General features: G+C 36.4%; 8 protein-coding genes across 25 annotated transcripts in view; 4 read left to right on the plus strand and 4 right to left on the minus strand.

Moving 5' to 3' along the window:
- Nucleotides 1-1,027, minus strand: part of LOC112286451 (uncharacterized) — a 2,365-nt gene extending 1,338 nt beyond the window's left edge. For 3 of the 4 annotated variants that reach the window (XR_016504722.1, XM_090253057.1, XM_090253056.1), the window contains exons 1-2: nt 461-1,027; nt 65-329 (exon numbers count right to left, since the gene is read on the minus strand). Coding sequence is in view for 3 of the 4 variants with exons in the window: in XM_090253057.1 (XP_090109183.1) it covers nt 65-176 (112 nt within the window). In the remaining variant the exon portion in view is untranslated. The remainder of the gene's footprint in view (nt 1-64; nt 330-460) is intronic. The other variant, XM_090253058.1, reaches the window with a different exon arrangement.
- Nucleotides 1,028-11,912: 10,885 nt separating this feature from the next.
- On the plus strand, nt 11,913-15,538 carry LOC112287034 (uncharacterized). 2 transcript variants are annotated; one of them, XM_024529634.3, is made up of 5 exons: nt 11,913-12,296; nt 12,636-13,631; nt 13,794-13,841; nt 13,992-14,361; nt 15,160-15,538. In XM_024529634.3, exons 1-5 carry the CDS (start codon nt 12,036-12,038, stop codon nt 15,201-15,203), a joined length of 1,719 nt encoding a protein of 572 aa, XP_024385402.1. In that variant the 5' UTR covers nt 11,913-12,035; the 3' UTR covers nt 15,204-15,538. The 2 variants fall into 2 exon arrangements, with proteins under 2 accessions (XP_024385402.1, XP_024385401.1); XM_024529633.3 differs by having other exon boundaries at nt 15,310-15,538.
- Nucleotides 15,539-19,674: 4,136 nt separating this feature from the next.
- LOC149988353 (uncharacterized) lies at nt 19,675-22,466 on the plus strand. 4 transcript variants are annotated; one of them, XM_090253060.1, is made up of 4 exons: nt 19,675-19,923; nt 20,578-20,733; nt 21,981-22,072; nt 22,231-22,466. In XM_090253060.1, exons 1-3 carry the CDS (start codon nt 19,744-19,746, stop codon nt 22,035-22,037), a joined length of 393 nt encoding a protein of 130 aa, XP_090109186.1. In that variant the 5' UTR covers nt 19,675-19,743; the 3' UTR covers nt 22,038-22,072; nt 22,231-22,466. The 4 variants fall into 4 exon arrangements, with proteins under 4 accessions (XP_090109186.1, XP_090109188.1, XP_090109185.1 ...); XM_090253062.1 differs by having other exon boundaries at nt 22,258-22,466; XM_090253059.1 differs by having other exon boundaries at nt 21,981-22,466.
- Nucleotides 22,467-26,089: 3,623 nt separating this feature from the next.
- Nucleotides 26,090-31,788, plus strand: LOC112286481 (putative protein phosphatase 2C 15). 4 transcript variants are annotated; one of them, XM_073536212.2, is made up of 9 exons: nt 26,090-26,790; nt 28,184-28,563; nt 28,979-29,150; nt 29,310-29,460; nt 29,653-29,716; nt 29,912-30,019; nt 30,190-30,318; nt 30,569-30,795; nt 30,969-31,788. In XM_073536212.2, the coding sequence occupies exons 2-9, from the start codon at nt 28,297-28,299 to the stop codon at nt 31,189-31,191; spliced, it is 1,341 nt and encodes a 446-aa protein (XP_073392313.1). In that variant the 5' UTR covers nt 26,090-26,790; nt 28,184-28,296; the 3' UTR covers nt 31,192-31,788. The 4 variants fall into 4 exon arrangements, with proteins under 4 accessions (XP_073392313.1, XP_024384160.1, XP_024384161.1 ...); XM_024528392.2 differs by having other exon boundaries at nt 26,124-26,967; XM_024528393.3 differs by having other exon boundaries at nt 26,308-26,971.
- A 766-nt stretch (nt 31,789-32,554) lies between these two features.
- LOC112286482 (heptahelical transmembrane protein 4) lies at nt 32,555-36,134 on the minus strand. Of its 8 annotated transcripts, none has more exons than XM_024528401.3 (4): nt 34,756-36,134; nt 34,200-34,558; nt 33,621-33,891; nt 32,555-33,467 (listed from the first exon to the last, which is right to left on the minus strand). In XM_024528401.3, the coding sequence occupies exons 2-4, from the start codon at nt 34,556-34,558 to the stop codon at nt 32,799-32,801; spliced, it is 1,299 nt and encodes a 432-aa protein (XP_024384169.1). In that variant the 5' UTR covers nt 34,756-36,134; the 3' UTR covers nt 32,555-32,798. The 8 variants fall into 8 exon arrangements, with proteins under 8 accessions (XP_024384169.1, XP_024384171.1, XP_024384172.1 ...); XM_024528403.2 differs by having other exon boundaries at nt 35,469-35,950; XM_024528404.2 differs by having other exon boundaries at nt 34,200-34,561; nt 35,469-35,950.
- A 24,304-nt stretch (nt 36,135-60,438) lies between these two features.
- LOC112286552 (pectinesterase) lies at nt 60,439-62,776 on the minus strand. The gene is made up of 2 exons (XM_090253065.1): nt 62,459-62,776; nt 60,439-62,331 (listed from the first exon to the last, which is right to left on the minus strand). Exons 1-2 carry the CDS (start codon nt 62,604-62,606, stop codon nt 61,838-61,840), a joined length of 642 nt encoding a protein of 213 aa, XP_090109191.1. The 5' UTR covers nt 62,607-62,776; the 3' UTR covers nt 60,439-61,837.
- A 34-nt stretch (nt 62,777-62,810) lies between these two features.
- Nucleotides 62,811-63,835, minus strand: LOC112286553 (21 kDa protein-like). The gene has a single exon (XM_024528518.3). It carries the CDS (start codon nt 63,450-63,452, stop codon nt 62,811-62,813), a length of 642 nt encoding a protein of 213 aa, XP_024384286.1. The 5' UTR covers nt 63,453-63,835.
- Nucleotides 63,836-65,728: 1,893 nt separating this feature from the next.
- On the plus strand, nt 65,729-66,708 carry LOC112286385 (uncharacterized). The gene has a single exon (XM_024528240.3). The coding sequence runs from the start codon at nt 65,950-65,952 to the stop codon at nt 66,373-66,375; it is 426 nt and encodes a 141-aa protein (XP_024384008.1). The 5' UTR covers nt 65,729-65,949; the 3' UTR covers nt 66,376-66,708.
- The last annotated feature ends 3,871 nt before the right edge of the window (nt 66,709-70,579 follow it).

Here is a 70,579-nt window from a genome sequence, read left to right on the forward strand (position 1 = left end):
GCACCCAGCACCTTTCATAGCATGGAAAATGTGGGTGATGCATTTGGTTTTGCCAAGAAGTTACCGTATGAAGAAGGCAAATCATCTGCCTGTTCCACCAGTATGACGACCAAGGTTCGAAGAGTTTGAATGGGGAACTGTAAACCTGAACATTCTTCAAAATCGCCGTGATGCATGCATGGGTTGAATCCAAGATGATTTGACTTAACAGACTCTCGCCTGTTCCCAGGAAAATATCCGCAGAATCCCGCTGCTCATGTGAAACCCTCCCTCACAACCTCCTCTGTATTTTTCGTCAAGGACGTAGTAGCAAAGATTGTTTGCAGCCCCTACAGAGATGCACAGAACCTTGTCACCATCTGCGATGAAACCCTAATTGTAACCCATTATGATCAAAGTGCAGCCTGCTCTCATTTCAAATGTCTAAACGCATTACTAAGATGTGATTCTGGACGTGTACCTCCAAGCAAATTCGAAACAAGTACATTGGAAGTATCTTCGCAGAATCGAAATTTCCATCCGCAACAATCTCGTCGAAACCACTTGGTATTTCAGCCTCACCAGACGTGGTCCCAAATGTACTGATACGATTTTCTCATGCAGACTCCTAATGCCTAATCTTAAACCTAAACATCCCTCCTCCTAAATCTCATAACCTCTATTTTCAAAAATTTCCACCACACTACCAAATGAGCTAAAACAAAAAGGTATAATTCACGACATGAGCTCTCTCGACTTCCAAGAGTCTACCAAAGGAAGCAACTCCATAACCATCCAAAATAAACCCCGCGTTCAACCTCCGCTATGATCTTCCAACAAAAGTCAATGCCACTCCGAATGAAACCTGGCATCCTAGGTCCTTCTCGAAGACGGGTAGCAACATCACCGTTGCGTCCAAAATCTCGAATTCTGCGAAAAGCCGGCAACAAATCCGCAGAAATATGGAAAAAGCTCACCAGCACGTGAGCTATCAAGACGAAATCGGCTCTAGATTTCAAGCAGCTCAGCTCGTCGAACGCAACTACACCGCAATGACCGCAACCACTGTAGAGATGGAGGTCGGTGATAATAAATGCTGGGAGCGCACCGACTACGATTTTGATGGGCAGGCAGAGGATGACGGGATTCGGTGCTGTGAATGCGGCGATTCCAAAGCTGCGCGGCGCCGAGCTCGCAAGTTCGAGGCCCTCCCGGGAAAACGAGGAGGACCAAGTGGGGCCGACGTGGACCCACTAATCCCTCCACGTGTGCAGGGCAATCGGCCCTCCAGCTTCCGAGGCCACTCCTGTGACCGAATGCATCAATTCCTGCCACGTCGGATTAATTCCATTCCTCTACTTTTACTTTACCGCGGATGGTTCCTTAAAGAGAAAATTTCAAAACTACCCCTGGAACATAAAGAATACATCCTATTCTTGATAATAGCACACATACCCCTCAATTTTGTCATAATTTTTAAATCTATCTGTGTCTGATAATTTATCACAAAATTTCCGATTTTACATTCAAATGGGCCCAAGCCGCGTGCACTGCGGCCCTTTTCTGTTGTTTTCGTCCGTTTCTGCAGTTCTCTCCCAAACATTGTGCTGTGGCTAAGGTTGCCTGCCGCGGTCCTCGCTGCCACCACCACCCTGCTCTCACCTCCCGCAGCATCCCGTCCTCCGTCGCTTCCTGCGGCTCTCTCTCCCCGCACCACAGCATCTAGTGGTTTCTCGAGTTGCAGGTAATATTCACTTAACTTTGGAACATCACAACAATTCTCAAAATCCTGAGGAGCGATACACAACTTTTGGATCTCAGGTGACACATGTATTGCAATTGATGTATCTCATTGTGATAGTTCATGTTTGCATCCTATTGTCAATGTGCCTAGCCAACTCTTGTCAATTAATGGCAGCCTCAAACTCAGAAAATTGCAAGCATCACGCCACCTGTTTCTATTGCCACAAGTAGAAACCAAGCCCTTGGAACCAGAATTAAAGCTTTCATGCATAAGCGAAACAGCTCCATTGAGGTTGAAACTGTAACCCTCATTCGGGCTGCAACCTCCGAACCAAGTGAGATTGATGGTGGCAGCACTGATATCATAGAAATGCCCTCTAACATTCCTTCTGGCTCCTTCTCAATTCAATGTCCTGGAAAAGAGGAACCCTCGTATTTTATCCCTGATCCTAGGAGAAGATCTAATGCAAAGAAATACAAGGACAGTAGCACACCGTTTTGCAAGGAGAGGGAGGCAATAATGTCCAACTCCAAAGTTAAGACGCCATACATGAGATTCTTAAGGATGAGGAAACCATGTAACATCAGCAAGATCTATTTCATTGAGAAGTCCCGTGCTGACAGAGAGGCTACCATGACTGATCACTCCGGGTACCCCAGCAGCATGGAGCATTTCTCGGAGGTGAAGGTGTGCACTGACTCTTTAAAGACAAATATGCAGCTGTTCCCTGACATGGCATACGTTGTGCACAACATCGTTCATGAGAAGACCATTATTGACAGTTGTAACGCAACCACTCAACTTCAGGATAACAGCCAAAAACAGATAGTCGGAAAGGATTTTGCAGAAAACCTCAGTTTCTCAAAATTGCAAGACGAGGTGACACTCAGACATGGGTGCAGGTCCCAGAGTGCGACAGCACCAATGCCTCCGAAGTAGTACTCTAAGAATAATTCATGGTTGGGCAATTTCAAACTCACCAAGTGGCCTAAGAAATCAAGAAAAACCATGGTTAGCGAGCAGGATCATGTTTCAGTCGACAACTTAGAACACGACCCAGCTTCATTGCCTCGGTTTGAACAAGAGTTTGTGGATCCAAGTGACACTTCCACCACCCTGTCGATTAGGAAAGAGCGCCCACAGATAGATCTGAAAACGGCTCTCCTCCAAGAGTAATCTCCTTTGACAGGATCCTTGCTTGAAAATCACCGCAGCATCCTTGCCTCCGGTCGTCCTGTCAGCGGTAGCCAATCTTGCAGACAAGATGCCAGTATTCTCATGAATGTCAACAAGTCCGATGTGGCTGAATGTCTGTTCTGCATTTTGATCATGAGCTGGTCTTTGCTGAATGAAGGAGTTCGCTGTTGATGTCGTCTCTGGTCGCACTCATTCATATCGTTATCGATCCTAGCTTCAACTAAGTTGGACACACGACTATTGTGGATATGTCTTTTACTGCGAAATATGAACACATGATGAGTTTAGTATTTTTAGAAATGTGTTATGTGATACATTTGATATGTGAATATTAGCATATAAACTGTGAATGTTTTTAGGTAACATTGCTCCAATTCAAATTGAATATTATAGGTACACTTCATCCGGATGCAATTGTATCTAAAATATAATTAAATACTTCAAAGTAAGATTATACCTCTGGTAAAATGATTTTAGGTTTACCTTCTGTTTTCCTTGTGGCATAGCTACAATGCTTTGATTGATATTGTATTTTTTTATTTTTTTATTTTTTGTCAAAATAAAATCACTCATTTATTAAAATATTATTTTGTATTCAAAAGTAACAATTGAATAAAATTTTATTATTATTATTATTAAATGAGATATATTTCTATTACTCAAAAGGATAATAATTAAACTATCCAATTAATACATTTAAATATTCAAATGTAAATTCATGCAAATCATACAAATTTTGATACCTCCTTGTTGTTTTAGAAATTAATTAATTAACTAATTATAAGTAATAATAATAATAATAATAATAATAATAAACACATACATATACACACAATATTTAACTAAGATGTGTTCAAAACATTACTAGCATATTTCAAAAACATCTTTTTGAATTATATATTTGTAAACATAACCAATGATGCTTGTACATTAAAATTTGAAAATTAAAAATTGAAAACAAAGATGGCAAAGATTAACTTTCTAAGGTTGCACAATACTAAACATGTTAAATGGGATGGTAAATTTACACAAAATCCAATGCTTTATATATAATGTTTTTATTTTTATTTTTATTTTTGTCTCTATTGCAACAATAAATATATATATATATATATATATATATAATGAATTTCAGAATGGACTATAAATCTCAACTTAAAGCCATGTTAACAAATTAAATGAATATTTATACATATACACATATTTAAGTCTTTTATTAAGCCTATTTATAAATGATATATCAAAAACAAATTGTGTATCATTTAAGATTGCCGTCATGAGGATTCTATAGAGAGTATGACAACTTTTATAGCTCTTGTTTTAGAAAAGGAGTAAATGCAATGTCTCTATCAAACAATAAAAACATTGTATTTGTTGAGCAATTATAATTTTTTGTAGGTAGCCTATAAAATACTAAATAATTTCAATACATATCTTCAAAAAGAACTGCAGTTGCATATGTGTTTGATCATGTTTTGATAAATGTGACATAATAGAAGAAAATTCAAAGTTAACTTTGAAGATTAGTTTGGTGAGTTAAAGATCAAATGCCATAAATATAGAAAGTTCAAAAAATTCAAAAGATGAAAAAGAATACAAAAAAAATTGAAAAAAAATTTAAAATAATAAAATGACAGTACTCAATTATTTTAAATGTAGTATTTTTCTAATTTAGATGGTAGGATTTAGGATATCACTATTTGAAGCACTACTGTGATATATTTTAGAATGCATGGATTTTTAACTTTAATTGTTTATAACACAAGTTTTGTCAAATTTATAGGTTTTGAACCTATATGTTACACAATAATAGAATTGCATTGAAGAGATAACTATATGTTATGAAAATCTATAAAAATATTGATATATGTAATTAAGGTTTAAGAACATTGATTAGTGTTTCACATATTCTTAAATTATTAAAAAACTTAATTTCATTGGGTGTACTAAAATTGGTTGGTTTTAGATTTGAAAGTTTCTAAAAGTATTTGTAAACGTTTAGAAATAGTTTGATTATTGTGTGTGTATTTTAAACAATCAATTTTAAATACTATCTTATATAAATATGTTATACTTGTAATATATTATAATAACATGTTGCTTGCAACAAAGAATAAGTATGTTATTAATAGATTAAAGAGACAATTGAGCAAAGCATTCTATATTCAACATCTAGGTCCTACTAAGAGAATTTTAGATATTGATATCTATAATGATTGCAGAAGATGTAGAATTTAGACATCACATAGAAGGTATATTGAAAAGGTACTAATATGCTTTTGCATTAAGAAAGAAGAAATATGTTATTTCATATTATTTTTAATATAATTTCCTAATATTAATGATGAAAGATTATGCATGTCTAGTTTCTGTATGCAAATACAATAGATAGTCTTACATATGAAATAATGTATACAATCTTGTATATTATAGATATAAATAATAAAATATATACTATTTTTTAAAATATTTAAAATAATATAGAATAAATCAATTTTAAATTTAAAAATATAGATATTATTTTAATTACATTTGATGCAAATTATAAGGAATGAAGAAATTTATTGATGTTAATTTTGTAAAAAAATTGAATAAGAAAATTTATATATTACATTGTGTCTTAAGAATGGTTTGTGGATTTATAAGTTAAAAATTTATTTTACAACATATAATAATATTTTTTATTACATAAGAAAAATATATAATAATTATAAATATAACTAAGAAGTTAATATGGTTGAAAAGACTTAGCAATAACTTTGATTTGATATAAGAACAATCATTACTATGTTATAATAAATAAGGTGTTTTATTATTTTTAAAAAAATAACATATATTATTTTAAAATAAAGCACATAGGTATTTGTCAAGAACATAAATGAAGAAAAAACTTTGAGAAGATAACACACTTTTGTGTTAGTGAAATAGAAAAAATAGATAAATCAGATATATACTTAGAATAGATAGACTTAAAAATAAATGTACTATATTTTTAATTTATATATAAAAATCTCTGGTAATCAAAATAACATGAATAACCACCAAGGCTAATAAATGTAAATAGTATCAAGTACCAAATACAAAGAGAAGTTGACAATTTTTGTTGTTGTTATGTTCAAAGTTTTATTTCAATAAATTAGAATAATAGACTTATTTCTAATTTTTAATTCATTTTATTAATTCTAATCTAAACTTATTTCTTATAATATTTTATTAAAGTTAAATTTCATGTAATCCAGCTCAAATTAGTAGTTGATAAAAATTTCTTCTATAGGTGAATTTTAACTACAATTTATGAAGTTTTACACAAAACAAATATTTTTAAAATTAGTACTTACAAATTAATGTCCAAGAAGAAATACAAGTTTCTAATAATGATTTAAGATGATCAAAAATTTCTTTCTTCAAACTAAAGTTGAATCCATGGAGAACTTTCATATCTACTAAATTTTGGACCTATTTATTTTCAAAGTATTAAAATTTGGTCCTTAGATAAATTGAACATTAAGTCTTTGTTTTCTTTGTAAAGTGACATATAATATTAATCTAAATTTTTTTTATCACAATTAACTATCAAATAAATATAATATTTGAGATTTATGTATAATAAAACAAATACTAATTTAAAACCAATGCCAACTTTTTTTAGACTTGTTGAATATAACATGTACTTAATAAGAAAGCATCCAATTTTATACTATAGGAAACGTATTAATGGATAATTTTATTTAAATGGAAATAATTTATTATAGAAATTATTTTTGTTATATCTTATATTGTATCTACTTAATGAAAGTGTAGTACAATGAGTTTCTCCATCATTTATGACTGTTTTTATGATAGTTTTAAGAAGAGGTATAAACAACATATTTACTTTCTTCTAATTAGAGGAAGTAGAAGCAATACCTTCCCCTCTTCAAAGTTGAGGTACAACTTATTTGATACACAATTATAACATTTTGTAGACGATTTCTAATGAATTTGATTATTTTAATTGATAGCTTAAGAAAGTTATAATTGTATATCTATTTAAAAAAATACTATTAAAATACCTCTATTTTATGTATGTATTATTTTATATTTAATTTTTCAACAACATACATCAATATATATATATATATACATACATACATATATTTGAGGACTGCATTTGTATTTATTGTTCCAAGAGACAAATATGCTTAGAACAAACAAAAAAAGATAAAAGACAAAGAAAGTTATATTTAAAAAAATAATAATAATATTATAGAAAATTTACATAAATATGATCATTTTTAAAAATAAATTTTTAGATTGGATTGTAATTTTAAAAAATATTTTTTTAATTATATTAGAAGTCAAAAAATATGTTTTTATTATTTTAAAAAATCTAAAAATAGTATTTTGGATATATATATATATATATATATATATATATATATAATATGGTCAAAAAGCCATAATATATGAAAATTTGAAATAGTTATATAATTATATTTGCATAATAAAAGTATATAGTTATATAATTATATTTATAATAATATATTATGAGATACAAGATTATATGCCAAATTAGAAAAATTAATATTCTATCAGCCAATAGTACAATTTTTTGGATATATTATATTCAAAGAAGACTTGTTCATGGACGTAAAGAAAGTTCAAATTATAATGGAGTAGGTAATTTCAAAGACTATAGAAAATATACAATATTTTCTTAGATTTGTTAATTTCTATTAGATATTTATGAAGAATTACTCTCAAGTTGCTACTCTTATCACTTGATTGACATTCAAAGATAAATTAGAATGAAGACCTTGAGTACAAAGGACTTTTGAAGATTTGAAGACAACTTTTATTATAGCTCCAATCTATTATATTTAAATTTCATAAAGGCCTTCTATTTAGAAATTGATGCTTTAAACTTTGTATTAGAAGTTGTACTATTACAAATGGAAAAAGATAGAAAGCTCCATTTAATTGTATTTTATTCTAGAAAATTTTTAGCTATAAAGATCAATTATAAGATTCATGATAAAGAGCTTGTTGCAATTGAAGACTCTTTCTTAAAATAATAGCACTTGTTGGAAGGTGCTACACATTATATGACTATATATGCAGATCACAAAAATTTGGAGTATTTTATATCAGCTTGGATTTTGAATTGCTGCCAAGGTCATTGGAATATATCATGATCTTATTTTTATATTGTGATTATATATCAACTATGAAAGCAATAAAGACTATTAAATGTTTTATCAAAAATATTGTATCTTATTCCAAAGGCTAGAAAAGTAACATTTTTTTAGCAATATACCACTCTTTTGAAGCCAAAACAATTTCATCTTTGTGTTATTTCTATAATTACACTTATTGATTCAAATTTTCTTGAATAAATTCATGTAGCATTAACTAAGAACTCATTAGTATGTAACAGCAAGCAACACCCTAACAACAATAAGTTCAAGTTTGTAGAAGATTTTTTATATTTTGAAGATCATTTATATATTCCAAAATGACTAAAGTAATTTTATGTTTTTCAACCTCATTATGATTTTTCAACTACAAGATATTTTGGATTTAATAAAACATTGAAATTTATTTCTTGAGATTTCTAGTAGCTTCAAATGTGGAAGTTTGTGAAGGACTTTGTCCTTTTGTGTAACATTTGTTCAAGATCGAAGAATTTTTGACAGCATCCTTAGGGACTTCTACAGCTACTACCAATCCTGAAGCAACCATGGTCTATAATAGCAATAGATTTTATCATTGATTAGTTGCCATCAACTACATTTGATTCTATCCACATTATTGTGGATTGACTTACAAAAATAGTTTATTTTATTCCATATAAAAATATAATTTTTGAAGAAGAAATGGCAAGGTTCTTTCTTGATAATATATATCAATATCATGGCCTATCTAATGCTATCATTTTTTTTATTGAAGATCTCAATTTATATCTAAGTTTTGAAAATATTTTTTTAAAATACTAATAATAGACACTAAATTTTTTTCTACCTTCTATCCTCAAATAGATAGTCAAACAAAATAAGCCAATCAAATTTTGGAATAACATTTATGATGTACCATCAACTATCAATAAGATGATTGAATCTTGTATTTATCTTTAGCAAAGTTTGCTTATAATAATATTCTTCATACTTTGATTCAAAAAATATTATTTTATTCTAATTATAGTTACCATTTAAAGCTTGATTTATTAGGTATATCAAAAGATAAAAATTCAATAGCTAAAGATTTTACAAAAATATTTATTAGCTCCAAATTTGTTTAGAGTTCTATTTATAAGCAACTCAAGATTCTTAAAAAGTATTTTTAGACGAATTTAGAAAAGAATCTCTTACTTTTCAAGTTGAAAATATATTATGGCTTCTTGGCAAAATATCAAAACTAATCGACTTTATGATAAGTTGGACTATCAAAGATTGAGGAAATTTTGTATTCCAAAGAAAATTAATTCAATGGCTTATCGATTGGAACTACCCACATCTATGAAGATACATCCGATCTTTCATGTTTCTTTCTTAGAAGCTTATTTAGAATCAACTATTTTATAAATAATACAACTATCACTACCTTGCATTAAAATAGATAAACATGTGAAATATATGGTGAAAAAGTTCTTTGATGCTTGACAAAGAAGAAGTAAGTTGGAATATTTTATTCATTGGTGTGACTAAGATATCAATGAGCGTACATGAAAATCAATAAAAAAAATCTAATTAAGATATTACAAAAGATATATAACTTTCATCAATGCTATCTTTAAAAATCTAAACCTATTTTAGGATGACTTTTCTAGAAAGCTAATGTTAAGATGTTGTATGTAATAAAGAAAGCAAATATGAAATTAATGGTTCTCATGAAACTTAGAGTTAGAAGAAGAAGTGATGTTACAAACATTCAATAAGAATATTCTTAAAATATTCTTAAAATATTATATTACATTCTAAAAGATTCTTAAAAGATTTAGAGAAAGTTCTAGAAAGTTCTAAGAATATTTTTTTAAAAAAAAATGTCTAAGAAGATTTTTAGGATTGTTTTATTTTTAAGCAACATGGAAACTTCTTAAAGAGCTTCTTAAGATTGTTTCATCTTCAAGCAATATGAAAATTTCTTGACAAGCTTCCTTATACCTAGTCTTGACAATAGATCTTTTAGAGCTTTAATTCACCTCTCTTAGTATTGATCTTGTATTCATTAAGTTTAATCAAGTTCTTGTTAGATTTCTTATTAAAACTCTTCCATTCAACTTCTTTTTTAGTTTCTTGTATAGTATATCCATGACACATGCATTTCTTTGATTATTATTTTTAAAAAATTTTAAACATTAACATCAAAATACTACAAGCTTTCTAGTTTTTTTAAAAATCATATGTCTATTAAAATCAAATTTGTACATATATTCATAAATAAATGTCTTTAAAGAATTATTAAATTGATCTAAGTATTTAATAAATGTCTTATTCATTCCAACTATCATTAAAAAAAGAATCTGTATTATCAAATTTATATTGATCAAAAACCAATGAACAAATAATTAGATCCACAACCAATAATGATAGGTGGATTAATTTAATAAATGCTTGCATTAATTTAATAAATACTTGGATCAATTTAATAATTTTCTATCTTTATTATATGAAATTTTTTAGTAAAATGGTTTTATTTTACATTGATCAATTGATTTATAATCATTATTATGTATTATTATATAATTTATTTTAAACACATGTGTTCAAATAAAATCAATACATTATAAAATCATGTATATTACAAGTATTTATTATTATTTGAGGATTTTTTTTTATCATTATTAAAAAAAATATGTTGTCAAAATTATAATAAATAATCTTTTTTTTTACTTTTTTATTACATCTTTATAAAAAAATAATAATTAAAAACTATCTATAAGAATTTTGTTATTATTGAATTTTTAAAGAAATTTAGAACAAAGTATTCTATAAATTTTGAATTATTGTGTGTTGACTAAGTCCACTTACAAAATATTTATAATAAAAGATAATACTTAGCCTTGTTTCAAAGCAAAATACATCACATCCAAAAAAGACTAATTTAGTGCCAAGTCAACTATGGGAAGTAATCCAAATGACAAAACTACATTGAAATGTCTTTCTAATTCTTGAAAGTAGACAATATCATGTAAGCAAACATAGGAAGAAATGATTATAATATATATATATATATATATATATATAAGTGGTATAATGTGAGAGAGAGATGAGTGGTGGATGGAGAGTGATACATAAATGACAAAGCACAACGGAAGAGGGCAAGGTGAATAAGAAGAGAAAGCTTGGAAGGGGTGCTAAGAAGACAAGACCAGATTAGCCTCGCCACAACCAAAAATGAGATGAAATGGGCCCGTAGAGGAAAGCAAATGGGAAGGAAAGACGGGCATAGAGGGAGGGGACCCCATGACTGCCCCCCTCCCCTCCTCATTATAGAACTATCATCCCCCGGTTTAAAGGGGCACGACAGGTTTAGGGTCCAGCGGATCCGCGCAACCAGCGCCGCGCCACGCCCCCACTCTCCCTCTCTCTCGCTCGGTGGCTGCTGCTGCCTCGTGGTGGGGTGCCTTGCCCTGCTCCCATCTTCGCAGCGCTACGCAACGCAACGCGATCAGCAATTTCGTGCCTGCGCACTCATCGAGGCATAACACGCACGCACGCACGCACGCACACACACACACACACACTCTCTCTCTCTCTCTCTCTCTCTCTCTCTCTCATTCTCTCTCATCACCACTACCATCACTCGCTCCCATTCACTAACACTACCTGCTGCTGCTGCGACACTATGATTCGCCAGTGATGCCGGTCACGGGATTCCCTCCAGGCTCCATAGTTACGCCCTACGGCTGCCTGCACGCACTCGCGTTACGCTCGGCTCGTTGGTAGTTTCTGTAGTTTTGTGCGTGTGTGACGCTCCCCTTGCGGTGGCAGCGTAGAAAGTGTGTGTGTGCGCGTGTTTTTTTTTTTTTTTTTTTTTTTTTTTTTTTTTTTGTGTGTGTGTGTGTTTTTGTGGTTCCTGTTCGTGGGTAGTCTCCGTGCCAAGTGCGTCCAGTAGAGGATTGGGGCAGGGAACGGAGATGGCTGGGAAGGACGGCGAGCGGAAGGAGGGAGGAGGGGAGTCGAAGAAAGTCCGCAAGGGTAGTGTGCAGAGTTGGGATAGTAGGGAGAGTAGCGATGTGTCGGAATCGGAGGACGAGGGCAGCGACGAGTACAGGCGCGGGGGTTACCACGCCATCCGCATTGGGGACTGGTTTCACAATGGCCGTTACGTGGTGTACCGGAAGCTTGGATGGGGGCACTTCTCGACCGTTTGGCTCGCTTGGGACACGCTTGATAAGGTTCGCATCGTCGTGTGGTCGAATGCGTCAGTTGATTGCGGTGATGTCGACGGTTTTATTTTTTCTTCTTCTTCTTTTTTTCTTTTCTTTTCTTTTCTTTTCCCTCTTCTATTTGTATGTTTGTGAGGTAGCAGTTCTGTAGTCTGGATGGTTTTTAGGGCTTGGAGAGTCATGAGGGTGGTGTGCGAGGAAGACGTGCCAGACGCGGAATAGGATGCAAGAGACGTCTTGGGTTTGAAATGGATGATTGGTTTCAATTAGAGGGATGTTTCTGTGGGTATGTGGGTGTTGGTGCGATTGGAGAATGATCTGATGAGCGGGTGTTCTTGTGGAGTGCAGAAATATGTGGCATTGAAGGTGCAGAAAAGTGCGCAGCATTACACCGAAGCGGCTCTCGATGAGATTACGATTTTGAAGCAAATTGCAGACGGCGATGTCGAGGACCGCAAGGGCGTTGTGAAACTGTTGGACCACTTTAAGCATACAGGACAGAATGGAACGCATGTGTGCATGGTTTTTGAATATTTAGGGGATAATCTTCTTACGCTCATTAAGGCTTACAATTACAGGGGTATACCACTTCAGATGGTGAAGCAAATTGCAAAGGAGACTTTGGTGGGGCTTGATTACCTGCACCGTCAGCTCTCCATCATTCACACTGACTTGAAACCTGAAAATATTCTGCTTCTGTTTCCTTTGGATCGCTCCAAGGACCCTCGCAATTCCGACCACGTGCCGTTGGAGATTCCAGGTCCAGGTGAGAAATCGCAGACGCTTTCGGGATTTGATAAGCCGCTCTCTCCGAATCTTTCTAAGAATCAGAAGAAAAAAGCAAAAAGAAAGGCAAAGAAAGCGGGTGGCAATGGCAATGATAGGGAAAGAGAAAACTGTGATCCAGACCCTCGCGTGTCGAAGTTCGGAAAGGAGGAATCAGAAAAGGTCGCCTGTGAACCTGCAGAGATTATAAATGCTACAGAGAGGCTGCGTGGTTCAAAGGAGGAAAGCGTTGATGCCTGTGACGAGGAGCACGATGTCAAAGGAGACCGTCCTTTGTGTGCGAGTGCTCCTAAACGAGGCCGGAGCTTGCCTCTCACGGAGGACTTAAGTAAGATGGAATTGCGATGTAAAATAGTGGATCTAGGGAATGCTTGCTGGACTTATAAGCAATTTACCGCCGACATTCAAACACGGCAGTACCGATGTCCAGAAGTTCTTCTGGGTTCGAAGTATTCGACTCCAGCTGATATGTGGTCATTTGCGTGTATTATTTTTGAGCTGGCCACTGGAGATGTCCTTTTCGATCCCCGTAGTGGAGATGACTTCGGCAGGGATGAGGTGGGTCTTTGGTTACAATCTCTTTGGATAGGAATGTGTAGCTCCGTCGAAGCAGGGATTTTCTGAGAGTATGAGCTGTAGAGTTTCTCTGTTCCATACAATGCAATCTCGGAGTCGGCATCAGGCTTTCTCTGAATCGTGAGCGCACACCCATGTGTGCAGGATCATTTAGCGCTAATGATGGAATTGTTGGGTCGCATGCCTCGCAAGGTTCGTTTATCTTCTTCACTTCCGGACACTCCTTTCTTTTGTCGCTAATCTGCATAAGCGTCGCTCCTGCAGTATTGATTTTGGTGAACAGCGGATTCGTTGCACTATCCAATCCTCTTCCTGTCTGACACGAAGCAACTGGTTTTGCAGATCGCCCTATCAGGAAAGTATTCTCGCGACTATTTTAACCGGCACGGAGACCTGCGGCACATTCGAAGGTTACGGTACTGGCCCTTGGACAACGTGTTAATAGAAAAGTACGATTTTTCGGAACAAGAGGCGCAGGAGCTCGCTGAATTCTTAGTGCCGTTGCTGGATTTTGTTCCCGAGAAGCGGCCCACCGCTGGTCGATGCCTGCAGCATCCGTGGTTGAGTTCAGTGTCTCGTTCGGTCGATGACGCGAGGGTTGGAGACTGTGATGCAGTGCAAGAAGGGCTTCGCAACATTGCATTGGCTGGTGGTCACACAGAGGCCACTTCCAATGGCACCAAGTCGAAGAAGCACCTGGTGCGCAACGAAGGTAGCCACTCGAAGAAATAGTGCATTAAAACAAATTTATGGGAGTCTTTTTGTGCCTCGTGCTGTACAAGAGTTTTTGTCCTGGCACTGCAACATCGGCATAATATCCCGCTCATTTGCATCTTCGTCCCCAGCTTTGCGTCTTTCTGTGACAAAACGAAGGGCATTCAAACCAAGCATCTTGTATTGTGATCTTTGTGGCTTCTGTGTTTTTTGCACTACTTATTGGGAAAGCTATCAGCGGGGATTTGCTTGATAGTGGGTTTTGCTAGCAGCAGCAGGAGAAACCTGTTGCTTTGTAGTTAATGAATCTCGACCATGCCTAGAAAATTGGGCTCTTGAATAGATTTAGGTCACGTTAGCTTCCGGCAAGGGAAGGGAGGGAGGGAGGGAGGGAGGGGGGGGGGGATGTGTTTTTTGGGCTTATCACCTATTTCACGCTCATGCGCCTCAGCCCACATTTCGTGTGTTAATTCTATATCTAGTTTCTTGCACCAATGCCATCATATTTGCGCTTACGAAACAGTGTCTTCAGCTGGTTTTTATTTTGTAATTTTGTAATTTTATTCTTTTCTTCTTTTTGTTTGTTTTATGATTTTTACTAGTTTTTTTTTTTTTCAGTAGCTATATTGAAGTGATAACTATCCTGCTTGATAATCATAGCTCTTGTGCGTGTACTGGCACAGGTTTTAAGTTCTCTCAATTCTGAACTAACTCATTATGCCTGTTGTCACTGGGTACTGCTGCATTTGACGTAGTTTTCATAGCATTGATGTTTCTCTTCGGTTTCCAACCACAGGTGTTGATGAATCCAAGGACTGCCTATCGTATCCACTTCAATGACACTGCTCCTATTACGAAAGGATATAAAAAAATAATAGAGAAAAAATTCATTACATGGATTCTATACTGTACTTAAAAGTTGCAGAGATGGGGTTTGTGTTCACAGGTGACAATGCTGATGATCACAGGGCTCATGAAGGTTCGACTACACCTGAGTGCCAACTTTCTATCTTAACATGAAGGTTAGTGAACAGAATAGGCTGACTAGACTACTGATGGCCATGTCAAAAGTGAACTGAAGATGGTCGAAAAGCCTTTAGGCAGCTCAGCTCTGAAGCTCCCTACACTCTGTGTGGTATGTTTTTTTTAATTAATTTATTTTTTATTGTTTTGTACATGCTCTCTGGTGGATGGAAAGAGATCTGAGCATTTTCTAGGGTTGGGGCAATTAAAGCAGATCTCTTTTGTAAATATTGGATGACTGGGGTCAACTTCTTTAAGAACCCACTTCAAAGCTCAAAATGTAAATAGCCAACAGTGTAGTAAATCTGTCAATTAGTGGGCAGCGAAGGAGGATTGGACCACAGAATTATGTTCCAAATATGCCTCAATCCAGGCGAATCATACATAAAGGACACCGTTACTTATTAAGAATGACTGATTTTTTAAAAATTAAAGATTTTTTTGGATATTGTTTTTATTTTTTGAAGTGGTTAGTGTTGGGAGCAGACATTTCTTGTGCAGCTTGTGCAGAGGTTGCCTCTGGATTTTTTGGTTTTTGGAACATTCTGAAATACCAAAGGGGCATTGGAGGCACAGTATTTCTGAAAAGGAATTGGGCCACTTAGATTTTTTGAGGAACTTGTTTATTATTCATTTTTTTCTGGTGAAGTCCACTATTTTTTACACAAAGTGATGTGTTGTCCTTCAGCTATGAAAGAGTTGAGTGTAATTGGAGCAAGAAAAGGAAAACATTTATTTATCATAATAGTGTATCATTCATTGTAAAGCAAAACTTAGTTGCAATCCTATGTCTATTACGTATTCTATATTTATACTACAGGTTAAATTGGTATGATTTAGAATTTTATAACTCTATTTGAATATGAAATATGGGATTTAATATGGACAGTTAATGAAAATTTAATCTTACTGTGTAGTTATGCACAAAAACTTGTGTTTAATATGAATTGATACCATTTCATTTATTTTTAATATACCATTTCTACAAACATATTTTAAACTAAATTTCATTTTTCTTTTAAGTTCACTTTGTATGATGTGAAGTTAAAAATTCAAATCTCATCCTTCAGGGCCTTGACTTAAAACAAAATATTACAATCTTAAAACTTGTAATCTTTGCTGATTTGGTAGAATTGCAAAAGAATTTATAATGTAAAAACACTCCATCATTTAACTTATCTAAAATGAAAAATGTAAAAAATAAATGCATATATGTGTGTGTATATGCATCTGTACATATGTAAAAGAAATGTTTATAACTTTTTATTTTGAGAATTAAAGTTGATGTTGTGTATGTAAAAAAATATTTAAATATTCATGGAAATTTTATAGTATTTTTAAATTTTAAGTATGAAATTTAGTTATGTATAAATAACTTCTTGACAACTATCTCTAGTAACAATCAATAGAAAATTTTAATTTTAATTGAATACATACATAAAAATATTTGCTATACATTTGTAAATATTTAAATGGTTTTAAAACAATTAAAATCAAACCACTTAATTTCTATGGTTACATGTTAAAGCATGTATTATACTATAAATTTATAAATTATTTATGATAACAAAAAAAAAAGACAATGCATATTTAGTACAATATAGAATTTTTAGCATTTTTGACCTATATATTTTTTACACTAGATGATTTTTTTTTAAAGATATTAGTAATTCTGCATTTAGTTTTTTTATCACTTTGATACATTCTTCAATATTTATTTAAAATTTCGGCTTATAAAAGAGAAAACAAATACAGTTGTAATAATTAAAATTTACAACATCATAAATAATTCTTAAAAATGCTTTTTTTTATTATTTTTATTTTAAAATTTCATTCTAATAAAATCAAAGATAATAGATGTCTATAATGTACATTGCTATTATTATTGTTATTATGATATCATCTATTTATATAATACAATATTACGTATTATTATAAATTTAGTCATATAAGACATTTACAACAAAAAAAATTAATTAATTTTAAAATATTCAAAGGAATGCTATTGATATAATATTATAAATTTAAGAAATTGTTACATTGATCCAAATATTTACTAAATTTATCCACCCATCTTAACCATTACTAAAAAGTTCTCCATTGCTAGATCCAAAACTAATGAAAAGGTGAGCTCAAGAATTTATGTGTAGATGTATGATGATGGGTGAGTCAATTTAGTATACGTGTGGATCAATTTAATGATTTTGTAAATTCAAAAATATTTAATAATAGAGTTATATATTAAAAATAGAATATTATTTTTATTTCAAATTTTTTATACTACTTCAAGTTATTACTATTATAATCAATTGTAACCAAAATTTATAATTTTAAAAAATGTAGTTTTATATAATAAATTTAGAAGAAAGTCAAATTGACCTTAGCTTTTACTAAATTGATCTACCTAACAAAACCATCATTACATCCCTCTCGCCTCCATTTCCAAGTTCCGTCTTCCTTTTCTTTCTTCCCTCTTCCTCATCCATGTTTCAACCTCATTCTTCCTACATATGACATTAGATCTTATTCATTCATATGCATTGTTTGCTCAAATCTATTATGCTTTACATTACATTTTAAGTTCTCCTATGTTGCAACAACTCATGGTCCTATGCTATTGTCTCTATTTAGTAGGTGGATTTCTCCTACTTCTTGCTCCACTTGTTGCAATCCTCAATTATGATTTTTATTCTTTTTGTTTTGGATTTGAACTCAAGTTCTTGTACTTCCATGCCTGCATTTAGAGTCAATGGAGTTGAGCTAGCAGCAACAACAAGAAAATTCTTAACCTTGGTATTGAATGTAGTGAAGGTAATTTGTCTTTAAAAAAAGATGTTGAAGAAGCAATAGGCAATAGAAATAGTTATGGAGAAGAAGAAAATAAAAGCAACAATGTTGATGCTTTGTGGAAGTAGATGATTGTGTAGTGGGTTTTTGGAGGTTCATCTCATTCTTTTCATTATTCTTATTGAAGTTTTTTTTCAACAATCAATTTGAGAAGATTGTATATTGGTTTTTTCAAGAACTTAGATATAAGTATAATAAAAAAAGAGATTTGGATGGCAAACATCTTTTTAGATTAAAGAAAAGATTGAAAAATAAAATTATTATTATTATTATTATTATTATTATTTTTAGACTCTATGCATGGGGCCTTGGATTGGTTTTCTTGAACATTAGCAATTTCATACACATTAATATTATAGAATTTTTTTCTATACTCAAGAAAGAAGGATTTAGTAAATTAAATTTACAACTTGGTGCAATTGTGCATTTGGTTTACAATGGAACAATGCTTCATTTTAAATGCTTCAAATATTTAAATGAATGGAAGTAAATATAGACATAGAATCATTACAAAATACTTTAAATAAAATGGGATCATTGGAATAAATATAGACATGGAGTCATTACATGCAGAAGTGTTGCAAGTTGTTCACATACTAAATCATGACAAAAAATTAGTTAACTAAGTTGCTCCAAATTAATGGCTAGTACAATTTCAAAACTTGAATGAGGCTTGGATTCAATTAAGACTTTGAGACTATGCAATGGAATTAAGTCTAGTTTTTTTTTGGATTGCCCTACAAGACATTATGTAATACCTTTAAGCCTTTGGTTGAAGCCAAGTTAATTCTTCAAAAGAAAACTTGCTGGTGACAAAATCTCTCATGAAGTCAACTTACTTATTGGGGACAAGGGCTAAGAATAGGGACAAGGAATTGGCATTGGGAACAAAGATAAGGAGGACAAGAGGGGCCGAGAACTAAGAATAGGCGTAAAGAATGGGAACAAGGGAAAAAAGATGGGGAGTGTAATGATGGTTTTGTTAGATGGTTCAATTTACTAAAAGCTAATGTTAATTTATTCTTCCAAATTTATTTCTTTATGTTCCATTAGTTTGTGATTCTCACATTTCTTACTTAATATTCATAATTAAGCATATATGCATGATTTTCTTTGAATGAGTATGACAATACTATTAGCATGTCAAATATAAAATCTTCTAACTAAAATAAATTATCTATAAATAACGTAATTGTGAACCAATGATCCGAAATTGTTACAGTGCTCCTACCTGTCACCTTTCATTTTATTGAAAAAAGTACACATACATACATACATACATACATACATGAATAAATCTTTTTTTATTGTGCTTTATTATTCGTTTCCTTCCATCCATAACTTCCAAAAACTAATTGTTGTAACACACTCCACAATTCAACCCACAACAACCCTTCTTACATCCAAATACCACAACCAATGGTACAACTCATTCAACATCACATGAGTAAGAATTTCAGAGGCACTTGTGGTCTGTGATGCGTTGCCAGCTTCAATCGACATCGCAAGAATGATGCTTTTGTTGAAGCAGGTGAAGCGGGAGCCCACACAATCGGTTCATGGCAGAAGAGTTGACCATGCACAGAGGGCGACAGAGGCAACGGAAACGGAAGAATTAGCAAGCAATGGGACAATTACAACATGGGTTACATTGACATGGTGTGGCAAGTCATGCACAACAGTTTGTGAGGTTTGTTGTTGTTGTTGTTGTTAGGGTTTTTTTTTTTTTTTTTTTTTTTTTTTTTGTATTGATGTGGTTTTCGTTTTCGGAGAACAACATCGCATCACTGTTCAGATTCGAGTGCAGAGGGGAGACATGGAGGGGTCTTGGGGGCTCAGGGATAAGTTTCTTCAATGAGATTGAGCAGACGATGGTAGTGTAGGCGGATATGGAGAAATGCTTATTTGTGGGGACCACGTTCACTTGGACTTCTGAAGCAAGATTGATTCGGGTATGCATTTGGTGAACTGCATGAGAGCCTCTGCGAAGACTCGTTTCGGTGCAGGTTAGGTTAGCTGGCAAACCTTGTGCGTGGCTTGCCATGCGGCTCCTACGTTAAGGCAAGTTTCTGGTAGTTGGTCTTCCACCTGAGAACCCTGGCACTGTCCTCTTCATTGGTTTGAAATGATTGACAATGTCGATGGCCAATGCTACTCAGGACCAAGGGCACCGATCTAGCTTCACAGATCTTTCCTCGGTTTTACGTTGCAGCTCATACCAGTGCCAACACTGGTTTATCATTTCCTTGTGTCTGGCATCTCTTGGGTCCATCTCGAATGCACCTCAATGAGCTTAATTATGGACAGGGCAAGAATGTTGATTTTTCGTTTGAATTGGATGCAGAGAGTTATCGATTTAAGCCAGTTCAGTGAATGTGTAGGACTTCTACTTGAGCACCTGAGATCACGTTCGAGAACTTCTGAAATATACTCTATACAACAAGAGAAAGAATCTCATTGTCACCCTCAATTGGACAGCCCACGATGGCCACAAACGAAGGTAATCTCACAAGGTGTTTAATGTATGGTCATTGAAGTACATGGAAGACCAAGTTGTGGAGGATGACAGCTTGAGAAGATTTCATGGAAGTGGAATAATTGTTCAGAATCTAGAAAACTTGTCTATTTTGGACAGAAGAACCTAGTGAGATCTTCAAGAATATTGTTGATAAAATCGCTACCATCGAGGAATTTTGCGTGGTCGTTCACTGTACTGACATGATCTCGGAAATGGGAAGTACTATATAACAGTGTTGGCTGCAATATTGCCCATCTTATTCAATGTGCTTTTCATTGATTCGTCTGCTGGAAAAATTCTGGAAGTATTTTGTTACTGAGCTAGAGCTGATGCGAATAGGCAAGCGTGATGCTGCTCTAAATCGTGATTCGCCTCTTTGGCCAGCTTTTGGTATAGCTGCATGCCCCGAAGGACCTTTAATTGGGATTATTGCTGTGGAACACGGCTGGGTCCCATGAATCAAATGTGGGAGTTGTGTAACTCTTTCTCTGCATTAAAACTCGCCACCAATGATCACATGTTCATTGAACAGTTAAGGGGATGTTCCGAGCATTTTCTCTTGAATTTAAGATTGGGTTCTAACAAGAATAGTTGTGTGCTGCCCTTGAGGGCACCACACATCGCTGCGTGTCCCTAGAACTGTCCTCTGTCCTTGTCCTCACCCTCTAGATGTTTATTTTAAACCTTCTATTTTAATTAAAGATACCGAATTGAGCAAGGGGCACAGCTTTGTAGCTGGAAGCGAGGAGAGTGCACATTTATGCACAAACTTTTACATCCGAGTAATATCAAGTATGGTAACCTTAGACAGGATTTGACAGTACGAAGTTAGTTTCGTTGGCAGTTGGACACTCAGCTGAAGTGAAGTTCAATTTGGGACTTATGGGAAAACATGATCTCTAAAAATTTGATTGCTTCTGAGAAGATCTTGAACGTTTGAGTGAATTAGATCAACGTGATTGGGACGAAATGCTTCCTATTAGCCTGACAGGTTTGAAAGTAGCACTGTTTGGATTCGTATAGTTCTGTCGGATTCTGATCGGCACTAAGTAATCGCTATTTTTTCATAGATCAGCTTCCATCGTCTTTCTTGATTTGAGCTTGGTCCGTTTCTGAAAACTGAGAATAACATCAAAACAAAAGATATCACTGTGCATTAGATATACTATTTCGATGCTCCTTTAGATCTGGCTTAGCGTTCCTCACTTTTGTAGTCCTGGTTTGGTCAGGTATTCTGCAGAGTCGAGGCAAGGTCCTCGTGCCAACGACAGGGAGACCATGGTTAGCAGTAGAGACGATCGTTGGGTGTGAATTTAATCAGGTAAAAAGAGCTTACTGTAATGTATACCACGTAACAATTCTCGAAGCCTGCCTGACGAGGTTCAATACACCCAACCGTTTCAAGCAACTACGATGTGGCAGTTTAGTTAAACCCAGGCCAGAGAACATTTAAGTATGTTCTTGCATATATCTTCACAGAGCGTCACAAGACTGATGCTGCCGCAGGATTCAGGAGAAGCATAGCAAGGATGGTTCACTCTTTGCCGATGACCTATGAACTTACCCCTCACTAGTTATCAATCTCAGGGTGCATACCACCACCCTTAAGCTCCATCATGGTAAAGCCTTATTAGTTTGGGATTGTTATAGATGTACAAAACTGTAAAAACTGTAAAAACACCAGTTCTCTGTAAAATATTTCTGTTCCAGTTGCATAGTTTTGACTGATAACAGGTCACATCTACACGGCTCGAAGAAATTCTCAATTTGTCTATTTCATCTCAAGAAAGAGCAAGTCCAAGTTTGTCCGTTGCATGTACCTGCGTCACCTACTTTCACTTGACATTCTCATGCTCTATCGACAATCAAATTACATCCTTGAGCACCGCAGGAGAAAGTGGTCGCATCCAGAGGGTGCAAACCATCCCCACATGTCGGCGACCGCGAGGGAGAGAGCCAGATTTTCCAGTGACCACAATGATACCGACTTGTAGACGAGGTAACTTCACGCTCCTGATATTTCGACATGAATTCCTGGTGTCAGTGAACTCCTGAACGTTGGTCTCGCATGTGGGTTACACAACCATCTTGTGTGACATCTATAAAAACTACTCAAAAGAGTCTCAGAGCTTGTCTGCATAGCCACGCTTTGCCTTGAAATCGCCGGCATAGCTCCGACCTGATGCTCTGAATCGTCGCTTTTATAAGGACTCTGGCTTGTTCCTGGTTGCTCATAAGAGAGGGATGTAGTGTGTTAGATACCACCTGAGCTACGCTCATTCTGTGAGATGATGCAAACTCCACACCACAGGAACTACTACTAAATGGTTTGATTGATGGTGTTCAAATGCTTCATTATTTAGGTTCTGGTATCTACATGGATGAGTTTATGTTGTAAATTGGTGGCTTCAAAAGTTGGGCATGTGTCATTTAATACCCTCTTATATTATTATTATTATGATTATTATCAATTTGTTTTGTTTAAAAGCAAGATGCTTTTGTAAGTATGGACTGTCTTGGTCATTATTTCTTTTACATGAAAGAGTGTTTTTATTTTTATTATTATTATTTTTGTTTATTTCACCATAGTTTGGAATTTATCATGTTGTTCAAGTTGGAATAATGTTTAAATGTTCTAATTCTTTGGTTATCAAATGATTTGAGGCAAAATTCCATTGTGTCTAAATTAATTAAAGATTTGAGAAGTTCTCAACAAATCATTATTTCTAGATGGCACATTATATTTTTGTATTGTATTTTTGTATTGATGTCTTCAGCGGTTTGGAGTTGTCTTTGTTTTGAGTCTTGTGAATTAGATTTGATGGTATTGTTGGATTAAAAGTGCTTCTAAGTTTGCTATAAAGATACTTAGAATATATTAAAAAAATTGTTATATTACATTTACATTTGATGTTATTATTCTAGATGGTGTTAGATAGGACTAATCATTGATCTAATATTTAATTATCCAAAAAAGAAAAAGATGACAAAATTTCCAAGGTAATATTTTTATTAGAAAATAGACTATTAAAAAAATCAAGTTGATTAAATTAGAGTTCCTTCAATTTTCATTAAACTTTAATTATTGCTTTACATTTAATCTCTTTATTATTCTTCTACATAGTTTGTAAGAAAATAAATTATTTCCTTTTTATTAATTAAATATTTTTTTATAAATTTTTAGTCTATTTAATTTTAGTTTATAGTATGTTTTGATATTTTAATATTATTTAACAATTGCACTATTGTGTAATGACTTTGTTTTCTTGAAATCAAAATGGACAAGTTTCCTTTGGAGCTTCTTGACAATTTATGTCTCTTTTGGCTGATATTTTAATTTAGATAAATATCTTACTATGATTGTATTTTTTTGTGGTTTTAAAAACATTGTATGAAAATTATATATTATTATTCTAAAATAATATTTTGGATAGAATTTGTATATATATGTATAATCTTTTATGTAATTTTTTTTATTAAGATACCAACCATAAGATATGCTACAAGACATATAAGTAAAAATATTTTGATCAATATATAAATTTGATGACAATAGAAATTAAACTATTAATATTAATTTAAATCTTGATAAAATAGAGAGATTTTTTATAGTTAATTAGTAAGATTTTTTTAATTTTTCAATAGTAGAGAAGTAAAAAATCTAAAATTTTAAATTAAATATTATGATTATAATATTGAAGTTTTTAAAATAATTCTTAAAGCTGCAAAATATCATTACTTATGATAGAAATTGTTTATTAACATAGCACTATTGATCCAAAGAAATTACATATCTAAAAATTTATATTTGAGATCAAGGTTTATTATCTTTTAGTGGGAACATATACCATAACATTTAACAATAATAACTTCTTAGTATATAAAATTGAAGTGTAAATTTTTATAAATTTATTTGTTATAAAATTTAGATAAGAAAAAAAAAATTCATATTACATATTAAAAAATTAAGAGTAATGCAGCTATTTCACAGTTGAGATTTTCTTTTTAAATATCTTTTTTTATTTTGTTTAAATTTTCACATAACTAAGTATTATTATAGATTACAAACAACTTTAAGTATGTAAAATATGGACATTATGGCTTAAACAACCTTAATAAAATGCCAAGGTGGTATTAACATATAGACATATTATTACTAAAAGATTAATATTTTAGCAACTTTACATATAGATTTTTATAAAATTCTTATAACAAAACTATTTTTAGACTTTATACCATATTATTGCTAAAATATCTATGGGGTATTAATGTTTGTAACAAACCATTTTCATTCGACAAAGTAAGTATTTTTTAAAATACTCTCATCGGCAAGTTACGTTTTTTACACACTCAAAATATATCTCAAGATGAACCTGATATAAAACGATTATTTTATATCAATTTCAATTTTTGAAATAATCTTATTTTCAATTTCTTTTTCACTGTTTTAGACAATCATTTTACTCTTCTCATCCATCACACAAAAAAATTTTCATTATTTGATTTTATTGCAAACACGAGGACCTGCTTGAAGGTTAAGTTAAAAAATTGAACAATCCCATATTTGCATAAATATATAAAATGAAGACAAGCAAGCAAGCACACACGAAGCAGTGGTGTAGCAGAAGCGGAAACGAAGCATCTAGAAGGCTTGAAACTTTTTAATTTTTTCGGCGATGGGGTGATGTTGCCGTGCCTTTTGAATCCAGATACTTTCTGAAAGGGAGAGAAGAGCAGAGGATGTTTCTGGAAGGAATGAGGAAAGGAAGGAAGGAATGATGAATGAGGAATGAGGAATGAATGAGGAATGAGGAATGAATGAATGAGGAATGAGGAATGAATGAATGAGAAGAGTGAGGGATGAGGGGATCACATCCATCCCCTACCTCCCCCTCCCTCGCACCTTCTTTCATATCCGAACCAGCCAACCCCCCTCTCCCCCCGATGGATGAATTTATTTACTGATGAATGAAGGTATGAATGTTCCCCATGACCCCACACCCCTAGAACACGCTCCCCCACGCTCCCCTGCGTTGGTTCCCGGGCTGGGGATGGGAGGGGGAGGGGGTGCCGCACCCGTTCCGGAGGCCAAGGGACCTGGGGGAGGGAGGGAGAGCGGGCGCCGCAGCCTGCTGCTGGTGATGCTGCTGCTGCTTGGAAAGTAAGTAAGTGCGGGTAACTACACAACCACTGCCACAACGAAGGGAGGGGAGGGGACGGAGAGAGAGGCATCGGCCAAGGGTCCACGCCAGCCCAGCACCCCCCAGCACCACCCCCACCCCTCCCCTCCCGTCCCGGCCAGTCCAGTCCCGTGCCGTCCCGTTCGCAACAAGCAGCAGCAGCAGCACCCTCGCTCGGGTCACTCACGCACTCTTCCTTGCCTTGCCATGCACTGCTCTACGACACTGGGCTCTGTTTCTACTCTGCTGCGCTGGGCTGGGTTGGGCTGGGCTGGGCTGTGCTCTCTCTCTCTCTCTCTCTCTCTTTCTTTCTGTTTTTCCCTCTTTCCGTGCTACTTTCAGTGCCCAATGCTCCTCTACTAGCCCCACTGTGTTCGCTGCGCCACCATTTCCAACTGGATGCAATCACTGCCATCGTCTCGTGCCAGCTTCGCCACACGGTCCTCCCATGCGTGTTTTTCCACCACACTGTCATCGCTTTCGTCGCTGTCATCCTGAAGGCGGTCCTCACTGGCACCGCGTGAGCAGGGAGAGAAGAGGAGTGAGGGACGCAGGTGGACAGAGTGGGGCAGAGAAGGAAGGAAGGGAAGGACTTGAGCTTGGGGTTGGTTGTTGTGTAGTTTGTTGGTATCCAGGGGAGGGAGAGAGAAGCTTTAGTGGTGTTCAAGTGAAGGCGTAGGAAACGGCATTGCCGTGGAGGGGGTACATTGCGACAGAGGCCGTTGGGTAGGGAGTCACTTCGATCAAGATCTCAGGTGACAAGGGATGAGCATGCTGGATGTTTAGTGGCTGGGGAGTACCGCCGAGAGTAGGGTCTGTGCGGCCGCCGGGTTGGCGTGGGGTCGTATCTGCATTTGGGGTATTAATGCGTTTTATTATTTTTTCTTCTCTGTGTGTTTTTTTTTTGTCCTGTGGGGGATGAGAAGGCAGAGGCTGAGTGGCGGGGATAGGAATCCCAATGTGGCGGGCTTGGTGCTGTGGTCGAACCGAGAGAGACAGGAGGCGCGTTTCTGTATCTGAGATCATGTCTTTCCAGGTAGGTAGGTTTGAGAGTGAGCAGGATTGAGAGTCGGAGGTGATTTCCGGGGTTATTCTTGGGTGCATTGGGTATGATCGACTGAATATGCTCATTATCGGACTGTGGAGTCCCTGGGGGTGCCGGTGTATAGTTGGGATGAGTGTCTTGGGATCGGGTCTAAGGTGGGTGGTCTCGTAAGCAATGTTGATGGGACAGTTTTAAACTTATGTTTAATGTACAGGTTTTGTTTACCTTTATTTTGTACTTGGGGGATTATGGCCTCAGTCGTAGGTAATGACAGTACTAGTGTGTCACCTGTAGTGAACTCATCATCTAAGTCGCTTAAAGTGGGTTTCGTTGGTAGTGTCAGGAGAAGTTAGTGGGTTTTGAACAGCTTGTACGCTGGCAGCTTTTCAGGCCTGGTCTCTGCTTCCAATCTTCAGATCTGTCACAGATAGTTTGCATTCAGTTTTAAAGCAGCTCGGTGATGTCTGAATCGCAAGCAATAAACAACTAGTAGACTTTCCTGTGGGATGCTCAGTCTAGGCGAATAATAATCCTTGGGATGTGTAGGTCGTATTATCGAAGGAGAGCTTATGAAGTAGAACTGCGTCGTTTTATATGTTTGGCAACAGCGTGTTAAAGAGTCTTGAGGAAACATACTTAACTCTGCAAACCATCTACTTTGGCTGGGGTATTTGTAGAGTCTATATTCATTATGTAGCAGTGCTGAAATCATCTAGCAATGACAGATCAGTAGTTTCTTGAAGCTCGTGATCGGCAATGTGAATTGATCAACCAGGAATATCAATCGCGAAGCTTTGACTACATAAGACACTATCATGGGATTCTATGTCCATACTTCTTCCCTGAAACACTCTTTGAACCTTGAAAAAAAGGAAGTACCTGAAGGAAAAGTCTGTTGAAGACGATGACATTTTAGTCTTGTCTCAACTGGCGATCGCTAGTTTGTTTAAGACCGGTGTAAATGCATTTCAAAACCTAGTATAGTATGTGAAGCCAAGTGTATACCTCTGTTGCGGTCTGGGTTCTACCATTTATTCTGATGAATCTCCATCAGTAATGCAAGTGAGTTATTTTCAGAAATTGATTCAATGTGCTGCTGGGAAGTAGTATTCAGCAAGAAATTGGTTGAATTATCTTGGGGAATGTTTCCCTTGTCCTCCTCCCGCGGCAGATGTGGCTTATCCTAATGTTCCATTTGCGCGTGCAGATTCGCCTTTTTCAAGGAGCAATCGAGTATATCAATGCCTTCTGAGGTTATCTCGTTCTTTCTGAGCATGGCCTTACAGTTACACAGCTGAAGACAGTCGACGTTTGAGCATTATGGGTTCCAAAGAGAATGGAAAGCCCAGTCGACACAATGGGTTTTTTCCCAGCCTTCCTAATCGCAGTAGAACCCCACCTAGAAATCCACCGATGGTTCCGTTGGCGTCTCTACTAGCCTATGAGTTAAAAAACGAGATTGTTGAAAACCCCTTACTGCGGTGTGGACTGGCGTTACAGCCAAGGAAAGGGGAGGATTTTGCGCTGGTGAAGACGGACTGTCAAAGAATACCTGGAGACGGTTCTTCGACGTTCGCAGTTTTTGGGGTATGTTTTTGGACATTGTACGCCCGTTTCAAGTGGATCTTGCATCCTTGCTCTTGGTGTAGTGGATTCCAGGGTCTGCTAGGTGTGTCTCGTTGTTCTGGAGAGTGAGTACACGGAAATACGTATGATTGGTACTCAATAGACGTGCATTAGAGATATTGCAGATTTTTTTCTCTAGATCTAATCAGATTTAGTAGGTGTGTTGATTACCCCACACATTTCTTTCCCATGGTATCTAAACATCTCTTAAAACTTCGATTCGCAGTCATTTTCCCTCGCGACCCAGTGGAAATGTTTCCAATGATAGTTCAAATCCCAAAGAGCAAAAGATATCACTATAGGGTCAGGTTTGTAAGTTTTCTTCTAGTGGGTTTGAGTTGATCTCGATCACTAAGTTTGGTGTGGCTTGGATTAGATCTTTGATGGCCATAATGGATCAGCAGCTGCAATTTACACCAAAGAAAATCTTTTGAATGACGTGATGAGTGCACTGAGCCCTGGTCTTAAGCGTGACGACTGGTTAGCAGCTCTGCCGCGAGCACTGGTTGCGGGGTTCGTGAAAACTGATAAAGAGTTCCAAGCTAAAGGTATTTCGAATGTAATAACCTTGCATTTCATCATCTTTTGTACTACATTTGTTCCGTGGTCTTTTTTATTTATTCAGTGTTGCCTTGTACTGTGATTGAATTTCTCCTTGAACCGCAGAAATAGAGTATTAATGTGCATCTGTGTTGATGTGTTATCAGAGCAAACGTCAGGAACAACTGTTACTTTTGTAGTGATAGATGGTTGGACCATCACTGTAGCTTGTGTTGGAGACTCACGTTGTGTCCTAGACTCACAAGGCGTTGTGACAGACCTTACTGTTGACCACAGACTAGACGACAATGAGGAAGAGTAGGAACTTCTCATACTTTATATTTGATAAACTTTGTATTCGCTCAACTTGCCATTCTTTTTGTTCATTGCGAATCTACATCCATATGATTGCCCTGTTTGACAGCAAATATGATCTGAAAGTTGACTATGGACGTGGGTGTTATTTTATGGATCATTAATTTTGTTGAACCTTGGGCATTTCCTTCACAGGAGGGAACGTGTTAGAGCAGCTGGTGGGGAAGTTGGCAGGCTTAGCATTGTTGGCGGTGCTGAGGTACAAGGAGAACTTCAAGATTAATATATTCGAGTTTATATGGGATCAATTATTACCCTGTCTTCAAATCCTTCTATCTGCTGGCTCTTTCACCTTATAGATCGTGTATGAATGGCTTATCTTGTATTGTGCGCATATAGCTTAGGTCTTCTCTCGTTTTCATCTCATTTGTATACATGATTTTTTTTGTTGCAGATTGGGCCGTTGAGGGTTTGGCCAGGTGGATTATGTCTATCAAGATCGATTGGAGACATGGACGTAGGGGAATTTATAGTCCCTGTTCCTCATGTAAAGCAGATAAAGGTGAGAATGTGCTAGCCCTAACCTCAGTCTAGATTAGTGCAATGTTTTAGAATACGAGCAATGCAGTAGTTGTAAGTTTAGATTGAAGCTTCTAGTACATATTAATATGCTTCTCATTGCTGCATTTTTCTCTTTGGAAGGCCCTTCATTAACCCAATTTACGCTTGCAGCTATCAACTAATGGAGGCAGGCTCATTATTGCGTCGGATGGAGTATGGGATGCTTTGACTTCAGAAAAGGCCGCAAAGTGTTGCCGGGGTTTGCTACAACCAGAGGTTGCTGCCAAACATATCATCAAGGTTGGGATCAAGCAATCTAGTCAAGCCGATTACCCTGCTTGAGTTTCTCACCATGTAGTACACGCACATCAATTGTCTTGCGGTGGTAATTTGTAGTGGTTGAAATGTTGAACTGGGAAAAGCTGTATGGAGTTTAAAGATTGCAGTGAGAAGTGCTGCTTGGTGCATATACCTTGCACATATTCTTTTTGTCCACGTTGAGAGCAAGTTTGTATGTGCTGAAGATTGTGCCCGTCTTTCCAATGTTCAGGAGACACTACGAACTCGAGGCCTAAGGGATGATACTACCTGCATAGTGGTTGACTTGTTACCACCCACTTATGTTGAACCTCCACCTCCTGTTATCAAGAAAAAGAGTACCATATACAGGATGTTTCATTGGAAACAAAAGCAACCTCCACCATCTCAGCCTGCGTATGATGAAATACCAGTTATGGAAGAGTTGTTTGAAGAAGGGTCTGCAATGTTGTCGGAGAGGTTAGTCAAGAACCTTATATTGGCGTTTGTGAGGAATATATCCTTCACCCGCTTTGTTTTGTTTTGAAGTGCTGGTATGAGCAATTTTTCTGTTGAGGGAAATTCTAGGCCTAATATGACGAACAATCACCGAGGGTTTTCAACTGAAAAAACATTTTGTGGAATCTGCCCAGGTTGGGACCTGGAGCCTCTGTCAATGGAGGGAATGGCATGTTCCTTTGTGCAATTTGTCAATGTGACATAGAGGCAAATGATGGAATTTCAGTGCACGCTGGGGCTTTCTTTGCAAGTAAATCCAGGCCTCTGGATGGTCCTTTTCTATGTCGTTCATGTAAATGGAAACAGGAGGCCATGGAAGGCAAACAACCGTCGACACGAGGAGGAGCTTCTAAGTAAGTTGGAAACTCTTGGACTGGACCGTTGCTTGCACGTTTGGAAGGTCTGGAGGTGGCCTTTCTGCATGGTCTCATTCCTTTCTACCTGAATTAAGCCTCATCAGGTTTTTAATCGTCTTGGCAACACTGCTGGAATGAATGGTGCAGTAAGTGTTGTGCATCAAGTTTAATTTGATGCTAGAAAGTAACTGTTGCAAATACTGGTAGCAAAGGCCGATTGGTTTTGGGTGCGTCACAAGTAGGCAAGTTCAAAGCCTGAAAATTGTAAGCATACATACAGCACGTGATTCAATTGTAGGCTAGAGTTACGGCGCCAAAGCTCATCCACAATAGCTGTTCTATTCTTGAATAAATGACTTGAGTTGTTGGTTTGTCCATGTTGACAAGATTTTATTTTGAAATTTTAACTTAGAAACTCTTGCGCGGGCTTGACCTGCTAGTCAGATGGGTTAGAGCGGAAAAATTGAATTTTGGCAGGGCAACCAGATTGTGTTAGTGGGTGCTCTAGAGTAAACTCAGTTTGTTCCCTTCCATTTTTGGCCACTTCGTGTACAGAACATTCTTAAGACCCTTATTATTTCGAGGGTCCCGACTTCCATCTGTGGTCTCCGTGTGGAATGCTTCCCTTTTGGGTGTTAACAACGGTATGAGTTACTCTGGCGGTAGATAGGTTGCGATACTTTTTTATTTCCTGAGTACTCTAATCAGCAAAATTTAACGGGAAGATTCAACGAGCAGCAACTTCAACGTATGCCCATTTTTACATAAGCAGTTGTTTTTGTTGGGGTTCAGCAACTAACTGGTCATCAATGGCGCTATTGACTTCGAACACGAGGAAATTTGTGACAGCAAACTAGGTTGTCTGCGGAATGCATGAGTATTCCACTTCGTATTTTTGCTCACCGTGATTATGGTTACCATTCAAAAACATACCATGTCAAACATAGACACAACTGAAACAAAAACAGTATTAAACTTGCTTGTCTTTAAGGGCGTAATCAACCATCTGTGGGTCAGAGAACTATACAAGCATCAATAATTCTGTTATTCTATTATTTTATCAGAATCTAAGTTTATGAGCTCAATTTCCAATTTCAAGTTATCATGCTGGCATTGATATTCGTTTTTATCCAGGAGGTATTCCGAAACCTGGTCCGCCAAACAAATGCCTCCTTGGAAGTGATATTCTCATGCCATTCACGACTGCAGCAATCATGCAGTGCAGTGATCTTACTTCTCAGTTTGGGTATCGAAAACAAATTTGCCATTCAGTTGGGAGCCATTTAAACGAACGATCTAAGCAGCACGCAAGACATAACGTGCAGAAACCTAAGATCAACAACTAACATATTTTTATGAACTAATTCTGAGATAAATGTTTTGGTTACATTATTGGCTTGAAGGCATCAACTGCATCGAATGCCTAAAAGCAAGAATAATACAAATATTGAATTAGAACTGCCATGAACTATTGTCCACCTCAAGTCCCACAAAGGCCTCAGCAGGTAAAAGAGACAACCAATGAGACGGGATAGGTGAAGAATGGCTAAATCCAATCCATGTGATATACTACAATCAGCCCTCGGGTTCTGGGCTAAACCTACTCAATCAAATGAGTGAACCAGGAACGCACCCATGAGCATCCCTCCAGTTCATATAGATCAATCCGGCTCTGTAGTGAGTGTAAGCCCCAGCAATAACTAACACATGAAACAGCTGATGGCTGTGGCCAGCGATGTCGAACATACCTGGTTTCCATCGTTCAGGAATCCGTGTGACGTATATTATCACTCCTAGAAGATAAAATAGACTCATGCCAATCTCATACCACAAAGTCTCTAAGCAGACTGGTTCGTGGATATAGAAGAAAATCTTGTGTCCAGCAGGTATGATTCCAGACATCCCCATTGCTGCAAAGGCAATGGCTCGCATGGGACGATACTTGGCTGTTTGAAATGCGGGCACAAGAAATACAACCACGGTTACGACCCCTATCAGAGAAATACCAGTCAAGTAGATGTGTCGCCACATTGGCTGGCATAAGAATACGTAATAGACAGGGGGGAAGAAGCTCGTGGCAATCATGGTAGCAATGCCCACATAGTCTAAGCGCAACAACCAGTATGTCAAGGTACTAGAGTGACAGGACAAGAGGTGGCAAAAACTGCTTGATAAGAGACAGAACATAGATCCTCCCATGAACACCAAAAACGGCACCCGCGTGGCGCCTGCAATCATCATGTCCAGCTCCTCGCCTAACGAGTCTTTCATGGTTTGCTGCAAATCAAGGGAATTTTGTTAAGCAGAAAGTTTCGATTTACGAGATTCCTCTAGTGAGCAGACCTAAAACATGCCACAAACGGATACGTAAGGCACCCGAGAAACGCACAAGAGCTTTGAAAATGTGGAATAATCAAAAAACGCATATACCATGAAGCATTGCTGCGTACTGTTAGCAGCAATAATAGGAGTGTCCGGAACACACTTGGATAGGATATGAGGTAAATGCTCTTGAAGAAACGAAGGTACATTGGCTAATGCAGGAAAGCAGGTCACTAGCTCAACGTGAAGTTGATGCAGGTCACCACGCTTAGGCATGTGCACCATGCTTGAAAGCCGCTCAGCCAGGGCCCCTTCTTTCGGTACTTGCCGCATTGTGTAAATCGTGAGAGCAAGGAAAAGCAAAAAACCAATCAAATGCCTGCATGAATCATTCTCCGATTAGCGAAATTAACATTGTGGCCACATCTCTGTCTGCACAAGTCAGTATGCCAAAACCGTAATTAAGCTCAGAATTACACAAAATCTTCTCGAACTCTGTGCTCGAAGTGAAAAAACTTTGAGTAGCTCGAAAACATCCCTTATAAGTCATTTTGATCAGACGAGATACACTCCAATCCAAAACAAATGCGTAATCCTTCGATCAAATGGTTGTCTTTCAGGAAATTCTGTCTAAAGCAGAATCATAAGCACGCAAACTAAGCAATAATAAGCATGCGACCGACTCACGTCCATATGTTGAGGGTCTCATTGTGGATGGTGAATATACTCAGCAACGTTTCTCTCATAGGCCAATCAGACCTGTAATGCCGCAAAATAAACTCGTTGTCCCTGAGATATTCTGGCAAGACGTGATATTCAACTAAGGCATATTGCTTCTTCACTTTACGCCACAAGTCTTTCGCTCTGCTAGGACTTTTAGGAGGGTGGTCATCACAGCACCCGTCTTTGTCGCTTTCCTGGTAGCCACAAGTAGTCCCGCTGTCGCCTAACACCCTCTCTGACGCTTCAGTGATGGAATTTTCACGTCCGCCGTGGTCCTTTGGAACCTTGCGAGCCCTGACAGCAGGCCCGCCTTGAGCTGCCATCTGCTGCAAAACACCAAATAGTCCTTACTCCATGTAGTCATCAATTAATTTTATGAAACTTGCAGGGTCGGTCAAGTTTCACAATTTATGGTGAGCAGAGATTAACGAACCCAGAACATTTACTACCTGCAATGCAATCGACAATAAAACAAATGTCATACTGCAAGGAGAAATATAAGTAGTGCGAAGCTACAAACATTATAAACGATGGAGTTTATGATTCTATCCCTCGCACACGGAGCGCTTGGCAAACTCTGATGAACTTCAGGAATGACAGAAGGGCGATATCAAGCTTGACGTGAGGTAGACGTCGCATTCGTCGTCGCAACCTGTCTCTCTACAGATTGCTTTGCAAACCATGTTGCGAGATTACAACACGCAACAGCCATTATTTGGCAAAAGGTGAGGCACGAGAGGGACAGTCGAGTCAAACCTGTCCGTGAGCTCCGAGTTTCATCAACACGCTAAAAGATTGCCTCAATCTACCACTACGTGCAACAACTCCAGGCAACCGATGAGCTACATGAGTAGAACCGCACCCATCACGATAACGCGGTGAAGAAAACGCAAAATCGCCAACACGGTAATCAAGTCATCGTCAAAGACTCACAGGACCACGGAGCAATACCCGGAGGAACGTTCGCTCACTTCATGACGCACGCTAACGACAGTAATAAAGACCTATCCAAGCGAGTGTCGGGATACAGTGAGGAAATTGGCCAGCATCCTCGGCACATTGCTCCGAAATGCCGCTAGGCATACACCACTTTCCAAACTCTACGCAAAAGTCAAGACCGTCGCTCCGTACCAGAAATGGAGAACAACATGAAATATCCAGAGCGAGAAAAATAGAAAGAAGATTCTTCTTTTTACAAAGGCCGCATTCTCAACCGAGGGAATCGAATCACACCTCAAGCCAACTTTTCGAGATTGAGCAGCCACACCAACCAGCGGTGAAGCTCCTCCCAAGGTCACATCTAAGAACTTGCAAACCAGAACACGGGCCAAAATCAACAACCGTTCACAATGACCCACTTCTGCACCTCCCTCCAAAAGCCACAAACCAAAACACAGAAACGTGTGGACCACGCGATGCACCGGGGGAAGCAACCAACCCACGTCGCCCAACCACCAATGCACCTCCTCCCAAGGGCCTCTCCAACCAGATCAAAACCCACCTCCAACACGCAACAACAGAGCGAGGCAAAGTAGCAAAAAGAAACACAACTACGTCAGTGCCGAGCACCGTAACCAAATTACAGAAATATGCTAAGAAACTGCGGATATACCCCGGAACCGATGCACACTCAGACAAACATCCAGGCTAGAACAAAACCAGAAAGGCAGCGTTGACACTAGACCAACGACGTCACAGAGAGGTTGGGGTAGAAATAGACGGCAAGTGTGAGACGAGAGGGACAAAATGGGGATGGATCCGTGAGGGGTCACGCGGGCGCCTACGGCGCGCCGGGAGGCGGTGAGCGCGACGGGAATCGATCTCTCGCCTGCGGTGGGATCCGACCCCGGCGCCCGCCTTGGTCACGCGTCAGGAAACGAACCTGCAGCAGCGAGAGCGTAACAGGGGGAGGTGGCATCGCCGCACCGCTCGCGTCGGGGAATCGGCCCCCTCCCCGACGGGGCCGCGAGGGGGTGGGGAGGTGAGTCGAATGTGCCACTGTTTCATGATCCCTCCTCGTCACTCCCCCTTGTCGGCATCCTTGTCACCATCCCCCTTTTTTAATCGTATATGCGAATTCGTATTCGTAAATAGAAGTATACATACCTATCTGTGTCCATGTGGATTTGTACTAGCAAAAGTTTGATTCTACTGTTGTAGGGGAATGTTAAATAAACCCAGGCTTTTACAAAATTGACCCACACATCCTAACCGTCATGAAAAAGAAAAAAAATGACTTCTACATTCACTTCTCCACTATGGATCTGAAACCAATGAAAACCAACAATGCAATATAAAATACTCCATTTATTATTGTATACATGAGAGATCCTAATAATACGTTATATGGAGTATATTTCATTATTAATTTTATACTAGCAAAATCATCTTTTAATAAATTCATCAATTTTAAAATTGCTTTAATCAAAGTCACAATGGTTTTATGTTTCTTATTGTAATAGTGTATTATATATAATTTCGTACAAATTCAATTTTAAAACAATTGTGCAACTTTCTAAGATGACTTGTCTTATAAACTTTTTAGAGTTTGGTCTTTGTCTAATTTTATTTTTATTTATATTTTATGCTAGGATGCTTTAATCATTAATATGCTTGTTTGTATTACATACAAGGAATAATTAATCTTATTCCTAAAAAAACCTATATTAATTACAAATGTATTAATTTATTAGTACCATGTCCTTATTATTTTTTCAACCATATATGGATTTTTTTCAACTTGCAAACAAAGTTCTTCTTGTCTTTATACATAATTCTATATTTTTGACCCATGTAGATGACTTCTTACAAATATTTAATTCAAAAAAGAAATTTTCATATCTATCTAATATATTCTAAGTCCATTCTTGCCTCTAATTATAATAATAGTTCTAAAAGTAGTGAATTTAGAAAAATAATGTAAATATCTCATCAAAACCAATACTAACTATTTTAAAATAGTTATTGGCAAAAAATTATTTTTTGTATCGTGTTGTTACACATGTTGTATTTTTTTTGGTGTAAAACACCTACTTTCAACTAGTACTTGTAAAATTAAAAAATAATAAATTGATTTGGATGTGCTATTTTGTATTAAGCATAAATAATCTCCTTCTATGGTCTTCTCTCAACTTTTATTTATAGAACTCATGATATTACACAATCTGAATAAATTAATAAAAAAACATGATTAGTTGTCATGGACATATATTTGCTGTAATTGTTACCTAGTTGATATGAATAAGTAGAAGTGGATAAAAGTAGATTAATTTCATAATATCTTCTAAAGAAGTTTCCTAGAAGCTGTTTTGACTTTACATGTCTTTATACTTGATTGGTAGGTTAGAAACTTCGTCAACAAGTTAATCACATGCCACATATGTTGGTAGCTTGTGGAATAAGCTAACTATGTAGCATCCACATAGAAAACTTGCCTTGCAAGTTAAGATACGTGTTGTGTAAAATCAACATATTTTTGGAGGTCCGGTAGAACGTCACTATGTAATTCCTAAATAGATAGTATGTATAGAGGCAAGAGTGAAGCCTTCTTCACTCTTGTCACCTCCTTTCTTGCTTCTAATCTAGTTTCAAGGGTCTCTAATTTTCTTGTCTTTTGGCAATAGCCATTCCAATTTCTTTTTTAATATACATATTTAGTTATTTCTATTTTTTCATCTTCCTATGAGAAAAGTCTCACTTTTTTATTTGTTTTTATCAAGTTCTTATCCTTGATAGATTGACAAGAGTGCACTTATAATATTAGAGCTTTGTCTGATCTTGATTAAGAGTAGATTACCTCTTTCTCTTGATAAGACATAAGTGTATTAGAAGTTGCAGATCACCTTCTTCTTAACTGATATTGTTCTTAGTATTTTCTTTATTTTCAAGTCCTCTCTTCTATTTGTCTTGAGTAATGTTAAATATCTTCTCTTTTTTAAGTGTTAACATGGCAGAACTTGCTCAAATTAAGAGTGCAATGGCTTAAATACAAGAACAATTGAACTAGTTAATGCTTGCGATGCATCAACTCAATTTACCACCACAAGGAGCAAGAAGATTGACAGGAAGTGAAGATATAGAAATGATTGGAACTGCTTCAACATTTGCACCAAATCATGTCCCTTCTCCTATAGTGGAATACCGTTCTAGTGTCAGAGAACCAAGAATTGCCTTACTCGAGAAGTTTGATGGCACCAGATCAAAGTTTAGAGGATTTATCAATCAAGTACAACCTGTGATTGAACTTCAACTCTAAAGCTATCTAACTCCAAGATCGTAAGTTAGATTTATTAGTACACTTCTTTCAGGTTCAACATTATTATGGTTTTTATCTTTTCTTGAACAACAAGATCCAATATTGGATAATCTGGAGGTTTTTTTGGTGGATTTTTGATTCATGTATGGAAAACATGATGCAACTCGTGTTACAACCAATAAATTCCATATTTTGCAATAAGGTAATTAATCAGTAACGTTATATGCTTCATAGTTTTGACAACTTGTAATTAATATCAAGTACGATGATGTTACACTTGTTAGCCAATTTCTCTACGAATTCCAATATGAGGTAAAAAAATTAATGCTCAACTTATTTGATCCTCAAATATTGAGTCAAGTAATTGACTTTGCTTTGAAGTGCAACAATCGTCTTTTTGAATTTTGATCTGAGAACTGTACAAGTATACCTCAACATTACTATAATTCAATAGCAACACCAATACCTCTTCAACACATATATTTAGAAATAGAGGATATGTAAATTGATATGATATGTTTCAAATCTCTTACTAAGCAAAAAAAGACTCATAGTCGTTAGGAAGGATTGTGCTTATATTGTGGAGAACTTAAGCATATAACTCAACATTATCCAAAGAAGCAACGCAACTATAAAATGAAGAGTATGGCTATCAAAGAAAATAGTATGTCAAAAAATGAGTTTGTCCAGGTATAATAGTGATTGTGCAGTTGGAATCTTGTACAATACCTAGTGAAGGTCCTATTCTTTCATCAAAACCTTCTCTTTCTTTTACAATAAATGTTATTTTAGGACCTAAACAGCACAAAGCCTCTACCTTGTTAGATTCAGGAGCCTCAACATGTTTCTTAGATAAAGAATTTGCTAAAAGACATAGCATAATTTTAGTGAAGAAAACTAAACCTGTTCATGTAGAAGTCATAGATGGTCATCTATTGTCTTCAAGAGATGTTACTCATGAAACCTTTCCTATAGAAGTAGTAACTTATGGTCATAATAGCTTTGTAATATTTAATATCATTAAATCTCCCTCTAATCCAATCATTTTAGATTTATTATGGCTAAAAAAATATAATCCTAAAATAGATTAGACTTCTCATAGTCTTGACTTTTCTGAAAGTATAACTAAGAGCATATTTAATGAAGTAGAAAGTCATAAGTATAGTACAATTAAATTTGTATTTTTAGGTGCAAGAACTTTCTTGCATGCTGCCAAAGAAGGATCACCTTGTATCATTTATGCCACACATGTTTCTACTGGTGGAAAGACTTCAAGTCGCATTCTAAGCTAATATCAAGATTTTCAAGATGTATATGAGAAGAATAATGTAGATACTCTTTCGGAACATCACTCCTGTGATTGTTCAATTGATCTTCAAGAAGGAGCACAATTACTATTTGGACCAATCTACAATTTATTACAAAATAAGTTGGCTAAACTCAAAGAGTATATTGAAGAAAATCTGGTCAAGAACTTCATATGCCATTCCAAATCTCCAGCAAGAGCTCTAATTTTATTTGTAAAGAAAAAAGATGGATCATTGTAGATGTATATTAATTATAGAGGACTCAACAAAATCACTATCAAAAATAGGTACCTGCTATCTTTGATATTTGGACTTCTTGATCAATTGAATCAAGCTAAGATCTATAAAAAAAATAGATCTACGGAGAGCATACAATTTGGTACGCATCAAAAGAAGGAGATGAATGGAAGACTACATTTCGAACAAGGTATGGACATTTCGAATACAACGTCATGCCTTTTGGTCTTGTAAATGCACCAGCAGCATTCCAACATCTAATGAATGATGTCTTTTGGGATTTTTTAGATGATTTTGTTGTTTGTTACCTAGATGACATCTTAATATATTCTAAGAACACAGAAGAAGATGAACTTCATGTTCATTGTATGTTACAAAAACTAAGAGATGCGAGACTCTATGCCAAGATAGAAAAGTGTATATTTCACACTAGTCAAGTTGACTTCTTAAGATACATCATTTCAAATGATGGACTTATGATGGATCCTAAGAAAGTTCAAACTATTATGGATTAGAAGATTTCAAAAATGGTAAGAGATGTCGAATGTTTTTTAGGATTTGCCAACTACTATCAGATCTTCATCAAAGACTTCTCACAAGTTAGAGCTCCACTTATACATTTGACTTGTAAAGACAAACTTCAATGGAATCAAGAAGCAGAAGTAGCATTTGAAGCTTTGAAGACATCCTTTGTTTTTGTACCAATCTTGTATTGCATCAATTATTCTAAGCCATTTTTTATGGAAATACATGCATCAAACTTTGCTTTGGATGTCATATTGTCAAAAATAGGAACAGATGATAAACTTCAACTAATAACTTTTTATTCTAGAAATTTTTTAATAGTGGAGATTAACTACAAAATCCACGACAAAGAACTTCTTGTAATCGTGGATTTATTTCAAGAATGGCACCATTACCTAGAAGGTGCTCATAGTCTAATCACCATGTATATGGATCACAAGAACCCTAAATATTTTATGTCAACACGTGTTTTGAATTGTTACCAAGCTTGTTGGAATATGTCTTTGTCAAAATTTGAATTCAAGATCACTTATCGACTAGAAAAACAACAAGGTTTGTGAGATGTATTTTCTATATGATCTTACCTTGTACCAAAGGAAAGAAATGTTGCTTTTGATTAGCAATGGACAATTCTCTTGAAGCCAGAGTATCTTCATTTTCAAGCAATGAAATCAACACTAATAGTTGATTCAATTTTCATTAAGCAAATTCAATCAAGTATGTCTTCTGATCTTCTTATTCGTGATATCAAGAAAAATTCTTCAAAGTATTATGATACTTCCAAGTTTGAATTCAAGAACAATCTACTATATTTTGAGGAATGCCTATATGTTCCTGTAGAATAGATATAAGTTTGTTTTTGTAAGATATTAATAAAATAGAATAATAGTCCATAGAATATTTAGTTCAGGAAGATAAATAGTTAATTTAGTTATTAAAAGCAGTTAATTACAAGATTATGGTTAGAATCTGGGAATAAAAAGTAAGTATATAATAGTTATAGAAGTTAGTCTAAAGGCCAGACTATGATAGTCATGAGCCGGAGTAAGCTTGGTGCTACCTCTTTGTTTCTTTGTTGTTGAAGAGTAATAGATAGTTTTTAAATACTGAGAAGTGAGTCTGTGGAATAAATCAGAGATTGATTTATGAGTTATCGATTATGTAATTGGAGTACTCTGTGATTGAATTATATGAGAAGTTATTGGAAGATTGATTATGGATGGAAGATTATGATTGTTGTTTATTGAGAGTTGTGTATGTGTTTCAACAGAGGAAGTTTGTGATTATAAAAATAGTGTGAATCAGATTGGTTGGAGTGAAGTCTGTTATTTCTAGTGTTGGATGGAATTTATGTGTTTTGAACAGTCTTTTAAGAGGTCAGAGTTGCACATTATGGTTATCAGTTGATGAAGGAGTAGTGTTATTCGGAGAAAGCATTGTAGTGTTTCTTGATATTTTAGTGGTTCAGATTACAATTGATTGAGTAACCCTAACACGTAAGCTCATGCGCTTAGTCTTTCATTGAGTTCGAATCCCCCTCTACAAGTTTATTTTGAAAGGAATTTGTAGAATAAGTAAAATGATAATTATATTTTGGCGCCGTTGCTGAGGATTGACAATAGTATTGAGTATTAGGAATTAACTGCCAGATGAGTAGATGGGAAATAAGAAGCAAATTTAGTAATATATAATGAAAGATTATGGTTATTAAGAGTGAAAACATTATAATAAAGAAAACACAGCAGTCGAAAGAAAGACAAGAGAGAGTGCAAGTAAGAAATTTTTTGTGAAACGAGCAAGAATACAAGTTATAAATGAAGCTTCGATAAAGTTGGATTAAGCCATGGTTGCATGCCTGTCGGTAAATCCGAGCATACCCAGAAACTAACCGATTTCTAATATTTCAGACATATATACTGTTAAGAAAATTACCAAGAGCACTCGTAGGAAATTTTGTCAACAATCCAACGTATCTCTTGAGCTCGTTAACTGTAAGTGGAAGAAACACAAAAGAATTGGGTGCTCCATTGGATACCTTCCTAATAGTAGAAACTGCGGATTCTGTAAAAATGGTTCTGTAGAATGGCATAAATTGCTTGCCAATAAAGGCCAATTCAACATATTTCAAAATCCATCATTTTCACCTCCAATTCAACCAATAAACTTATTGAGAGATAATAATAGTAAATTGAGGAGGTTAAAAAGTCCAAAAAAGATAATTGAGGAAGGCAATGGTAATTTTAATAAGAGTTTAAGTGGCACATTGTCCTCTTCAATGTCGACGAGTAGTCCAGCAGTTCCAATAGTAGTCTAAATGGATGACGTAGGTGATCGCACAACCAACGTGGCTCCATTATCTACTTTTAGGGGCTTTCTAAGTATGAATCCCAATCAATATTTGTTTCAATTTTTGATAGTATGTATAACAAATAATGGAAGAATTGAAGATATTTGGTTACCATGGTTGCTAATAACCTTAAAAGACATGACATTTTGAATGATACAACCGCCAACCACTAGGTCAATTTTCGAATTAGGAAGCATTGAAGAATATATTTTTAACTGATTTTTGGCCAATGGGTTTTGAGGATTGTCTTTGAGAGAGGTTAATGAACAAGAAAATGATCCTAAGAGAGGTGGGGGAATATGGCCAGATGGCTGATATACTCAGTAAGTGGCCAAATCACCAAATGTCGGAGGTATTTATCTTATCCATATTAATCAATGGTTTGCACCCACCAGAGTTAAAAATGTTTGTGAAGGAAGCTCAAGCCATGACAATGTCTCTATCACTTAATTGAGCGAAGGTTTGGGAGGAATGCCATTATGATCAATTTTTAACTTCGAGAGCTACGATGATTCCAGTTCAAGGTAGTTATCAAAATTTGACTTAGAATGGTGTCGTGTTGTAACACGAGTATACCGTGAAAATATAAAGAAAAGGGACTTTTATTAATATTCAGTTACCTTGAATATTGGGAGCAATGACCAATTCTAGTGTAAACACTGAGTGGTCAGGTTCAGTCACCCCGTTACAATGAGCTGGGGCATACTGAAATGCTCCGTTCGATTCCAATAACTGGAGTCAGCAGGAAGAAAAAGGACCAATTCACGCGACGGGTGAGCCTGGTTCGAAGAGCCAATTGGATCCAATTTTGAGAATCCAATCCGGGTCCTCTTAGCCAATATGAGACCTGAATTGGTCGCGCAATCCAATGCGATCTAATTTCAAGAATCCAATCCAGGTCCTCTTATCCAATATGAGACCTGAATTGGTCGGGCGACTCAATGTGGACCCGAGTATGGAGTTTCGATTCTGTTTCAGGCTGTCCTATTCTCTGTATTGTTTCGAAAGCTCTGACGGCGGGAGCCAATTTTGGATCTAAACTCTGATGGCGGGAGCCAATTTCGGATCTAAGCTCTGACAATGGGAGCCAATTCCGGATCCAAGACGGAAGATTGAAGAAATTCAGAGGATAAGGTTAGGGGAAGAATGAGATCAAGGAGGGTTTTTTTTTTTTGGGGATCAGGGAAGAGCTAGCTTCAAGCTCTTGAGAAGGTTAGGAGTTTTTTTTCATTGGAGGTTTTTTGAAGATCAAGGGGATTGGAGAGAAGCTTTATGCTTTGGGTCGGGGAAGAAAAGACAGAGAATTGGATTTTTCTTCTTTATAGAGTTTTGGGAAGATTGAGGCAATCGTTGCTGAAGTCAGTGTTGTAATGGTGAATCGGGATTTTTTTTAATGAAGTGGGTTTGATTACTCTTGACTGTTTTATGAAATCGAGTTACGTCTGTGATTGAAGGATTAAAAAAGTATCTATAGGATTGAGTATGCGGAGTGAATGAAATATATTGGGTTAATCTAAAAAGACAATCAGTGGATACAAGATCGTAAGTACAAAGCGGTATCGGAGATTAACAGATTGGGTTGTTGGAGGTTCTCTGTAACGTCTAGAGACCTATCGGCTGGGGCAAAAAGGACTTCGACAAGCAGTCGAAGAGCATCCGTATAGATTTACGATGTATTCTTGCAGTCATTTATATTCTAGCAGTCAAAAACTGATAGACTGCTTGACTATTGGCGAATCTCCATATTACCTTCTACAGCCAGACGCCCTGCGCGTTCTCGAGCAAGAAAGCACGTAATACGACAAAAGTGGTGAACCCGACGTGAAAGCTTGAGGTGGAAGGTATTGGATTTCGATTGATTTTATCTTTATTTTATGGAAAACAAAAATAAAAATTTTGAAGGATTTTTGGGAGAAGTTTCTGGTGGGGATTCTTCTAAAGGACAAGGTATGCACATGGATCCATCTATTGCTAGTATGTTTCAAGCCTTCTCATTATCAATGCAGCAATAGCAAAGCAATGATCGAAAGGAAGCTTTGGCAACCAAAGCATTGCAAGCAGTGGTCAATAAAATTGATCAATTTGATGGGAGGAATATTTCAAGGTATTTAAAATGTTATGTTCGTGAAATGGAATTTAATCGGGTTTCTGAGAAGAAAATGGTTGCACTATTTGGACTTGCCACAATACCGGAGATAAGAGACCACATTACATCGATTACGGATCGTTATGGGAATTCATAGGAGGTTTTTTCACATGCATTGAAAGACGAATATTTCTTGGAAGATGCTGATCGCGTTACTAAGAAGCTGTTTCTGGAATGGATTGAACGGCCCAATAAGAATTTGCAAGCAACAGAGCTACTAAGGGAATTTGAGAGGCAGTACTCTCAATTATCGAAGATAGAAAAATTGACATTGGAGCCAAACAAAGTTGATCTATTTCTTCAAGCTGCTGATGGAGAATTGCAAGGAAAATTAGAACTTCTTCTTGAAGACAAAGAAGAAGATGAAGGATTGACAACAAAGTAAAAGAACGTTGAAGATGCGGTGGGATTACTTACAAAAAGAGAAAGGAGGAAGGATAGAAGCAATATTTCGAAAACAGTACAAGCACCCAAAGCTCTAGTACGTACAACACCACCAACAATGCCTACAGTTCAACCTTCGACATCCTTATCAAAGAAAGCAGATATGAGGATCGAAAAAATTATACGAGGAATGCGAGATCTTCAAATCAAATTGGCAAGACTTGAAGAGAATACTTCTATAAACAATTCGAAGAATGTTTCAAAACAAAGATACGTACAAAGATGCATTTGGTGTGATGATGCTTCACACACTAGAAAAGATTGCAATGAATTTAATAATATGATACGGCAGGGAATTATTTGCTAGAAAGATGGGAAGATAGCATTGAAAGATAGGGAGGATCTTCTTCAAATCAATTTTGGCAAGGGAGGAATGAGAGCATTGGTTCAAGATTACCTAAAAGAGCATGAAACAGCAGCACGAGAAAGTACAAGTTATGGTGCTAGAATAGATGATGAAATTGGTGGAAGTACGGAAACTAGTGAGTTTTGGGCTTCTGCCGTTTCTACAATGCAAGAAGGGAAATTACCTCGAGAAGCGTTATTGAGAACTGCAGCTACAATACGAGGTAGAACAGGTTGGGAGGATCCTGTTGAGTCTCTTTCAGTTCATGCATATATTGCTAAGAGCCAACATGAAGCTTTGATGGAAGAAAAGAGACGAGGAAATTTTGATGATACTAGAGAAGGAAATTCTTCTAAGAGGCAAACTCGAGGAGACAAGGCTCAGGAGGCAACTTCACAAGAATTGCCTGTAAAGGATATCTCAGCATCATTGGGAGAAAAAACAAAGGAGACAAAAGATAAGGGCAAATCAATTCCTTATAAGCTACTTTCTGACATTGAAGCGGCAACAAATTTGAAAGGGGTGTTGGAAGAAGGTATATTAAATGCTAAGGTGGAATTCACATTGAAAGAAGTCTTGAGAATTGCAAAGAAGGAGTTTCATGATGTCATCATTGACAGCATTAAGCGAAAGAGGCAATTAATGGGCGAAACTGGAATGAGTCATGCTATTGATACAAGAATATGTAGAGATGAAGAAGAAGTTGATATTGGTTACAAACAACCAACAAATGAAAAGAATGGGTATAATCAACGAGTACGTTTCGAAGATTCTAGTGACAAGGAAATGGGAACTTTGAGCCATTATACTCGAAAGCATTGGGCAAGGGCAACTACTGAGGTATTGGTGAAAGTAGGAGATATAGAAGAACCAATTATTGCTTTAGTCGACCATGGTTCTGAAATAAATATCATGTCTAAAGATCTTCATAAGAAGCAAAAATGGCCGATTGATATAGAACATGGATGGGCAATTCGAGCAGCTAATAACACACGGGGCGAATTATATGGAGCTTGTCCAGATGTCAAAATTTGGATTGGGGATGTTGCGATGGAGCAACATTTCTTTCTTCAGGATACAACGTCTTATCCGTTGATTTTAGGACAACCTTATATTACAGCAACACGGATGGAAACAAAAGTACTTGACAATGGTTCTGCTTATGCAAGGGTACGTAGCGAGGATGGGAGGAAAGCTGTACAATTTCTAACAGTACCTCCTAACCATGAACGGAATCGAGATAGGTTGAGGGAGAAACCATTGCCAAAGATTGTTGAAGGATTTAAGGATTTTGGGGAGGTACCACTGTAAAGCGAGATTATGGAGGTACAAAAGAGGAGGTACTCTCGCGAGATGAAGGTGCCTTTGATGCCAGTTTTATTGGTATATCGGAGAATGGAAATATTATGTATAAGAAAGTTGATGATTTTAAAAGAAAAGAAAGAAAAAGATTATATGATATTGAAGGACAATTACGCAAGTTAGGTACATTGCAAGATGATGAGACGATTTTAGGTGTTTATGAAGAAAATGGACTGGAAGATTCATTGGAATTGATTACATCTATTGGATTAGGGGATAATGATAAGATTGTTGAGATTCATTCAAGAGAGGTTTATACCATACTTGAATCTTTTCAAGCATCAGAAGTCACTGTAGAGACGAGATATAAAACGGCAGATAAGAAGGTAAAGCCTGTTGCCGGACCATTACCAGAAGATTCTAAAGAACAAATGGGAGAAGCATAAAAAGAAGCAAGTTTAAGAGACCCAATGAGTATTGGACATCAGTTTACTAAAGAGACTTTTGAAGAATTGAAGATTGGTTCTGATGGTTCTTTATTATCGGAGGAAATTACTTGCTTCAAAAAGATGTTGGCTAAACAAGGTAGATCGTTTGCCTTCGAATCTCATGAAATTGGGTGTGTGGTTCCAATTATTGTAACACCTATGGTTATCTTCACTGTACCACATGTACCTTGGAATCTAAGACCGATTCCAGTACCGAGGGCACATTTACCTAAATTGGTTGAATTGTTAAAAGAAAAGATAAAGATGAAAATATTGGAACCCTCATTTGTGCCGTATTCTAGTCGATGATTTACGGTACCTAAGAAGAATGAGTCACTACGATTTATTCAAGATATGCAACCGGTGAATGCAGTAATTGTCAGGAATGCAGAAATTGGACTTATTGTAGATGAATTTGCTGAGGCGTTTGCTGGAAGGGCGATCTATTCAATAGGTGACTTGTATTCAGGTTATGATCAATTTCAACTTGCCGAAGGAAGTAGAGATATGACAACAATGAGGACACCACTTGGATTGGTTAGAATGTGCACTCTTCTTCAAGGCACGACCAACTCAGTTGCGCATATGATGAATAGAATGAATTAGGTATTGAGAGATTTTATTCCGAAAAAGACTATGCCTTTTCTGGATGATGTTCCTATAAAAGAGTGCAGAGAAGGAGACAAGGATGAAACTTTAGATACGAGGGGGTGTCGCAGATATGTTGTTGATCATATATAAGATTGTGAAAAGATTTTAACTCGGCTTGGAGAAGTTCATCTTACATTATCGGGTATGAAGTCCGTATTTGGAGTACGAGAGGTTGTAATTGTTGGACATTTATGTGGATCTTACGGAAGAAAACCAGATCTGACTAAAGTTGATGCAATTGGAAGGATGAAAGAGGATTGTGATTCTTTAACAGAGGTTCGCAGGTTTTTAAGTGCATGTGTATTTTATCGAATCTGGATCCCTCATTTTGCTCACATAGCGGATCCATTATATGAACTGTTACGCAAGAGTTACCGATTTAAATGATAAGAAAGGCATATTCAGGCAATGCAAAGATTCAAGAAATTATTGATGTCACCTCCAATATTGAGGAAGGTTGATTATAAGTGCAATAGACCAGTGATTCTTACTGTGGACGCTAGTCCAATTGCCATTGGATGGACTGTGGGTCAAGATGATTCCAGTGGGGATAGATTTGCAGTTCGGTTTGGGGCTAAAGTTTTAAGTATTCGTTAGCGTGTATATTCGCAAGTCAAAAGAGAACTTTGGGGAGTTGTTTCGGCTATGAAAGCTGAAAAGGATTATTTGATTGGGGCAGCAGTAGTAATTGAAACAGATTGCTTGCCATTGCTTGGAATGATTATTAACTGTTCAACGCGAGATATTGCAATGTTGAGATGGATTGCTTATATTAAGTCACTAAATCCAAAATTTAAGCATATTACTGGGAAGGACAATTTAGTAGCAGACATGCTATCTCGAGCAAGATACGAGAGGGAGGACGAAATGGTTGAAGACATTGATGACGTCGGATCGAAATTCTATTCAATATCAAATCTCAATAGAGAAGACAAGCTATTTCTTGAAGAATCTTATAAAGGAGAATTATTGGATATTGGTCATTACTTGAATACCTTGACTAAGCAGGGGAATTGGTCTATAGAAAAATTCAAACAAATAAGAAAAAAAGCATATGGATTTTTACTTCGAGATGGATTCTTATGGAAGAGACCGAAGAAAGGAATTGGGATGCCACAACGAGTGATAGGCAAAAAGGAAGAAAAACTAAAATTATTAAAGGAGTTTCATGATAGTTTATGGGCAGGGCATAGAGGAATCTGGGCTACTTTTGCTAAACTCAAGAAACGATATTGGTGGAAAAATATGTATCGAGATGTGCTCTCATTTGTAGAGTCATGTGAAATCTATCAATCGTATTCTAATATCTGACATCGAGATGGTCTTCATCCTACGTATCCTCTGGCTATTCATTTTAAATGGATTGTTGATTTGGTTATTATGCCGGTTGGGTTATGGCAGATGAGATATTTGGTTTTAGCTCGTGAAGATTTATCAAATCAAGTAGAAGGAAGAGCATTGAGGACAAAATCTACAGAGGGGATTTGTAGGTTTTTGCTTGAAGATGTCATTTGCCGCTACGGATGCGTAGGAAAAATCACTGTTGATCGTGGAGAATTAAATGCACAAGAAGCTCGTAAGTTCTTTGAAAGATGTGGAGTTAAACTATCACTAACTACTGCTTATAATCCAGAAGGGAATGTAAAAAGCGAACGCGGTCACCCACCTATTGTGAAAGCATTAGTTAAAGCTTGTAATGGGAAAGTGAAAGAGTGGCCACGACTTTTGTCATTTGTATTATGGGCTGATCGAGCAACACATAGTTCAGTGACAGGATATATGCCAGTAGAACTTATGACAGGTCAAAAACCAATTATGCCGATTGAAGAAAAGGTACTTACTTGGAGTATGCTACCATGGGAAGATGGATTGACAAGAAAAGAACTTCTGGCTATTAGGATTCGACAATTGGAGCAAAGAACGGAAGATGTCCAAATAGCATTGGGAAGGTTAAAAAGAGCAAGGTTACAAAACAAGGCGCGATTCGATAAGCAACATCGATTGAGACCAAAAGCAATCGAGGAAGGTGACTGGGTACTTATTTATGACAATAGTCTGGATAATCAACATAGTACTTTGCGAAAATTTTCAAAACGTTGGTTTGGACCATATGTGGTAACAATTGTTCATGGTAATGCGACTTACTCGTTACGGGAGTTAGATGGTACAAAATTGAAAATACCAATTGCAGGGAAGCGAGTAAAAATATTTAAACGAAGACACCTAGAAGTGAATATGGAAGACCTTAATGAAAGTATAGAAATTCAGCAACAAGAAGATGAAAGTGATTTGGATAATGAAGGTGACGAAGAAGAACACGACAAAGACGTAGAGGATATATTCTGAATCAAACAAAAATCGGGTAAATTGGTGCATACCGGAGGATGCACAGGTTCAGAGGGGGTAGATGTCGTGTTGTAACACGAGTATATCGTGAAAATAGAAAGAAAAGGGACTTTTATTAATATTCAGTTACCTCGAATATTGGGAGCAACGACCAACTCCAGTGCAAATACTGAGTGGTCAGGTTCAGTCGCCCCGTTACAATGAGTTGGGGCATACTGAAATGCTCCGTTCGATTCCAATAACTGGAGTCAGCAGGAAGAAAAAGGACCAATTCACGCGACGGATGAGCCTGGTTCGAAGAGCCAATTGGATCCAATTTTGAGAATCCAATCCGGATCCTCTTACCCAATATGAGATCTGAATTGGTCGAGCAACCCAATGCGATCCAATTTCAAGAATCCAATCCGGGTCCTCTTATCCAATATGAGACCTGAATTGGTCGGGCGACTCAATGTGGACCCGAGTACGGGATTTCGATTCTATTTCAGGCTATCCTATTCTCTATGCCATTACGAAAGCTCTAACGATGGGAGCTAATTTCGGATCTAAGCTCTCACGATGGGAGCCAATTCCGGATCCAAGACGGAAGATTGAAGAAATTCAGAGGATAAGGTTAGGGGAAGAATGAGATCAAGGGGGGTTTTTTTTTTGGGGATCATGGAAGAGCTAGCTTCAAGCTCTTGAGAAGGTTAGGAGTTTTTTTTCATTGGAGGTTTTTTGAAGATCAAGGGGATTGGAGAGGAGCTTCATGCTTTGGGTCGGGGAAGAAAAGACGGAGAATCGGATTTTTCTTCTTCATAGAGTTTTGGAAAGACTGAGGCAATCGTTGCTGAAGTCAGTGTTGTAATGGTGAATCGGGATTTTTTTTAATGAAGTGGGTTTGATTACTCTTGACTGTTTTATGAAATCAAGTTACGTCTGTGATTGAAGGATTAAAAAGGTGTCTATAGGATTGAGTATGCGGAGTGAATGAAATTTATTGGGTTAATCTAACAAGAGAGTCAGTGGATACAAGATCGTAAATACAAAGCGGTATCGGAGATTAGCAGATTGGGTTGTTGGAGGTTCTCTGTAACGTCTAGAGACCTACCGGCTGGGGCAAAAAGGACTTCGACAAGCAATCGAAGGGCATCCGTATAGATTTACGGTGTATTCTTGTAGTCGTTTATATTCCAGCAGTCAAAAACTGATAGACTGCTTGACTATTGGCGAATCTCCATACTACCTTCTATAGCCAGTCGCCCGGCGCGTTCTCGAGCAGAAAAGCACATAATACGACAACGGATTAGTGGATATTTATCCACGCATGTTTGAAACAAGGGCTAATTCAAGTACCAATATTCAGGGATGAGTTAATGTCACTCTATTGCAAGCTATACCACTGAATGTGACAACAGCGTATGCTCCATATTTTTCCTATCAACAACAAGTATTAACTGTGGCAGAGTTACCAATAATACCAGTCCTAAAAGATTCCAATGAAACCTTGTTATTGAACTTGACAAAGAAAATAGAGGAAATGGCCGTTAATATAGCTAAGGATAAGGAGAAGAAGCAAAAGCCTACCATACTAGGACCAATGTATGGTACAATAATTATAAGGGCCATAGTCGTTTGGTAACAAAATGCCCTTCACCCTCACAAATGATGGATGAATGTATATTTTGCAGAGGAAAGTACTTAACAGTTAATTGTTGGAATTAGCAAAGGCAACAACAATTCAGTAATTAGACCATGATCCCATCAACTCTCTAGGACGTCAATCAAGTTCAATTGGAAAATACGTTGTCGTCTTGTAGTTCGGCTATTATATGAAAATAATGTAATTATATACTTAATATATAATTTACTAAGTAACATGGTAAGAGCCATATTAATAGATTTTAGTTGGTTGTAGAATATAATTTGATTATTACTTTGAGAAGAGGTTGTTTAAAAAGATTACTATAGAATTTGTATAACTTTAATTTCCTTTTGATAGTGGCTTTTAAGATTGGTTTTGGTTGATAGTAACTTCTAAATATTTAGAGTCACCTTTGTTAGACATTGGTGACTTTTGAAAACTTATTTTGGTTCTTTTATTTGGTGTTTAGAGCATAAATTATATAAATCTTATAAAAAAAAGGATTGAAGAAGGGTTTTGGTAGCAAAGGGAGTAATTTGGGCACCAATATAGATGAATGGGGATGAATGATGAAAATCTCCATTCCTATTGGTCAAAAATCATGACCAATGGACTTTGAGGAGGCTGCCCGAGGCCATATTAGGGATTAGGATTAGTTTCTCGAGGCCATTTGAGCTTTGAAGGCTAGGGTCAGCAAGTTTAGATTTTTGGCTATGGTTTTGGTGCTAGTTTTGTATAGTTTGGAGTTGATATGAAGGAGATAGAAGCGCTCAAAGTTAAAATGTTGATTTGGGAGCTACTGTCACTCTTTTTGGGATAACGCACGCCTACGGAAAGCAATTGAGGATCGGCAACTGCGATTGGAGAAAGCACTTTTGCGGCTATACTTTTCATGTACTGCTTATTGGATTCCAAGTTGAAGTGAAGGAGTTATTGGATTTTGAAGTCAGCACATGCAATCTAAGGGTAGTAAGTCACCGGATTTGCTAGTGGTTGTCTCTTGAGCTATATCTTGAGCAATTTGACAAGGTTTTGGCTCAAAATTTCAAGGAATGTGTACTCTTATGTTAGTAAACTTTATGCATAAGTTTTATGATATTTGAGTATTGGATTCTTAAGATATTAAGAAAATAGTGTTCGGGTGCTTATAAATTAGGATTTAGAGCATCTGCTAGGGTTTCTTAGATGCTAGAAGATCAAGAGTGAATTTGCAGTTGGTTTTTTTTTGTGAAAAAAGTCAAGGGTGAATTCTACCTATCTTATAAATTTGAAACAAACTGAATGATTAGATCAAGAGATATGAATTTCTAAAGTTTGGAAAAAAAAAAACCCTTTGCTGGAAAAATATGTTTTTAATGGATTTTGTTATATTTTTGAATTTTATGTAAAATAAAGTAGTTTTTGAAGGCTAAGGTAAGATTAATATAAAGATTTAAGCTATACTCTCTATAACTATATACCTAGTGTATTCCCATATAGCAAATCATGCCATATGACAACGATTGGATGGAATGGAAATCGATGTAATCGACAAAATTGAGCATTCAATATCTTTCAATGTTCCAATTTTAATGACGGGTCTGCATCGAACCCCAATATTTACATCAAAGAGTAGCAGAGATATCACCAATATGCTCCATCAATGCCATCAAACTAAGTTTCCTCTGTTCCAATGGGACAACTAGGATCATTTTCTAATCCTACATAGAACAAGCCTAGTAGGTATGTACCAATGGAAACACCCAATATGCCTAATGGGGGTGCAAGAAGACCACTTTGTTATTTCTATTGCACACAGATTGGTCATTATACGAGTGAATGTTCCAATCCTAGAACAAGTGACGAATATGCACCAGTTTGTCAGAATTGCAAGCATACGAGGCTCACATATCTGTAATGTAATGCTCCTTTCAATTTTAATAATTGAGATCAGCAGATCCAAAGCCAAGAAAAAATTGAAGAGATAAATCAAGGTCCTCAAGTTTCTCTAGTAAATGAGATAGAATGTGTCAAAGCCATTCTTACCAGGAATCAACAAAAGGAAAAAGGACTAATTCAACATTTGGGTGATCCTGAAAAGAAGGGCCAATTGGACCCAATTATGGAGACATCCAATCCGGGTCTTGATATGGGCCCCTTACTCAGTAAAAGACATGAATCGATTGTGCACCCTAATGAGGTACTAATTACAGATGCTTCGATTGCATTCCAAGTAGTTTCGTTCTCTATACCACTCCAGAAAATATCCTTTTTGTTGAAAGATCCTCTTAAAGGTGTGAATTCTAAGGAAGCTCCATCTGTTGTTCCAATTCCGAGTCGATGGTGAAAGAATATCTTACCTCACGGAGTTAAACTCAAACCAATGAAAAGAAAGAGGGCATTGGAAATTATCCTAAATATGGAATCCTATGACATTTTGAAAGATCTGGATGCTATTTAGTCTTCTATTTTTATGAAGCAACTTCTAGCGGTCGCACCAAAGTGTCATTCTATATTGAATTCATCGTTTACACAGCATAGGCAACGTAATAAGAAAATTTGTGAAGTCAGTTTGAACCTTGACCCAGGTGCACCAACCATCGATGTTTCGATTGATGGTGTTATGATCTCGGATGTTTAGGTGGATGGTGGTTCTAGCATCAATTTAATTAACGCTGATACAATGGATGCTTTAGATTTGAAACACTTAGTATCCACGACATTGGTATTACGGATGGCAGATCATAGCCGGGTTAAACCAATGGATATTTTATGGAGTGTTCAAACTTTAATTACTGGCATTGCATATAAAATCGATTATATTATCTTTTGGCTACAACGTTCAACTTTATCATATCCAATTTCATTAGAACGACCTTGGCTTTATCAAACGAAGGCCAAGAATGATTGAGATCGGGATACTTTGACAATTGGCAAGGACGGAGATAAAATAGTGTTATAAATGTACCTAATACACTATCACAGGGAGTCTCAATTGCCAGCATCTGAATTGACGTCGGACAATGAGCTTAGATCCAATAATGATATAGTCGCATCAATTACTGAGGTGCCTGTGGAGGCAACGCAACACTGTGGAGTGGTGTACTAATGTGGAGGTTCGGGAGAGTACTTGATATACCCGACGGACTCGAAAAACTCTAATTCTATTAGTATTGATTGGTTGACCAAGTATGATGTATACCATATTAGTGCCATGGACTCAAGATTTAGTACTTCACACATGTCAGACTTATCGACTAATTTTCAACCAACGAAAGGGTTGAAACAGAACATCACCATTGCACCTTTATGTCAAACTATCAACTTAGCAACCACAACAGAACCTCGGACAATTAAGGTCTATGAAGGTATTAATGAGCAAGAGTTGACCTATTGGACAAAAATTTTCTTGCATCATAAGTCTGCTTTTGCTTAGACTTATGCTGATTTAAAAGGTATTTCCAATGAAGTTTGTGAGCATCGTATCATTTTAGAGGAGAACGCTAAACCAATACAATAGAGGCAACATCACCTTAATCCTAAATATTCCCTCATTGTGAAAGAGGAATTGGACAAGCTTCTTGCGATTGGTTTTATTTACCTGGTATCGAATAGTGAGTGGATTTCTCCAATCGTCATGGTGTCGAAAAAGAATAAGAAAATCTGTATTTGTCTCGATTTCTGAAAACTTAATACGACCACCAAAAAAGATTATTTTCCATTGCCTTTCACAGATAGTATATTGAACGTTGTGGCCGATCACGAATGTTATTTGTTCCTCAATGGATTTTCCAAATATAATCAAGTTTAAATTGCAACGGAAGACTAGCTCAAGATGACCTTTACTACGAATTGGGGCACATTTACTTATCGCGTGATGTCTTTTGGGTTATGTAATGCCCTAGCCACGTTTCAGTGAGTGATGACTCAGGCCTTCCAAGATTATCTCCAGATGTTTATAGAGATCTTTTTAGATGACTTTTGTGCATTCAGTACCAAAAAAGATCAACTTAATTGTCTAGAAAAATGTTTGGCTCAGTACGTTAAGTTTGAGATATCATTGAACTCGGATAAGTATCAATTCGGTGTTTTGTTAGGAAAATTATTGAGACATATCATCTCTTGCCATGGTATTACTACGGATCCTAACAAAGTGAAGCATATCATGAACTTGCTCAGACCAGAGATGATCTCCTCAATACACAATTATTTGTGGTGGATGTGATTTCCTCCGAGTATAGTGAAATCATTCAGTTTTTGACCTTCCATACGTTTCCGTCGACTTTCACTGATAAGCTTAAAAAGTGACTCATTCTGAAGAGTGCCCCATACACAATGATTCGTGATGCTTTGTATAAACAAGGCAAAGATGGCATTTTATGACGCTGTATCTTTTCAAATGAAGTACAGTTGATCCTAGAGGGTTGCCATTTGGATAGTTGTGGTGGTCATTTTGCGGAAGATAGTAGTGCTTGCAAGGCTTTAATGGCCGGATATTGGTGGCCCACAATGTTTTCTGATGCACACTAATTTGTTTGTCATTGTGATCCCTATCAACGAATTGGTCGACCCATGGGTACTTCAACCATGCCATTAGTTCCAATCTTGGCACAGACACCATTTAAAAAATGGGGTATTGATTTTGTTGATCCTATCGCACCAACGTCCAAATCTGGCAAAAAGTGGTATATTTTAGTCGCCACGAACTATATAACCAAATGGGCGAGGCTATTGCTACCCACAACAATAATTCCAATATGGTGGCTATTTTTCTATACAAGAATATTATAACTCGATGGATATCCAAAAAAATTAGTTAGCGATTGCGGCACCCATTTCCTCAATGCTACCATAGCAGCCTTGACAAATACATATGAGATCTAGCATCGAAAAATCACTCCATATCATCCTCGCACTAATGGACAAACAGAAAAAATCAATGGAATTTTGTACAAGGTCTTGACTAAGACAATTTTGGGGGCGGGTACTGATTGGGAGACCAAACTCTTTGTGGCTTTGTAGGCATATCGTACTACATATAAAGTAATTACCAACTCTACTCTATTTCAACTAGTTTACGATCAAGAAGCAATTTTATCCATCGAGTTGGAGGTTCAAAGTTTATGGATTACCTTGGATGAATGACTCAGAGATAAAGCCTCATTACATTCTCGATTGGCGAAATTAGAGGAATTTGATGAGATATGGGCTATAGCTCTTTTCAATATAGAAGCGATTCAAAAACGGATGAAGAGTTACTATGATAGTAAACTGCGTCCAAAGAGTTTTATACCTAATGATTTGGTCTTGCTGTATGATAGCCGATTTAATCATTTTTTGGGCAAATTTCAAGTTCGTTGGCATGGGTCGTATCGAGTGGTTGAGGATTTTTCCAATGGATCTGTTCAATTGGAAGATTTCATGGGCCATCGATTCAGTACCCACATTAATGGGAATCGATTACAGTTATATAATACATAAAACCCGGGACGGTTTTTTCATTTTTTTGGAAGAGGTGACTTTGAATGGACACATGGTAGACCTAATTATGGTATAAGTACGTTAAAGTGTAGATGCGGTAGAAAGGATAATTAGTAGTTATTAATGTGTCAGATGGGACGGAGGTGAGAAATGGACAATATGGGTAACATGTTGTCATGATCACTGGTAGTAAGAGAATAGGAGTGGTGCACCAGTTTGAGGTCATTCTGTATTGTCATTTTTGGTTCTTTTTCTGTGATTGCCATTTCTTGTGTTCCTTACATTTTCGAGAGTAATAGTTCCAGTTAAGTACTTGACAGAGGGAGCGTCATGGTAATTGAAAGTGTAATGCAAGCTATAGACAAAGAGGACAGTGGCCAAAATGTGAAAGCTAAACGCGCATCAAAACCACCTTCTGTGGTAATCGTTACCAATATAGAACCGATGAAGTTAGATATCTACTGGATGCCGAGAAGAATAAGAGACTTTCGAAATGTGCAGTTAGACCAGACAAAATAATAATTTTATAGAGTTCGATTAAGTAGTTTTTAAGAAGATAACAATTGTGTTTTGCAAGGACGCTGTACAGATAGGAGCAGGACTATGTAGAATAGATATTAGTTCGTTTTTGTAAGATATTGGTAAAATAGACTAATAGTCCATAGAATATTTAGTTCAGGAGGATAGATGGTTAACTTAATTATTAAAAGTGGTTAATTACAAGATTACGATTAGAATCTGGTAACTAATATATACTAATTACAGGATTACGATAATTACAGTTCCAGAAGACGAAGTTTGATTATGTGTTCTTCAAGCTCGTCATGATTTTTTAGCAGCAAGATATTTTGGATATAATAAAACTTTGGAACCAATATCCTGGGATTTTTGGTGGCCCTAAATGTGGAAGGCAGTCAAAGATTTTGTATAACCTTATGATGTTTGTTTAAGATCAAAAACTCCTCATCATCGATCTTACGGACTTCTTCAGCCATTATCCATTCCAGAACAACCATGGGCTTCTGTTTTCATGGATGTTAATCAAGTTTTGAAGTAATTTTTAAGACATATCATCAACTACCAACAAGATGATTGAACAACTCTTTTGCCATTGGCAGAGTTTGCTTACAATAACATGGTACATTCTTCTACAAAACAAACACCTTTCTTTGCCAATTATGGTTATCATGGATGACTTGATACTTTTGACTTTTCAAATACTGATAATCCTATGGCGAAAGATTCAGCAAATCATTTGTTAGAGCTACATGCAATAAAGAAGGCACAGTTAAAAGAAGCTCAAGAACAACAAAAGATCAATGCGGATGTCTATCGAAAGGAATAACCACCATTCCATGTAGGTGAAAAGGTATGGTTACTTTGTTGCAATATCAAGACCACTCATCCTTGTGATAAGTTGGACTATAGAAGGCTTGGACCATTTTCTATTTCTATACAAATCAATCTAGTTGCATATCGTTTATACCTATCGGAGTCAATAAAAATCCATCCAGTATTTCATGTATCTCTTCTTGAACCATACAAGATAGTGAACATACCAAGAAGAAGACAAGTTCCACTTCTTGCTATAGAAGTAGACAATAATGAAGAGTTCAAAGTGAAAGACATCCTAGATTCAAGGCGGCACCAAAATAATGTCTCAGACATATATTTACTGTAATTATTACTTATGTAATATGAATAGATAAAAGTAGATAAAAATAGATTAATTTCATAATATCTTCTAGAGAAGCTTCCTAGAAGCTGCTTTGATTTTATATGTATTTATACTTGATTGATATGTTAGAAACTTGGTCAATAAGTTAACCATGTGCCACACATGTTGGTAGCTTGCAGAACAAGCTAACTATGTGGCACCCACATAGAAAACTTGCCTTGCAAGTTAAGATACATGTTGTGCAAAGTCAACATGTTTTTGGAGGTCCTATAGAACATCACTATGTAGCTCTTAGATAGATAGTATATATAGAGGCAAGAATGAAGCCTTCTTCACTCTTGTCACCTCCTTTCTTGCTTCTAATCTAATTTCAAGGGTCTCTAGTTTTCTTGTCTTTTGGCAATAGCCATTCCAGTTTCTTTCTTAATATACATATTTAGTTATTTCTATTTTTTCATCTTTCTTTGACAAAAGTCTCACTTGTTTATTTGTTTTTATCAAGTTCTTGTCCTTGACATTAAGATGTTCTTGTCCTTGACATTAACATGTTCTTTATTTCTTTTCAAAAAAATATAATTCTTCTACTATTTATTAAGTGACAAATTTTCTCTCAAGAAATATTTCTTTTTGTTAAAAAATTGAATTTTTGTTCCTTTACATTCTAATTTGTAAATCTTTTTTTTTTTTTTTTTTTTTTTTGACAATTCTTTGATATAATAATTTTCTTTTCTTTTTTTTTGGTTTTTTTTACACTTGATGTTCTTATAATATGATTTTATTTTTCTTTTTTACTTAGATTTGATAGACAAAGAAGGTGAATCTACAAACATAATATTATCAAACTTTGGTACTATAAAAGAACTTAAAAATGGTCTTATATTACAAAAACTCAACATCATGACTCTTAATGATCTCCTTTTTGTTCAAATCTATTATTTAGCAAAGAAGGCGCGCACTAGAAGAATCAGCAATGCTTAATGCTATTTCTCTTCAAATCCAAAGCTATGTTATCTTTGAAAACAACAACTTTATTAACAGTATTGAAGAAATAAAGGACGCAACTTAATGCCACAAATGCAAAGACCAAACACTTCTAGCTCATCTGCAGTATTTTCTCGCCGTATCAGATCTAACAAAGCCATGCAGCAATGCTCACAAAACAGCATTTAAAACTGCGCAGCAGTGAAGAGTTGTGAGACCATCCCACCATCGACAGAAGGAAGCAGTGAGGCTTTGTTCACCAACACAGATGAAGAGCCAGAGCAAGAGCACAAATAGTCGGCGAGCAGAGGGCGAGTGCACCTCGACGGCAGGTGAGATTCTAGACCAGGCACTTTTCTCCAACTATCGGAACTGGGGGTGAGATTTCCAACCCCTTTCGAAGCAGCCTCAGTCGGTGCGGTTTGGAACCAGGACACTGGACGAAGTCGGCTGGATCTGATTCTAGCTGTGGGTGATATCGATACTTACACCGCCTTTTCAACGTGTACTTGCACCAGAACTAGATGTTTAGGAGTCTTTTTCGAAATGGGCAGATTGATTTAAGTTTCTCATCATGGGTCCGAGCGTTGCGCTGTCTATTGTCTCAGATCCTCAATTTTGCCGCTGACAGAGTACTGGAGTTTGTGAGTGAAGAGGGGATCCCTGACATTCAATCCAAATGACGTTGCACATCGGTTACGTCCAAATTCATCAGAAGTCTGTCGAAAACTTGGCATTAAGTGTACAATTCTGCGCATCATAGTCAACAACCTAGTAACACTTGTGTTCAATATTATCAGAGTAATTGAAAGTGAAGTTTGTCGAACACCACTGCAGTTGCAGAAGTTTTAAATTCAAGTGGCAGTCAAGCACATGCTGCACACGAGCAGCCTTTAATGCCCCTGTACCAGATGGCGTAATTGTAATGAGCTTGATTTGTTCCTACCACTCCATCGACCTCGTCCCAGCTCTGAGCAAAACCCCGGTCGATGTCCATTCAGTGTTCTCAAAGTATACTTTTGCCGATGCTTCACGAGCAATGAATCCATTTCACTTTGCAGGTAGTGCTAGCTAGACGTCTGCCATCTGCACGAGGATTTTGTTGCTAGGTATTATGTAGATCTAGGCCGAGCAGGAAAGGGTGCACACTGGAAATTCATGCTCGCAAGTCATTAAGATTTTATTTTGTTCTAACGAGAATTAGTGACTTTATCCTGAAAATTCTTTTGAATTCCGATGTGATTGCAAAAGATCTTACATCCGCGCTTCTTTTCTGCTAATTTCGTCGTGGGTGGAGCTGGATTGGTGATTAGAGCTCTGGGTTGTAGACTATAGTAGTCTGCGGAAGCCAATATGCGCCTGCAATCAAACTATTGACTGTAAACTGATTTGCAACTGACGGGGCTTCAATTTGAGTCGACCATGAAACACGGCGATCGGTACAGGAGCCAGATCCCGTGCTTTTTTACTCTCCATAGAAGACGGTGTTTAAGAACAAGGCGCCGTTCCAAGGTAGCCATCCCTCGGGGTTTATGCCGTTCGTCAGAGTGGACATCAAAAACACAGTTCTGGAGAACTCATTCCATGGTCGGCCGAGGTAGCAGTTGACGGTCTGGTTCTGGAGATTTTTGAGTTCGGAAGCCGCATCCACCACGCAGTTCTGGAACGATAAGCCCGTGTTTTTGGGAGCTGGTGGTCCTACCTTGGGCTGTGAAGGTGTTTTGTTGCTCAGGGAGTGGTGCACAAGCCAATAGAGTGCAGGACTGAAAGACGGCGGCAGCATTGCCGAAAATGAAATCCACTGTGCCGAAGATCCTGCAGCCCTTATAAAATTGCCGGTTGCTGTGAGTGTAGAGTGTGTCTTGGTACCCCTCGAAAGAACATCGCCAGAATGCGCACTTATCGCTCTGGACCTTGAGCGCCACCGCACCGTGAAATCACGGCCTATGAAATGTTCCCCTAGCACAGCTACACATAATACCTCAACACTGAACGTTTCAAAACTCTCTGGCTATACCGCTTGAGGCTTCATTGCACAGAATAATTTCATAAGTTGATAGAAAAAACTAAATGGTGATGAGCTTACCCATCGTGGCAGTAGCAAATGTTGTGACATAGTATCCGACGACACTCTGGTCAACCCCATCGCCCAAAATGACAAGGTTCTTCACCGATTTCGGCACCTCCACATACTCGTTATAAACACCAGCCTTGATACGGATCACCCACTGCATTGCGATGTCCTTCGGCGCCGCGTCAATAGTTTCTTGGATGATGTGATACTCCCCATACCCATCCTTCGCAACTACAGCGTTCACGATGGTAATGTCATTCGTGTTTCTTGATTGCAAGAGTTTCCGGTCCTTGAGCCGTATCCACTCCGGGAAATTGTCATAATTACTCAACTCATATATTGGACCTTCCTCAGCCCTCAGAACTCAACGATTATGGCCGGGGTTTGGTCCAATTCTGCTAAGAGAAGCTACAAGAGAAACAGCGTTGGAGAGCAACGACGTGACGCTGGCACCTCTGGCCATCACGGCGTCTCTCATCGTATTACCGACTATGCCATCGTTCATACCATCCAAACACGTCGTGTGATAAGTTAGCGCAGTGCTCAACCATGTCCAAGAATCCGTAATCTGCTCTTTGAACCGCCATGGATTCAGCGTCGCCATGTTCGAGAGTGAGAGCTGGAGAGGATCCTGAGAACCTTGCTGAAAAGATCGACATGTCGAGAGTGCAGACTTCTCTCCAGGTCCATTGCTGGTAGTCAAGCCCCTGGTGAAAGTGTAGAAGCTTCCAACCCCCTCGAGACCATTAGTAATGGCTATGGTTGCAAGTCCCCGGGGAACAGACGCTGCCGCATCGGGATGCGCGGCGAGAGACGTCACACATGACGCACGGTCATGCGCCGCAGCGCACATCCACTCCACCATCTCAGGTATTGCTTGCGCAACAACAGATCCCATCACTCCAGCCTCCATAACAAAAATTAGCGTTGCCATCTGTAGCCACGATGTCCTAACAAACACAAAACTACTAGGACCTTCATGTCTCGCAGTCCTTTGAAACAGCATCCTCAACTCGACCAAGCTCTGTAAACCAGTACTCGTTCTCACAGCTTATGATCACCAACTGCACTTCAACGAGCCATGACAAGCTTCTACCATGATGATCCGAGGGAGAGCAGCTAGAAAATCAGCGTGACCATCCACAGTCCATGGACAGCAACAAGCTCACGAGAAGAATGTCAATACGGCAATACTCCTGGTTGTGATCCAGCAGTATGATATCTGCCAGTAGCAGCTCAAATAACTCGGATCAGCGGCGCCCACAACAACGTGCAAAGCGGAGCGAGACAGGTGAGGAGATGTACCTGATCTCCTTCCTTCCTTCCTGTTGAAATCTCCGATGTCAGTGTGAAAATTATGTGCGGAATGGTGGCGGCCGATAGCAAATCTGGGTGTCCCTCACCCCCCCCCCCCTTTGAGCCCACCGCTCAGCACTGCACCGTCCTTTTTACTGCTATTACCAAACCTGATTTCTCTCATATTGCTACTTCTACAGTCTTTTATTTGTATGTATATTTTATTTAATTATTTAGTGACGCAACAAAGGTGAATTGTGTGCAAGGTCTGTAAGGCATGGTTGTGATTTTATGGCTGAGATATGAATCATCAATGTTTTTAGTACTATTTCATAAATTTGGATGTATAAAGTTATTTTTGTAACTTAAGTCATTTCAAACAACCCACACTTGTTTTTCATCTTCCTTCCATGCATAGTGTCTTTCTTCTTGTAGAGAAGAGTTACAACCTTTACTTCACTACAACTATTATCTAAAATTTACTATATCTTTAGAAACTTTCAACTTTAGGATTATAAGAATGGAGGTTTTAAAGTTGCAAGACTATTCCCATAATTGTAAGTGGCATTTATTATTTGATGTATATAACACTGAGTCACTTTGGGATAGTGTGTATTTTACTTGATGGTTGATCTAATAGTTAGTTTGTAGGTACATGTCATGAAGTTGCCTTTGACTTTAAGTAATATTGTCCTATTATATGTGTGTATATATCTATAGTTGTGAGATATCTAATTAATTTAATATATATATATATATATATATATATATAGTAAAGAATCAAGTATAGGATTTATAATTGATAAATCAAAATTATTTTAAGTTGCATATTGAGTGACAATTTTTGTGCATTTAAATGGTTACTTCAACAATTGAAATAGAAGCAAACATAAAAATACAAAAGTAAATAAATTGGTATAGAGTGTATTAGGCTACTAAATGTGTAGAATATTTTTGGTATTTCTTGTGAATCCAAAATAGTATTAAAAATAAAATAAGATGATAATAATTAGAAATTTTTATTCCACCTTAAATCAAGTAACTTGTAGTTGTATAGTATAATTGGTAGAATTAATCAAATAAGTGAGCATTAATTAATTAATTAATAAGTATATTAAAAAATAAACATTATTAAAAATATATAAATTTGATATTCTTAATTATATTTGGCAAGAAATTTTTTATGCAAGTTAAAAGATATTATAATATTGATTTAATCTACTTGAGTGGAATTTCATTGAATTAAATATACCTAAGTATTGATGTAAAGAATTAAAGTAATTCTTTAATCACATCATCAATAACAATTTACTAACAGGATATTTTAATCAAATAGTACTTGTTATCAAAGACCACTTTTGGAATGAATGTTTTTTTCCTTGTATACTTTCAAATGAAGAAATTTTATTTGTGCATGTAATTTACATACTAATGCTAAATTAATCAATTCTTAAAATAAAATTTTAACATACATTCATGAAACTAATTTATATCCATTTTTACCAAACATTCTAAATCATATCATCCTTTTTATGATATTGGATCTTATTACTATGTTTCATTCCTAAATCATCCACAAATATTCCTTTGTGTAAGACTGTATTTAATACTAAAACAACATATTTGAGCATAAAAATTTGTTTCCACATATATTAATAAAGTAGAAATCATTTAACTAGTAGTAGTAGTAGTAGTGTATATATATATATATATATATATATATGTATGCAAAATCATAAATTAAGAAAAAAATCTGTATACACAGCGTAACAATTCAGAGTTGTTCCATAAATCATAATTGTGTACAGCAATAGCACATCCACACGTTAACTCCAACCCTGAAGCAATAAACAAACTGAATCATGGCCTCAATGAGTCCACAGAAAGCAAAATGAATGTTCAATATCCACAGATGACTCTTGTCCTATTTGCAGCCTCATATAACGTGCTAACGGTGGGAATGCCTTGCCCTCTACAAGCCACGCGAGGTCTCAAACATCGAAGGAGTGTTTGTTCCAGAACCCTAAACCTGGATGCTAGGAAGATCGCATTGTCTCTCGCTCGGCTACCGATTTTGCTCAGTTTGCAAGGATTTTGCCGGATTCCGTGGCTTCACTTAGGCTTACAGACGGAGATTTGCGTCTTCGTTTCATTGCAGTGGTTGATGTTTTTGTGAGGAGGTTTTTCGGGGGCGAGAAGTCGTAGCTATGTTGAAGTATCTGTCCAAAGTTAGAGTAGAATTCAACGCGCTCGACAAGAGGGCGTCGTCGGCGCTTGAATTTCTAGCGCAATGTAACTCTCGGAAAGCACGGAGCTCGAACCCTAATTGCGAGGTGGTAGTGAAGCGGAGGACAGATAATGCACCTCCTGTCGTGGCTGTGACGTTCACCAATGGCAGAGAGGAGGTGATGGATGGGACCTCCATGGCTGCAAATCAGATTAGGACGAAGATTTTGGAGCAGGCGGAGCTTATGGAGACTGAGAAGATGTTTCGCGATGCTGGATACGATTGGCCGGTCATCATCCCCATGGAAGAAGTTGAGGCCTCTCGAAGGGAAATGGCGATGAAGGCAGAGAAGAAGGCGGAGAAGAAGATCGTGTCGAAGACGGGGACAGAGACGAAGTTGAGCTAACTCAGGCTTCTTTTCTATAAAACTTGTCTGTCTTTTCGAGCGACTCAATTTTTTTGACCGGGCTAGGAATCTGCGCGAGATAAGGTGATATCAGATCATGAGGTATGCGTTCTCTTCCAAGACGAGCCAACCTCATGCTATTAAAGAAAATTCTGCTAGGAGAAGAAGATTGTGTGTTGGAACATAGGATTTGAGCAACATCCTTAATAGAATTTGCAGTGGTTCTGGACGAAACTTTAGATATGTGGTAGTATTTATGATTATTGGCATATATGCCAAGATGGGCATTTGATTGAAGAACCAGAAGTTTCAATCATCACTCCAATTCGTTCATCTTCCACTTGTGGTGCACGTTGAATTGCCTTGTTGGGTTCTTCTATCGGGCTATCGTTACGCACAGTAGCATTATTTTCCAATGGTGCTGGGTCTTTGTGTTGCGACGAAATTCAAGAAAACTGCGTAGCTGTTGTCATTGTTCAGTCCTTTGTGTTTATTGCTTTCGGAATTGTTCAATCAGAGTGGGGATTATTGAGTTTTGTGAATATTTTCTTGAAACATTGAGGGGTGCGGTTATTTTGAATGGCTAGCACACTTAGCTTTAATTTTATGAGAAGGGCAGGGTTTGTATTGGTGGTTTTGGGTTCTTCAGACCTTGATTGTTTTCAATTTTCAAAGCGTACGAAGCAGAGAGCACTGTAATATTGTACATACGGAGATCCATATAACGGTCATGAGGAATGTTTACGAAAGGCAAGGATGCTTAGAGCACACAGATGCCGGAGACGAAACTAGCTTACAGGTACTTGCTTGTATAGGTATGAAAACCCACTTCGCTTAACAGTGTTGCACAGACGAAAATAGATTTGTGTGTGATTCTGGATCAACGATTAAAAAGCAAGGGTTTCGTGTACCGGAACTGGATGGCTTGAGAATTAGCACACGTACATATTCATTTTTTCTGCTTTCACCGGTTGAGCTATAGTGCTTAGAAATAAGCAAAGTTCGAGTTTTTGTGCATTCTGGGCAGAATTTCAATGGGTTGAAGTGAATCTCCTCAAGTGTCTACGCTCTTCTGAACCAAGATGCCTTTCTATTTGTCGCGTAATTGCAAGCAGCAAGATATGAAACAAGTAAGAGGAGCTCATGGCAATGTGTATCCAGAGTTACCCTTGCAACCTGCTGAAGACCTAGTATTCTCATGAGGGAGTAAATTCTTTGGCTGAAAGGTCGCATCAATAATTTAGGCATCTCAAGAGCACCACTCAAGACAAGACTTTAATTTGTTGTCTGGACACTACCGAGAAGCAATGAAGTCTAACTTATCTTTGATAGTTGATGGAACATTCCAATGGCATGAACTTCAAGAATCTAACAACACATCGGGTCATTCAGTTCACACACCTGAAAAAATTAGTTTTATTTTACCTGTATTCAAATTCATGGTGCATTCTATTGCTGAAGTCTGTTATCTTGAGCCAATAGAATTCTTACAATCTTTAAGCAAGGCTTCGTTCCTTAATATCTATTAATTATTCATTTTAAATATATTTTTATTCTATATTCACTTGTACGTGTGAGAAATGTAGATTCTATCCCAACTTGTAATCAAAGGTATTATCTAATTTCATTACAACTTGCAAATTTTAGCTTGTTTGAAGTTTTTGCTAATAATTTTTTTTTATCAATCTTGCTGAAGAATACATACCAATTATTATTAAATCTATCAACTAGCATATTATGTTTTATTATATTCTTAGCAAAATTAGGTAGAAACTAATATTAAGCATATATATATATATATATATATATATAAATGTACAGACTTTTTGAATAATGTGGTTTTTAATAAATACATTTTTAATTAATAATTTTTATAAGAAAATCAGGTATTATACATTTGATATTAATATGATTTTTGTTTGATACAAAAACTGATTTGTTGTTTTTTTTGGCACATATATATATATATATATATATATATATATATTTTTGACACAAAATAGGATACATCCAATGCATTAATATTGTGAGAAAAATACATTAAATTGCTTAATTGCTTACACCCATGAGGTGGAGCTAAGAATATTTAGACAAAGTAATAACTATCATAGTTAATTTGCTTACACACTCATGTAAAATTACACCATCTAGAAATATTATAATATTCTAATTAATTATCTTATCCAATTTAGAATCTATTATGTGTTTTGCTATCCATGAGTTCTACTATTTTTTGAGAAGGATAGACTCATGTTCTAAAAATTTAACCAAATTCTTTATAGCAAATTCCAACTAATTTATCCATATTCAATAAGTCCTTTATATACCAGGGTTCTAATATGGACTTTACTTTGTACTTCATTTTCAAAAAAAATTATTTTTCTAAATCCAAATGGTCCAAAAAAAGAAGGTCTTCTTAACAAAGTCCAAACCTTGCAAAAACTTTTATATCTAAAAAGAATATTTTTTGCAAATATGGCTTATTTTTTAGTGAAGGATTTCTATAGATTCCATTTCTAAGGGTTTGATATTAATTTATTTACAAGTGAAGTAGGCAAGTTCTAGGTATTGTAAGCTTACTAATATTTCTAGAATATATGCAAGTTAGATTTCAGCTTTTGGAGATCATACAAAGTAGAATGAACATTAATGTGAAGACAAATTTATCTTCTCTTAGTATTGACAACAACACCTTTGTACCAAATAGGCCAAATGAACATGGCATCTTTACGAGAATGAGGGTTGGTCTACATGTTGTTCCAGTTAAATAAGTAATTTTGATCTAAAAGTAAATTTTATTTGCATGCCACTAAGTTGTAGAGAGAACATTTCTTTAATGAAGCTTCCTACCAAGTTTGGCAAAATATACATTTATTTCTTCACCAATAATCTAAGAATAAGAAAGAGAGTTGAAAGTCAATTTGCTAATTAGAACACAAAAAAAAAAAAAAAAAAAAAAAAAATCAATACTAAATGCTCATTTCTGTATTAGCATGGTTTTTGAAACAACTCTAATAATTTTTGAAAGTCTAGCTACTTGATACTCATTGTCTACTGGATTTTGGTTATCTTGTTATATATATATATAAAAAAAAATCATCAATATAAAGAGTTTTAGATTTTATTTTATTTTTTATTTATTTTTAATATCAATAGGTCAAGATAATATAATAGAAAGACATTTAATTTGTGGAGATTGCTTTGTCTAATGTAAGACAAATTAATAGTGTTTAATAAAGGCTTTTTACACATAAAAGATTGTTTGAATGGAATATAGCAATTTAATGAGAAGACAATGAGTTTCAATTATTAGAAATTAAAAATTCCAATACAAGAAACAATTGCAAACATTGTGAAAAGATATTGAATAGTTAAGTAAAAAGAACTTGCACATTTGTAACTAGATTTTTAAAATTTTCATTTCAAATTTTGGATTGAATATTCTACTTGTGATTTAAGGTAATTGAATAAACAAAGTCCATAGCCAATAATCTATAAGCACTTGATTTAATATTCATTATTCTATATTCAAGGAATCATTGAATAATTGCTTGACCAGTTGAAAGAGCATTTATAATCCATTTGGATAAAAGTGCTTTAGTAGCTTCTTTAGGATTAATGGTACAAAAACCACCATCTTTACAATCTTTACAATACATTGATGATGCCATTATAGATTGTATTAAGGAGGTGGTATTATTCCATAAGAAGTTTTTGACCATAGATTTAATTTTATAAATAGCTTTTAAAGATCCAACCAAAGTAGCTAAAAAATAGATTAACAATACAAATAAAATGTTATTCATTATAATAGCTCTATTTTCTATATTTATTTTTGGAAAGTACCAATAGTCAAATTCAAAAGTCATTCTAATAGGATATGTAAATTTTGTAAAGTAAATGTATTTAAATTACTTAATATATATATATATATATAATACAAAGAATGATGTATTTTATATCAAAATTTTAATAATAAAGAGATAGATATAAATATTATAAATTTCTTTCATTGGTTAAAATATCACTTTTATTTAATTAGTTATATTATTAGCTAGAATTTAAATAAGGTATCTCTAAAATAAGAAATTAATTGAAACTTATATATTTTTTTGTAATAAAAATATTTATCCTAGTTCATATGTGTATTTATAAAAAATTACAAAAAAGTATCTAATTGAGTAATTTAAGATTTTTTTAAAAT

The sequence above is a fragment of the Physcomitrium patens genome, chromosome 9 (genome assembly GCF_059467195.1).
Source record: "Physcomitrium patens ecotype Gransden chromosome 9, ASM5946719v1, whole genome shotgun sequence".
Lineage (NCBI taxonomy): Eukaryota > Viridiplantae > Streptophyta > Bryopsida > Funariales > Funariaceae > Physcomitrium > Physcomitrium patens.

What these genes read in the sequence shown, in the direction of transcription:
- LOC112287034 (XM_024529633.3), top strand. Translation starts at nt 12,036, where the DNA reads ATGGCTGGGAAGGACGGCGAGCGGAAGGAGGGAGGAGGGGAGTCGAAG. An exon ending in CTTGGGACACGCTTGATAAG is followed by an intron (nt 12,297 to 12,635) that starts GTTCGCATCGTC and finishes TGTGGAGTGCAG; the next exon opens with AAATATGTGGCATTGAAGGT. An exon ending in TGGGTCGCATGCCTCGCAAG is followed by an intron (nt 13,842 to 13,991) that starts GTTCGTTTATCT and finishes CTGGTTTTGCAG; the next exon opens with ATCGCCCTATCAGGAAAGTA.
- LOC112286482 (XM_024528396.3), bottom strand. Translation starts at nt 35,015, where the DNA reads ATGAAACTCGGAGCTCACGGACAG. An exon ending in AACTCGGAGCTCACGGACAG is followed by an intron (nt 34,562 to 34,991) that starts GTTTGACTCGAC and finishes GGTGTTTTGCAG; the next exon opens with CAGATGGCAGCTCAAGGCGG. An exon ending in GAGACCCTCAACATATGGAC is followed by an intron (nt 33,892 to 34,199) that starts GTGAGTCGGTCG and finishes TGATTCATGCAG; the next exon opens with GCATTTGATTGGTTTTTTGC.
- LOC112286553 (XM_024528518.3), bottom strand. Translation starts at nt 63,452, where the DNA reads ATGCTGTTTCAAAGGACTGCGAGACATGAAGGTCCTAGTAGTTTTGTG.
- LOC149988353 (XM_090253059.1), top strand. Translation starts at nt 19,744, where the DNA reads ATGATGCTTTTGTTGAAGCAGGTGAAGCGGGAGCCCACACAATCGGTT. An exon ending in CATGCACAACAGTTTGTGAG is followed by an intron (nt 19,924 to 20,577) that starts GTTTGTTGTTGT and finishes AATTGGATGCAG; the next exon opens with AGAGTTATCGATTTAAGCCA. An exon ending in CACGATGGCCACAAACGAAG is followed by an intron (nt 20,734 to 21,980) that starts GTAATCTCACAA and finishes TGGTTTGGTCAG; the next exon opens with GTATTCTGCAGAGTCGAGGC.
- LOC112286385 (XM_024528240.3), top strand. Translation starts at nt 65,950, where the DNA reads ATGTTGAAGTATCTGTCCAAAGTTAGAGTAGAATTCAACGCGCTCGAC.
- LOC112286481 (XM_073536212.2), top strand. Translation starts at nt 28,297, where the DNA reads ATGGGTTCCAAAGAGAATGGAAAGCCCAGTCGACACAATGGGTTTTTT. An exon ending in TAAAGAGTTCCAAGCTAAAG is followed by an intron (nt 29,151 to 29,309) that starts GTATTTCGAATG and finishes ATGTGTTATCAG; the next exon opens with AGCAAACGTCAGGAACAACT. An exon ending in TCTGCAATGTTGTCGGAGAG is followed by an intron (nt 30,796 to 30,968) that starts GTTAGTCAAGAA and finishes GAATCTGCCCAG; the next exon opens with GTTGGGACCTGGAGCCTCTG.
- LOC112286552 (XM_090253065.1), bottom strand. Translation starts at nt 62,606, where the DNA reads ATGCAGTGGGTGATCCGTATCAAGGCTGGTGTTTATAACGAGTATGTG. An exon ending in ATTTGCTACTGCCACGATGG is followed by an intron (nt 62,332 to 62,458) that starts GTAAGCTCATCA and finishes TAGCTGTGCTAG; the next exon opens with GGGAACATTTCATAGGCCGT.